The sequence below is a fragment of the Cannabis sativa genome, chromosome 5 (genome assembly GCF_029168945.1).
Source record: "Cannabis sativa cultivar Pink pepper isolate KNU-18-1 chromosome 5, ASM2916894v1, whole genome shotgun sequence".
NCBI classification, from domain to species: Eukaryota; Viridiplantae; Streptophyta; class Magnoliopsida; order Rosales; family Cannabaceae; genus Cannabis; species Cannabis sativa.
In genome coordinates this window covers 61,048,079-61,120,167 of record NC_083605.1, presented here as the reverse complement: position 1 = coordinate 61,120,167, position 72,089 = coordinate 61,048,079, and the positions used below count along the sequence as shown (strand labels likewise).

Sequence of the window (72,089 nt, the reverse complement as noted above, 5' to 3'; positions counted from 1 at the left end):
TTGAAATCCAAATCGTCTTTAAACTAAAACAATTAATTCAAAATTAGATAAATGAGCTTCATCTTCATCTTGGACGATCTTCACCCTTTGTCCAGCTTTCCGATCCAACTCACTAAGATAGCATCTGAGTTCAAGTAGCTTGGCCTACAAGAAGAAGAAACAAATAAACAAAGTTAGTCCAGAATCAATAATCCAATTGGATAATAATTCACGAAAACTCTTAAATTTTATAGAAAGAAATACCTCGTTTCTTCGCAAGAAGTTTAGGACACTGGAGTTTCCAATGACCTTTCTCATTGCAGTAGAAACACTTTCCTTTGAGTGCATCACCAGAAGCAGCAGCCTTTTTGTTTTTTCATGGCTTTGGCACGCTTCTTGGTGTTTCTCCACTTCTTCTTTGATTTGGGTTTAGAATCAGAGGCAACATTTGCCTCAGGTTTGACCGTCCCATTACCATTCCCAGAATTTTGAGGCTTACTCCCTTTCTTCTTGGGTCCTCCAATCAAATTTTCATATGTCTGAAGGTCATTGACTAACTCATGAAAGTCTATGTCCTTTTTATTCATGACATAATTTGATGTATAGGGCAGAAATGCTGGAGTCAGACTATTCAAGATAAGGCTTACTTGAGTAGTGTGATCCATTTCAGCACCATGATCCTGGGCTTCCTGGAAATAACTTGCCATGAGGAGAACATAATCACGCATGTTTTGATGGGGTTCCATCCGTGCATTGATGTATTTCTTAGTCGTGTCAAAGCGAGACTGAAGAGATGCCCTACCGAATAGCTCAGTTAACTTCGTCATAACTTCAGCATCCTTTTCGGTTTTAGAAAACCGAGTTTTAAGGGTGTCAACCATGCTGGAAAGCATGAAGTATAGAGCTTTGTCGTTAGCTTTCTGCCAACGCTCATACTTTTCTTTCACAGCTTTGGATGCATTGTCCCCCGACACTTTTGGAGATGGCTCAGTTAACACAAACAAGGCACTTTCTCCTATGAGAGCAATATTAATGTTCTCATTCCACTTTGGAAAGTTAGATCCATTTAGCTTATTTTCGGTCAAGAGTGATAGCATGGAATTCATCATGGTTATACAGGATACTACAAAATAATAAATAGAAATCAATAATGGTTTAACACAAAATCCAATTTAGAAATTATAAGCACATAGCATGTAGGAATGATAAGAGAAAATACTAAAAAATACAATCCTAAATAATTTCCAAGGTTTTCAACAAACTGATATCAGTGTCCCGTTTAGGCGAGAGTTAAAGCTACCATCTATTGAATAGAGTTGTCAGCTCATCTAAAATGTTAAACATTCTAGCAACCTTTTATTCGATCAAGATTGGAATCCAGCGTTGTCCCGTTTAGGCGAGAGTCAAGGCTATTTTATCTTATGAGCTTCTACCATTGTTTCATATTTTGTAAGTCAAATATAGTCGCCACCATTAGGGTGATCCATACTATATAAAACACTTACAAAGCTACTTATCTTTCGAGATTAAACGGTGCGAACTTGCTAATGAACGTTCCTCCATTAGGGAGGATTACTTACTAAAACAAACGCTATGTAAAACCAACAATGGAGATTAAATATCTTACTAATAATAAAGCTCATTCTTTAAAATGTATTTTCTTTATTATTTATAATAAAATATATTCATTAAATAACGAATTTAGAATTAAAATTCTAAATTAGAATTTAATTTAATATTTATAAAATTATACTTAAATGGTGATTGAAATAAATTGAATTATTTCCATCTTAGTAATAATTTTGACATATAAATATTAACAAAATTATTTAACTTGTATTAATTTAAATTAATTTGCAACTTAAAATAAATTTTCATGAGAATATATTTATTGTATTTTGAAAAAGAAAGTATAAAACTATACTATTTTTCGAAAATACTTAAATAATAAATACTTAGGAAAAATACTTCACGCAAAAATATCACCTATCTAGATTTTTCTTTGACTAATTAATTCAATTTCTAATAATATACTTTAATTCATTTATTCTAAATTAATCAATAAATGAAAAAATCATTGATTTAAGTTGGTCCAAGAATTAATTAAAATAAATAATTAATTTCCAACTTAATCTATTTTTCAAGATAAATTCAAAATCATCTTACATTATTAAATGCAATTTCGAAATTGATTAATAAAATAAAGAAAATATATTTTGAAAATTATTTAAATTTAAGTTGAAAAAATAAATTTCAACTTTAAAAAATAATTTTCTATTTAATTAAGTGTCATGAAAAAGAAATATTTAAGTATCATGATGAAAATCAACTTAGATATTTAATTTTCAATTTAATTAAATGTATTAAATTCAAGAAATAAATAATTAAGCGTAGAGAAAGCTTAATTATTTATCTCTAGTTTAATACTAGGAAAAAATATACTTAAAATTAAATTGTACCAAAATTAATTATTTAAATAATTAATTTCAGAATGTATAATATTTTCCTATTTAATATTAGAAATAATAATTAGTCTAGAAATAACTATCTAGAAAATATCTTATTTGACTAAGTATCTTTTCAACAAAAATTTGAAAAAGTATCTAATTTAAGTTGTTATAGAAAAAATCTAGAACTTAAATATTTTCAAATTTAAATTTAATTAAATATCAAAAAATTAAGTTGTAACCACTTAATTTGAAAAATATTTCATTTTAAGTTTAAAACTAACTTAAAAAATATCTTAAAAATCTTTAATAACTAATGCCTAGAATTCCTTAACTTTATTTTAAATTTAAATAAAATATTCAAATTTAAGTTAGATAAGAAAAATCAGTTAATATAACTAATTTATAACTTAAATAAGAATATTTAATTAAATAAGCTCCAGAAAAAATCTAGTCAGTTAAAATTCTTTATTTAATTAAATATAAGAAAAATACAAATAGTTTGTCTAGAAATAATATCTAAAACTAAGAGTGTTTTTCTTAAAATTAACTTTAAAATATTAAAATGAAAATAAATTTCATATATTTTAAAAGTTAATTATGTTGCTAATCAATTTTATTAGGTTAAACTAATTTAATTAACCTAGCACAGTTATTCAAATATGGCAAATGGGTCTTCACAATTGGGGTAGTTCATGTGAGGGGGAGCTGAGTTCAGTATGTTGTACCCACTTCTAATGGCCCCCAACTCTCACACAAGGCCCAAAAGAGAGGAATTTAACCTTAAAATAAATAAGTGTTATTAATTGAATAGGTCCAAAACCTAAATGGACCTAAATAAAATCTATCATGATATGACATTTTGTTTAGCAACAACCTATATGCATCTATATAATAAAATAAACATATAGGATCACACAGGCATACATTCGATGGATCCTATCATGTTTCTAGGTCATACACATATGAAAGAAGATTGTAAAATTTACCTGTTACAAATTATTTACTTGACCAATTGAAACGTGGGTTAAAATCAGATCATTTGATCTGTCAACAAGTTAACCATGGCTATTTGCAATCAAGCAATAATAGGTTTTATAAAACTTACAAACAAGCTAAAACACATACTCCTGCAACAAGGTTAGCTGGATAGTTGGATGTAGGATTTATTTAATTTTAAATAATTCAATTTCGAAAAAAAGTTAAATAATAAAAAAAATATTTATTTTCGAAAAAAATAAAATATATATATTTTTCGAAATTAATAAAATAATATTTAAAACTAAACCTACAATTTTGAAAAATTAGGTTTTAACTAACTTAAATATCATTTCAAAATTTGCTAACTACTTTTAAAAATTTAATGTTATTTTATAAATTAAATATTCAATAAAAATAAAAAAGATAAATAAATATCTTTTTCAAATTTTATGATTTAATTTAAATAAATAACAAAATTTAAAAGTTATCAAAATATCTTACTTCTATTTAAAATATCATGATTATAGTTATCTTATTTTAAATTTAAATAAGGTCAAATTATTTAAAAAAATATTTAATTTAAAAATTTAATATCTGACCTTAAATTTAAAAATAAGATAAGAATAATCAAATTTAAAAATAAGATAGATAATTTTGCAAAAAAGATAGATATTTACTATTTTCAAATTCAAATTACACTAATATCATGAATTAATTTAAAAAAAAAATAATTAATTTAATTATGATATTTAGAATTGGAATAGGAATAGTAAATGTCTAAATACAAAACTACACAAAAAATCGGAAGTTAAATCCATGAAATAGCATGAAAAATCGAAGAAAAACGAAAAAATTGCGAGTTGTACGGACAGTATGTTGAGCATACTGCCCCCGCGCGCGAATGGGAGTGCATGGCTGAGAAAACTCGGCGCAGTAAGAGTGCTGCATGATTTCCGTGCGCGGAAGGGCGACATTCAGACAGGAAGCTCGGTCGAGCACTGTCTGAACGCGTGCTGACCGAGGGTGTCACCCTCGTCCGCGCGCGTGAGTGGGTGCATCTTCCTTGATATTTTTTGAAACTTCAAAAAATCATAACTAATTCAAATTAAATCAAAATTGAGTTTCGTAAAAAAGTAAATTGCTTAATTTTTTCCATACTATCCAATAAAAATAATTCTAGAAACAGAATTTCAATTATTTTTCACGAAAATTCACAAACATCAATCAATCATCATGTAACACACAACACAACATGAAACCATCCAAATCACAAACAATCATTTTAAAGTCCAAATTTCTTGCAAGCAAATCAATTACCATGGCTCTGAGGCCAGTTGTAGGAATTTATTTTACCAAGATCTTAGATCTACTCACAAGTATGTTGTTTAACACCCTAAATATGAACTTTCTAAAACGATAAATAAACACATATAAAGTTAAGAAAACCTTACATTGGTTGCAGCGGAATAATGTCTCATTCCACTCAGATCTCTAACCCTTGTATCCTTTCTGTCACAGAGTATTATCAAGATCTGAGTCCGAATGTCCTTCTCTTTGTGTGTGATCCTTCACAGTCTTCCAATCTATGATTGAGGTACCACCTGCTGTGTGTGGGCACTACTCTATCACTGAGGGTTTCGAAATTTATGAAGAAGAAAAGAGAGAGGGTAGGTTCGACTATAGAAGAGAGAGGGAAGGCTAAGTTTTCTGAAAATAATTTTCTGACAGAAAAAGGTTATAAAAACTTATTAAAACTTGTGATTTGACTGAGCCATCACTTTCTATTTATAAGCAACTATTTGGTTCGGGTCACACGTACAGCTTGGGAACATGATAGTACAATTGAGTGGGAGCACTAATCATAGATATAGAATCTATAGCTTCTAGCTGGACATAGAAGTGAAATGATGATTTCCTTCGAGCTTGGCTTAATAGAGATAAATGGAAGAGCTCTTATTTTAGCAATTATATTAGTTTACTGAAATATCATTTATAGGAAGCTAAGTGTTTTAAGGATAAAATACATTGAGGGTGAAACGGTAAATTTGTCCTTACTTTATGTAAATCATCTATAAATGATATTTGATTATTAAGATTAGAACGATGGTTAAATTTCATAGTGTGTCTATATCGTGGAACATATAGAGTGTTCTATATAATTGAGAGTGTAATTCCAAATCTATGCTGGTGCAAGGCGGAATTAATAAGTTAGGGAATTTACTTGGAAAATTCTAGATCTGCTTATTAGAAGCTCAGTTATATAGGCCCATGATCCCCATACTAGTTGAGATAATACTGTTTGTAAGACTGAGTTGATTAATTTTAATTAATCAATTATAATTCAAAAAATAAACTATGTCTTATTTATGAATTTTCACTAAGCTAGGGCTTAATTGTGAAGAAAATAGATTTTAGGATTTATTTGTTAATTAAGAGACTTTATTAAGTGTAATTAATAAATAAATTAAATAACAATTTTATTTGATATTAATTAATTTTAATTATTAAATAAATACTTTTGACATTTAAGTTGTTGAATTAGAAAATATGGCATTTTGTGAAAGAAAAGAATAAATAGTTGAGAAAAATGGAAAAATTGTAAATGGTGGGCCCACATCCTATGGCCGGCCTGTAGGAATTTATTTGACCAAGATCTTAGATCTACTCAAAAGTATGTTGTTTAACACCCTAAATATGAACTTTCTAAACCGATAAATAAACACATATAAAGTTAAGAAAACCTTACATTGGTTGCAGCAGAATAATGTCTCCTTCCACTCAGATCTCTAACCCTTGTATCCTTTCTGTCGCTGAGTATTATAAAGATCTGAGCCCGAATGTCCTTCTCTTTGTGTGTGATCCTTCACAGTGTTCCAATCTATTATTGAGGTACCACCTGCTGTGTGTGGGCACTACTCTATCACTGAGGGTTTCGAAATTTATGAAGAAGAAAAGAGAGAGGGTAGGTTCGGCTATAGAAGAGAGAGGGAAGGCTCAGTTTTCTGAAAATAATTTTCTGACAGAAAAAGGTTATAAAAACTTATTAAAACTTGTGATTTGACTGAGCCATCACTTTCTATTTATAGGCAACTACTAGGTTTAGGTTAGTAATTATTTGGCATTAAAATAATTAAAATATTAATTGGAAAACCTTGCTTAAGTGGCCGGCCAAGGTGTGTAATGGGCCCCACTTGGTTTTTGCAGTTTTCACAATTTTTATTTCTATTTTCTCAAAAACGCCAATTTTCCAATTCTAACCATTTAAATGCCAAAACTAATTATTTAATAACTAAAATAGATTATTAAATAATATTGTCATTTAATTTAATTACTAATTAGACACATAAAGTATCTTAATTAATAAATAAACCTAGAATCTCTTTTCCTTACAATTTCACCCCTGCTTAGTGAAAATTCACAAATTAGACATAGTCGGACTTTAGAATTATAATTGATTAATCACAAATCAATTATTGAGTCGTACAAGCAGTATAGTCTCAACTAGAATGGGGACCATGGATCTATATGCTGAGCTTCCAATAAGTGAACCGAATTTACTAAGTAAATTCCTACTTATTAATTCTTCGTTGAATCCACTCTTAGAATTTAGAATTGCACTCTCAGACTTATATAGAGAATATTATATGTTCCACGATATAGATATGCTATCTCATTTAACCATTGTTATAATCTTATTGTGATCAAAGGTCTTCTATATAGATGATTTACATCGAGATGGGATAATTTTACCGTTCCCACCCCTCAACGTATTTTGCCCTTAAAACACTTAGCTACCTGTAAATGATGTTTAGTGATCTAAGAATTAGTCACTTAAACAAGAGCTCATCCATTTACTTCTATTTAGCTAAGCTCGAAGGGAATCATCACTTGACTTCTATACACCAGTAGAAGCTATAGATTCCATATTTATGTTCAGCACTCCCACTCAATCATACTATCATCTTCCCAAAATATACGTATCACCCTGACCCAAAAGTAGGCTTAACTAATAAATCAAAGAACATGAATAGTACTCCTGAGTTGAGCCTAAGCATATCAGGATTTAGATTGTTTTAATCTTAAGATCAACTACTGATATTGACTTGGAAAGATATGACGGTAAGTTTATAATATCTTAACTAAGTTGCAATATCGGTCCAGTCCAATGTATACTCCATACATTCGAAACTAGTATACTTTACCAATGTCCTGGAAAGAACATAACACTTACTCCAAGTGTAAGTACACATCATCGCTGATTATCACATCAGTGTAAATCCAAAACACTAATGAAACAGGGACTTATTCTTTTGATTCATATGATCACAATCACATTCCACTGTGTTGACGATGCTGTAATTGTGAATAAACATATGATCTGGACTTAACTGATTTTGTGTATAAATGTAATAAACATATTAAACCATCAGCATGTAAAATTCATGCAAACATAAATCACTTCAAATTTCTTATATTGATAACTAATCAGATTGTAAATAGTTTTATTTAGGGCACAAAACCCAAACGGTGGTTCGTCTTCACAGTTTGCTTCTCCGCCACCTGAGACCTTAACCGTAGGTGCTACTCCGACAATTCTGCTGCCAACTTCGCGTTCCCCTGTACAGTCTTTTTCATCGTCGATCACTACGATTACTCTTCTGACGGGGTTCGCACCTATTCCCTCGGTCCCCTCTGTTTTTCCAACACCGCCTCCTATGGCTCCAACGGTTTTCCCTTCTTGTCCACCTAGTTTTAATGTCTTTGACACTCCTCGGGTAAATCTTGGTTGACCTTCCATTGATGAACGCAATCCGTATCACCTTGGAACTGGAGACAACCCAAATTTCCTCATTGTTCCCTTTCAATTGACTGGCCAAGACAATTTCCAGTCCTGGAAGCGCGCTGCCACGATCAATCTGGCTGCCAAGAACAAAACTCCGTTTATCGAAGGTACTCTTCCTCGTCCTCCTATTAATCATCCATACCGATCTACTTTGGATCAATACAATAGTACAGTTAGGGCTTGCATATTGCAGTCTGTTTCACGAGAAATTGCAGCGAGTATTATGTTTAAAGATTCGGCCCTTGCTATGTGGAATAACCTTCACAATCGGTTCAACTAAAGTAACTGTCCTCGGATCTTTCATCTCAAGACTTCATTGACTCGCATCAAGCAAGGTGCTAACTCCATTACCACCTATTTTACTCAGCTACAATCTTTATGGGACGAGCTTAATGAGTTTCAACCCTTTACGCCATGTTCTTGTGGCTGTACTTGTGGTGCAATGCAACAAATTCAAGATCACTATTCCCGTGATCAAATTTTGCAGTTTCTTACGGGTCTCTATGACTCTTATGCTGGTGCTCGTGATCAAATCTTGATGTTTGAGCCACTCCCTCCGCTGTCCAGGGTTTTTTCCATGATAGTTCAGCAAGAACGTCAACATTCTCTTGCTCCTCTAAACGCTATGGCTGCTGCCGCTTCTTCCAGCCGCCCTCCTCCATCTCAAAACAATAGCGGTAATCCTTCTCGGAGCAAGAAACCTAGGCCTACTTGTTCTCACTGCCTCAAACCTGGACATTTGGTTGAGAAAGGTTACTTTGTCCGTGGTTTTCCCCCTGGTTATGGTGACAAACGCAAGCAAGACTCCACCAAGTCCAACCAAACTTCGGCTACTATTATCACGGGACAAGACACCACTTCTCAGCTGCAACTCAGCCAACAATTGATCCAACGTTTGAGTCAGCAACTCCAGCAGCCATCTACTTCTAGTGATGCCGCTCCAAGTGCCTCTAATGTGTTTGGTAACCCTAATTTTTACTCTATTTTTTGGATTGTTGATAGTGGTGCTACTCACCACATATTGCAATAACATTAGATGCTTTACTGATTTTGACCACAATATTATTGCATCTTTAGTCACTTTGCCTAATGGCCAACAAATTAAAGTCACCGCTTCCGATGTGGTTCAGCTTAACAAAGATATTCGGCTGAAAAATGTTCTCTTTATTCCTAAATTTAGATTCAATTTATTTTCAGTGAATGATTTTTTGGAAGATAACACTAACTTGTTGTTGTTTTCTGAATCTCGCTGTGTCATTCAAGACCCCTCTCGAAATTTAACGATTGGGACAGCTAAGAAAGTTGGGAAGCTGTTCTTCATTGATGATTTGATTTCAGCAAATAATAGTTGTACTAATGATGATCCTTGGCATTTTCGTCTTGGACATCCTTCTATGTACATTTCTCATTCAATAAATAAAACATTGCAATTTTCTTTGAAACCGAATGACTCTCATTGTTCTATTTGTCACTTTGCTAAGCAAAAACGTCTTCCTTTTCATTCTCAAAACAATATGACCGCTGCCCCTTTTGATTTAATACATATTGATACTTGGGGTCCTTTCCATATTGATAGCATTGAAGGATATCGTTATTTTTTACCATTGTGGATGATTTTTCTCGTTTTACTTGGGTTTATATGCTCACTAACAAATCTGATGTTTCTTTTCGAATTCCTCAATTTTTTCACCTTGTTGCAACTCAATATTCTATGAATATTAAGGCCATTCGCTCAAATAATGCCAAGGAATTTAATCTTACTGCCTTCTATGCTTCGGATGGCGTCAACCATTTTCATTCTTGTGTTGATCGGCCCCAAAAAAATTCGGTGGTTGAACGGAAACATCAACATATATTAAATGTGGCCCAGGCTCTTCTTTTTCAATCACATTTATCTTTGCCTTATTGGAGTTATATTGTTAACACTGCTGTTTATCTTATTAATCGCACTCCTTCTAGGTTACTTAAGATGAAATCTCCTTTTGAACTCTTACATAAGAGGCAACCCCCTTATGACCATCTAAATGTTTTTGGGTGTCTTGCCTATGCATCTACTCTTGATGCTAAGTGCCATAAGTTTTCTCCTAGGGCTAAAGCTTGTAATTTTTATTGGCTACCCTCATGGTATGAAAGCTTATACTTTATTAGATATTGAGTCTCAAGAAATTTTTCATTCTTGTGATGTTATCTTTTATGAGAATACATTTCCTTTACATAATAAGACTTTGGATCCTAACATTCAATTTTTTTTTTAATGCATCTCTTTTGCCCTCTACAGGATCAACACAGTTCCAAGGACAAAATGACTCTTTGGGTTTCAGCTTGCCTTAAAAAGAACCACCAGCAGCCACTACCACATCAAAAGACACTGCCACATCTTCTTCGCGTGTCCAAACCACCAAATCTGGCCGAAAATCTCAGCCTCCGTCTCACTTGAATGATTATGTTTGTACCCTTGATGGTTCCTCTACTTCTACGGCTCAGCCTTTGTGCAATTTCTTTTTGTTATGACAGGTTATCCCCTCAATTTCGTGCTGCCATTTTGGCTGCCAATGCCATTGTTACACCTACTAGCTATAAAGAGGCAGCCACCATTCGTGAATGGAATCAAGCCATGGACACCGAAATCATTGCTCTTGTGGCTAACAAGACTTGGGATGTTGTTCCTCTCCGTCCCGGTGAACATGCTATAGAATGTAAGTGGGTCTACAACTATAAATATAATGAAAAAGAGGAGGTTGTTAGGTGTAAGCCCCGGTTGGTTGCCAAAGGCTATACCCAAAAACACGGGATAGACTACCTTGATACTTTTGCCCCCGTTGCAAAATTTAATACTCTCAAAATATTACTTGCTATTTCAGCAATCAAAAATTGGTCCTTATATTAATTGGACATCAATAATGCCTTCTTGCATGGTGATTTGCATGAAACTATTTACATGCAACTCCCCAAAGGCTATTCTCCTCTGGGCATTGTTCCCAAAATGTCGTTTGTAATCTAAACAAAAGTTTATATGGTTTGAAACAAGCTTCTAGACAATGGTATACTAAACCTAGTCAATATCTTTTAGCTAATGATTTTAAACAATCTCCTAATGATCATACTTTGTTTATCAAGAATACTAACAATACTTTCTTAGCTATTCTTGTGTATGTTGATGATATTGTCATTGCTTCTAACAATGATGTTGTTGTCCAGAATTTTAAGAAGCAATTACACTCGACTTTTCAGCTAAAAGACCTTGGTCCTCTCCGATTTTTTTTTGGGGTTGGAAATAGGTCGTTCCTCGGCTGGAATTTATGTTTCTCAATGGCCTTTTACACTTCAAATTCTCCATGATACAGGTTTTTTGGGAGCCAAAGTTCCTTCCACTCCCATGGAACCGAATGTTAAATTGAGCAAAGATGTTGGCACTCCTCTTCCGGACCCAACAATTTATAGAAGACTCATTGGTAAGCTCATTTATTTGTCCATTACCCGTCCCGACATCTCTTATGCTGTCAACACTTTAAGTCAGTTTTAACATGAGCCACGCACACCTCATTTACATGCTGCACATAGGATTCTTCAATACCTCAAAGGCACACCTGGACAAGGACTGATTTTTTATGCTAATTCTAATCCCCATTTGTGTGCTTTTTTTCGAATCTAACTTTAAAGATGCAGAACCACAACTTAAAATTTTTTCAGATGCAGATTGGGGCTCTTGCGTTGACACCCGAAGGTCCATCACAGGATATTGTGTCTTTTTAGGCCATTCCTTGGTTTCATCAAAGACCAAAAAGCAGCCAACTGTTTCAAAGTCTTCCGCTGAAGCTGAGTATCGTGCCATGGCCCAAGCTACTTGCGAAATCACTTGGCTCCTTGCTCTCTTATCAGACTTTGGAATCCATTACACCAGTTGTAACACCCTAACTAGTATAGGCGTGTTGGCGTGATTTTAAACATACTATGCAGCTCATTGCTAATCAATGAGGTTAATGAAAATTGTGTTTAATTAAAATTTACTTATTTAATTAAAACTTATAGTATTACATACAAAGTATTTCAGGATCCCGTTTACAAAATACTTTACAAAAGATTGATATTCATTTATAAATTATTTGTCGCCCAACTACTAACATTAAAAGCCCTGATGTCCTGAGGATCGTACGCTCCAAGCCTAACTGCCCCGACATGTACAATCTTCATCTACTCGTCCTCACGGTTCCTCGGGCTTAGCCTTGCCCTAACCTACACATAAACATAGCACTGTGAGTCAACAGACTCAGTAAGAAAAGCATAAATCATATAACATACATATATTCCGCATTATGATCAGACGCCCATACCCCTGACCATAACCCTAATCCCCGTGTCCCACACGGTACTGAGTCTCTAACGTTCGTACGATGATACTTTTGACATAGTAATAGCCTATACTCGGTACGCTACTCATACTTTAGCTGTACCGATGTGCTACTGTATCAACCTATACTCGGTATGCTAGTCATACTCTAGCCGTACCGATGTGATACTGTCAAATAGTACGGTGCTAATGACCATAATATCAGCCTATACGCGGTACGCTAGTCATACTCTAGCCGTACCGATGTGATACTGTCAAATAGCACGAAAGCCAACATACATATCTAATGTAATCTAACAGGCTCACTAACATGCACGCTAAACATGTAAATACATATGCGTACTATTATACTAATCTTACCTCGATTCCAAATTCAGGTGTGCCGGTCACCTGAGTGGAATAACCTGCTTGGCGAATTACAGGCTCCTAAATCACATCAATCACAACACTGATAAGCGATACGCTAAATCGCTTCCCGGGGACTTAAACTTGAAACTAAAAGTTTCCCTATCGATAAATAACATGGAAATACCCTAAATAACTAGGGTTCCCAAATTTACCCCAACCGGTAGACCGTTTCCCCAATCGGAATTGCGGTTCTAGGAAAAATTCGTGGAAGCCAACCGGAATTTCGTTTCCTACAAGCCTCTTTGAACCAAAATTTCGGTTCAGTGCAGGAATCACCAAAATTTTCATAACTCGACCAATTCAATCCCAATCCAATCCAAACCTTCCAGACCTGTTAATTAGACCCCCAATGAACATTTCTAAAGCAATAAGACAGCCACCCAAACACAGAAACACAATTCACCATTAAAGCTCCAAGTTTTGAGTTCAAAACTCAAACTTGGCTAAATCTAACTAATCAACTAACAAAACCTGCTTTAATCCACATAACAAAACATATTTAAGCTTCAAATAACAACACTAAACAATAACAGCAGCTACAACAAGCAAATCCTCAAAACATGCAAAAATTACTTTTCCTTACAACTCAAGAAATCAAGAACAAGTTACAAAAAGCTTACCAAGAACTTGAGCTTACTAAAACCTTGAGATAACAGCTTGAATTTCAAAGGAAAACACCAAACCCTTGCTGCTCAAAGGGGGGGGGGGGGGTCGAAAGAGAGAGTGAGATTGAGAGAAAAATGTGATTTTTCTTTAACTTAGTTTTTCCTTGAAAATAAGACAAATGTCCTTTGTTTTAATCAAATAAAACCAACTAATTAAACTTTAAAATCAGATTTTAACATTAACTAGAAAATCACAAAAGACAAACTAAGGCTTGGAAAAATGACAATTTTGCCCTCCCATACTAATAGCCACTAAAGGTCACAAAGGGGTATTTTGGGAAATTCTAAATTCATGACCAATCCCGACATTTCCCATGTCTAACTATACCACCGCGCTATATAAAATACCAAGATGCGATTCTACTGAGCCATACACCGCGTTCCCATGTTGTCGGGCACCAAAAATGTAAAAATACGAAATTTCTCTATATGACATATTAAATGCAAACTGAATTCAAATAAATCATCATAAAAAATTATTTTAATATCAATAAATAATTTTCATAATTAAACCCTAATTTTCTGCTAGTTTCCAAATTTAAATTAAACGATCTTTACAACTATCCCCCCATTAAAAGGATTTCGTCCCCGAAATCTAACCTGAATAACTCTGGATATTGAGCTCTCATGTCTGATTCTAACTCCCAGGTGCCTTCCTCCACCTCGCTGTTTCTCCAGAGTACTTTGACCAACCTTATGGTCTTACTCCGAAGGACTTTATCCTTTCTATCAAGGGCCTGTACTGGTTGTTCCTCATATGACATGTCTGGCTGCAGCTCAAGGTTCTCATAACTAAGTATATGAGTAGGGTCTGAAACGTATTTTCTCAACATAGAGACATGGAATACGTTATGAACTGCTGAAAGAGCTGGAGGCAAAGCTAACCGATATGCCACTTGTCCAACCTTCTCGAGAATCTCGAAAGGTCCTGTGAATCTAGGGCATAACTTGCCTCTTTTTCCGAAACATTTAATCCCCTTCATTGGCGATACTCGTAAAAATACGTGATCCCCTACTTGGAACTCAACATCTCTGCATTTCGGATCTGCATAGCTCTACTCTGAGAGGCAAGCATTCTAGCTTTAATCTTCTCAATTGCCTCATTGGTCCGTTGCACTGACTCTGGACCTAGGTATTTCTTCTCCCCTGTCTCATCCCAATGAATGGGAGATCTACATTTTCTTCCATATAACAGTTCATAGGGAGCCATCCCTATCGTAATCTGATAACTGTTGTTGTACGAAAATTCTATCAGCGGTAGATACTTACTCCAAAAGCCTTCAAAATCCATAATACAGGCTCGTAACATATCTTCGAATATCTGAATCGTCCTTTCGGACTGCCCATCTGTCTAAGGATGGAATGTTGTACTAAATTTTAGTTTCGTACCCATGGCTCGTTGCAAACTTTGCCAAAACTTGGAGGTGAACTTTGGATCTCTATCCGAAACTATAGACTTTGGTACCCCATGAAACCTTACTATTTCTTTAACATACAACTCTGCCAACTGATCCACTGAATAGGTTGTTTTAACTGGCAGAAAATGAGCAGACTTCGTAAATCGATCTACCACAACCCAAATTGAATTAGACAAACTTGTGGTTCTGGGTAACCTAACCACAAAATCCATCGTGATGTCCTCCCACTTCCATTCAAGTAGAGTTAAAGGCTGTAACAACCCTGCCGGTCTCTGATGTTCAGCCTTGATCTACTGGCAGGTTAGGCATTTCGATATGAATTCTACCAAATTCTTCTTCATTCTGCTCCACCAGAAATAAGATTTAAGATCTTGATACATCTTGGTGGTGCCGGGATGTAGGGAATATGGGGTGGTATGAGCCTCCTCAAGAATTTTGTTTCTGAGTTCCACACTATTTGGAACACAAACCCTGGCTTTAAGCAATAACATCCCACTGTCTGACACTGTAAAATCTTTGGCTTGAGCAGTTGAAACCTCTTCTCTGATTTTTACTAACTTTGGATCAGTCATCTGAGCGACTTTAATTCATTCTAGCAGATTAGATTGCAGCGTCAAGTTGTGAAGCTTGCCTACAACAAATTCAATGTTGGATCTGACCATGTCCTCTGCTAACTGAGGTGAAATCCGAATCATATTCAAATCTTTCTGAGTAAAGAAATATTTGAGACTTTTATGGTCGACATAAATTTCACATTTTTCTTCATAAAGATAATGCCGCCAAATTTTCAAAGCAAACACTTCTAGGTCATGAGTCGGATATCGCTGTTCATAATCTTTTAACTGACGGGAGGCATAAGCGATAATCCAATCGGCTTGCATCAGCACGCATCCCAGACCCTATCTGGATGCATCACAATAAACCACGAACTTTTCCTTGTCAGAAGGCAAAGCTAGCACTAAAGCTGTAATCAACCTCTGTTTCAGCTCCTGAAAGCTAGCCTCACATTTGTCTGACCATATAAACCGCTGATTCTTTTTGGTGAGCTAGGTTAAGGGTGTTGAGATTTTAGAAAACCCTTCTACAAACCGACGATAATAATCGGCTAGACCCAAGAAGCTTCTGATTTCTGTCACTGTTTTCGGTCTTGGCCAATCTCTGACAGACTCTATCTTTCCTAGATCCACCTTGATCCCATCTTTACTAATAATGTGCCCTAAGAAAGACACCTGAGATAGCCAAAATTCACATTTCTTGAATTTGGCATAAAGCTTGTGTTCTCGAAGCCGTTGGAGAACCATTCGAAGATGTAACTCATGCTCCTCTTCTGATTGAGAGTACACAAGGATATTGTCGATAAACACAATTACACAGATATCAAGGAAGTCCTTGAATACCCTATTCATCAAGTCCATAAATGCTGCAGGAGCATTGGTTAGTCCAAATGACATAACCAAGAATTCGTAATGTCCATACCTAGTACGGAAAGCCATCTTTGGAATGTCCTCCTCTCGGATTCTCAACTGATGATAACCCGATCGGAGATCAATCTTTGAAAAGACCATTTTTATTGAAGTTGATCAAAAAGATCATCGATCCTAGGTAAAGGATATTTATTCTTGACTGTTAGCTTATTCAACTCCCGATAGTCGATGCACATTCTCAGAGACCCATCTTTCTTCTTGACAAACAATACCAGAGCTCCCCAGGGTGACACACTAGGCCGAATAAACCCTATGTCAAGCAACCCCTGGAGCTGAATTTTTAATTCCTTAAGTTCAGCTGGAGCCATTCTATAAGGAGCCTTGGAAACCGATTCCACTCCAGGTGCTAAATCAATAACAAAATCAATTTCCCGCTGAGGTGGTAAACCCGGAAGTTCTTCAGGAAAAACATCTAAAAATTCTTGTCCCACCTGAATGTCTGCTGGCTGAATAGGGTTAAGCCGAGTGGTGTCTAATACCACGGCCAAAAACCTTAGACATCCATCACACAACAATTCCTTAGCTGATAAGGCCAAAATCACCGGGATTCGAGACCCCTGAACCGAACCGACAAAAACAAACGGTTCTTCACCTTTTGGTTGGAAAACTACCATCTTCCTTTTACAGTCAATACTGGTTGAATATTTGGACAGGATATCAATTCTTAGTATGATATCAAAATCTGCTAAGCTCATTTCTATTAGGTCAGCACTTAACTCCATATCGTCAATTCTTATCGGCATAGACCTAATCCACCTTTTGGAGATAACTAACTTTCTGCTTGGCAATAGGGTTCCAAACCCTGATTCGTAACTATCGGGTGGTCTATCCAATTTACTAAAGATTCTGGCTGCCACAAAAGAATGTTTGGCCCCAGAGTCAAAAAATACAGAGAAGTAAAAGTTGTTGACCGAGAGCTTACCTATCACCACTGAAGGACTGGCTTCTACATCAGCCTGAGTAATGGCGAACATGTTGGGTTTTATGCCCTAAAAAAACTCATTTCAATATAATCAGATTTACTTATTAATAAAGATCAGAAATAACATTTTAATGTTGCATGGTTCACATGATTTCTTTAATGATTATATATAATGTATAAATTCTATTTAAGTCCAGAACATATGAATTTGTTAATGATTATAGTGTTGTCAGTACAGTGGAATATAATCTTAATTATATGTTCGAAAGTTTATTCCCTGATTTGTTAGAACACTGGATTTAGACTGACATAGTATAATCAGCGATAGGTATTCAGCGATAGGTATTCTTACACCTTGGATAAGTGTTATGTCCTTTCCAGGTTATTGGCAAAGTTTACCAGTATCGGATGTATGGAGTATACATCGGAAGGGACCGATATTGAACTTTTATTAGATATATTAAAATTTACCGTAATATCTATTCCATTCAATATCACCCGTTGATCCTAGATCAAATAATCGTAATCCTGATATGTTTAGGTTCGATCTCAAGAGTATTATACATGTTCTTTGATTTGTTAGTTAAGCCTACTTTTGGGTCAGGGTGATATGTACATTTTGGGAACATGATAGTATAATTGAGTGGGAGCGCTAACATAAATATGGAGTCTATAACTTCTATAGGAATTTAGAAGTGAAACGATGATATCCTTCGAGCTTGGCTAAACAGAAATAAATGGTGGAGATCTCATTTCACTTCGCTGAAATATCATTTATACGGGGCTAAGTGTTTTAAGGATAAAATACATTGAAGGTGTAACGGTAACTTAGTGCCTATTCAATGTAGATCATCTATTAGAGGGTCATTGATCAAATTAGGATTATAACAATGGATAACTAATGACGTATCTATATCGTGGAACATATAGAGCGTTCTATATGACTAAGAGTGCAATTCCAAGTTCTAAGTGTGGATTCAATTAGGAATTAATAAGTTAGGAAATTTACTTGGTGAATTCGGTGCGACTTATTGGAAGCTCCGTTAATATAGGCCCATGGTCCCCATACTAGTTGAGACCATACTGCTTGTAAGACTCAGTTAATTGATTTTTATTAATGAATTATAATTCTAAAATTAGACTATGTCTAGTTTATGAATTTTCACTATGTTATGGCTTGATTGTGAAGAAATAGTGTTTTGGGGTTTATTTGTTAATTAAGAGACTTTATGGAGTCTAATTAATAAATATTATAAATGACAATTTTATTTTATATTTATTTAAATTAATAAATAAATAGTTTGGCATTTACAAGGTTGAATTGAAAAATATGGTATTACTAAAAAGAAGAATAAGTGGTTGAAATAAAGTGGCAAAATTGTAACTAGAGATTGGTCCACTTATTGTATACGGCCAAGAAGTATTTTCGCCCAATATTTTATTCTTTTTTAATCCATTTAATTCAACCCTAACCCTATTGAAGAATAGTATAAAAGGAAGGTTGTGGTCTCATTATCCAACTAATGCCTCCAAAGCTAAAAACCTAGATGAGACCTCTTCCTTCTTCTTTCTTCTTCAATTCAAAATACTTAGCCTATCTTCACACTAAATATTTTAAGCCATTAGTGAATGAGTGAGTTCCCACACACATCAAGTGGTATCTCAATCATAGTGTGTAAGACTGTAGGAGATTCCAAACAACAAGAAGGAGAATCACCATCAAAGGAAGGAGAGAAAGAGATCCAGGTTTAGATCTTGGTGATGCTCTGCTACAGAAAGGAATCAAGGGCTAGAGATCTGAACGGAAGGAGTCATTATATTCCACTTCAACCAATGTAAGGTTTTCTTAAACTCTTATGTGTTTATTTCATTGTTTTAGAATTCATATTAGGATGTTAATGAAATATACTTGTTAGTAAAACTCATTTCAGTATAATCAGATTTACTTATTAATATAGATCAGAAATAACATTTAATGTTGCATGGTTCACATGATTTATTTCATGATTATATGTACATAATGTATGAATTCATCTGAAACCCTTTTCATGATTCCAAACAACAAGAAGGAGAATCACCATCAAAGGAAGGAGAGAAAGAGATCCAGGTTCAGATCTTGATAATACTCTAGGACAGAAAGGATACGGGGGTTAGAGATCTGAACGGAAGGAGTCATATTATTCCGCTACACCCAATGTAAGGTTTACTAAACTTTTTTGTGTTTATTTCATCGTTTTAGAAAGTTCATATTTAGGGTGTTAATCAACATACTTGTGAGTAGATCTAAGATCCTGGTAAAATAATTTCCAACATCTAGATCCTGGTAAAATATTTCCAACAACTGGTATCAGAGCCATGGTAATGATTTACTTTCATGAAATATGAATTAAAATGATGATTTATGTTGATTTGGATTGTTTCATGTGGTTCATGTGCTTATTTGATGATAGTTTAGAACTCGCTATATTTGTTACTGAAATATTTCTTATTTCGATCTGAAATTATTTTTTCTAGAAAGTAGACAAAAAAATAATAAATTTAGGCTTTTACAGAACCTTATTTGGATTTTTTATGAATTAGTTATGATTTTTTGAAGTTGAACAAAAATATCAGGGTTTGAAAGCACACTCGCGGGCGCGCATGGGACAAAATCCCTTCAGACAAAGCCTTGTCGGACGCTTCCCCTGTGTCACGCCCATGTTTCTCGGCCATGGAGGCTGCATGCAGCCTCCTGTCTGGGTCAGACGGGCCATTCCGCGCGCACCGGAGTATGCAATGCATACCCCTGTTCACCAAACTTGCTTTCTTCATAACTTTTGATTCAAAAATTGTTTTCCATTGAAACAAAAACCAATTTTTGGTAGAATTTTGTGTAGAATCTAAATTTTCAAATAAAAATCTAATTGTTTGAATAAAATTAATTTTTATTAATTTTTTTATTAATTAAAATTAGTTTTTGAGATTAGTTGGCTTTGAATTTTGAAAATTTAATTTCTCACAAAGGAGCCTTATGGTTAATTTTGAAATTTTAGATTATTTTATTTATTTTAATTATAAGATCAGATATTATTTTTTTATTAAATTTGAATGATCTTACTTTGATATTAAAATATTATCTTTTAAAATAATCTTGTTCAAATTTCAAAGTTTTCTAACCATATCATTTTTTTTTTCAAATTAGTTATTTTTTGAAATATATTTTATTAATTAAAATTATAAGATTAGGAATATGTTAGGTTTGACATTTTATCTTATTAGACATTTTTTATTAAAATTATATTTTGGCAAAAATAACATGAAATTTAAAAAATTGGTTAGTTTAGTTTGATTAGATATTTTACGGTTTCAAACCATAAATTTTTCAAACTTATTATTATTATTTTTTTAAAAAAAAATATTCTAACCATATAAAATATCTTATTTTTCAATTAGTTTATTTATGTAATATTTAAATTTATTAAATTATAAGACTTAGAATATAATAATGAAATATCTAAATTTTAAAATTCAAGATATTTTATTATATTATCTTATTAGAAATTTTAAATAAATTTAAATTTTGAATAAACTTGATATTTGAAAAATTGGTTAGATATTTTTGATTTTTTGTTAGAATTTAGGAAATTTAGGAGTTTGTTGAATTTTGAATTTTTTCAAATATTCTCTAACAACCTAAATTTGAATTCTATCTTCATTGTTGGTCTAACTTGGTTTGTTGTTCTAATGAGATAAATTCCTAATGGATTGTGATTAAGGCTGAAATTTGTATATTGTGAAGCCTTAATTGTGTAGATAAAATTAATTTAAATGGAATATTTTCATAGTTTTAATTGTAATATTGTTTTAGTTGAAAATATTTAATTTATTTTAACTATTTGTTATATTTTAGATTTGAGGAGCATTTTATAAATGAGTTTTATGGCTAATGGGAAGTTGGTAATATGCCTATCATTCATATTATACGAAGAAGCAATATATTGATAAGTTGGAAATCTTTGTCTCACGTCATAGTTAATTCGAAGCCCATGTTGATGAAGAAAGCCCATCAAGCTCACTCATCTCAATCCAATCAAGTTTGAAAGTCCAATTATATTGAATGAGTCTCCTAGCTATTCTCATATGCACAAATACATCTCAACAATTGCCTCACATCGGTCCAAGTCCAATACATCACTCAACAGTACACGCATGAGTCTTCCCTTCATTCAACAACAACTACTGTGAGTGTTTTGAGCTCGCCACCTGTCCGCTCATGTCTCCTCAATCTCCACCAAAAGGGGCGCATGAGACCACTCTCCACTAGACTTCTTGTGCCATTTTCCCCACTAACTAATATACAAAAATACCAATATTGGGCGAAATTGGCACTATAAATAGAGAGCCAAAATTAATTGTAAAAAGGCATCAGATTTTAGAGAGAGTAGAAAATTATTTTGTCATTTTATTTCTCTCTCTCTTATTACTATTTTATCTATACTTATTTTAGTGACAAAAATGAGTGTATTAAAATAATAATATTGGTGAGGTTAGAGTGTAGCTTTTATAATTCTTATTTCTATTATTGATATTGATTCTTTATGCTTCATCTCCATATCTCATTTATTAAATTGTTCTTCATCTTCTAATTTTTCTTCCAAAATTAATAGTATCTTTTATATAAGTTCAGTCATGTTTTTCTTATGTAAGTTAGGCTATTAATATTTGGGTATATTTATTGTATTGTATGTCGTTTACTGCATTCTGCCAATAGTGGTATTTTTTCGATTTATGATATATAATATGATATGCTGTGAAATTAGAAGTAAGATTCAATTTATGCAAGATTAATTAATTTGTGCTTTTAACATATATATCTTCCAGTTGTAATTAATGGTGTAGAATTGCAACTGCGTTCGAATTAATATCGGTATTAGAATAGGATTTGTATAACTACATTTCTACTTTACCAAACTCTTTATCTGATCAACTTTCTCACCTCATCATTTCATTATTTTTAATTCATTCCAATTTCTATCTTTTTCTATTTATACTAATCTTTAGTTGTAATTTACCTCCCTGTGGATACGACAATAGCCGTTTACTACCGCGACCGCAGTGTAACTAATTGGGCGACATTAGATTGTCAACATTAGACAAACATAATAGTGTTAGACCTCGAAAGATAAATATTGTAAATGCAACATCTAGCTGTTCATCAATTGATGACACCTTATACTAGTATTTACAATATGAAACAAGAAAATTGTATAAATAAGATTACTTTGACTCTCGCTAATCGGAGTATCGTTCGATTCTTATTTAAATACGAAATTATCCTAATTCGTCTTAGCTTATTCATGTCGAATTAGCTCAATAACATATCATTGGATGAATGGTCTATAAATCATTACATGTCATTCCATATTTTCTCTTAAGAAATTAAAATGACGCATATGATTATATTCCCAAAATTCTATCCCAAAATGATATAAATCCTCAATCTTACAAATCTCCTACTTGTATGGGCAATTAAGACTTAGAGTTATATTAGTAGTGGTGGTCCAAGAAACAATTACTCATGTATATTTGGTATAAATTTAAGTTCTTGACTTTAAATTTTGGATTCCAAATAATTTTTTTTAATACAATACAGTTTCACTTTCACAATGTTTAATAACCATTTTCTATCAATGGATTCAAACTGTATGGAATATGAGTTTAGTATTCTATGACCAGGATCCACTTGCACTATTCTAAGAACTCTTTGATGTAACTAAACCTAAGTCATCAAAAGATACAACCACATTTTCTAAATCTATGGCATTTGTATCTTGTTCATAGTGGTTTTGACAAGATCAATCTCTGCGAAGAGTTAATATGCCTACATCCATTGAAAGTAAGTTCTTCTCATTCGCAGATGGATGTACATTCAGGGGTGGATATGAGTTTTCGTTGTATTCTTAAAACGATCACTCTAGATTTTACCTTATGCAAAAGAAATTTGAAATGTTTGAAAAATTTCAAGAATTTCTAGCAATGGTGAAAAACCATTAAGGAAAGTGGTTAAAGATCTTGCGAGCTGATAGGTAGGGGTGTGCATAAATCGATCCAATCCAATGAGAACCGACCGATCCAATTACAACCGACCGCCAAACATTGGATATCCAATTGTGATCGGATCGGATTGGATGTTATTTTTAAATATCCAATTGGATCGGATCGGATGGTGGATGGGGTGTCTAAAAATCCAATACATCCAATATCCAATCGAAATAATTAGTATTTTCATTTAGTTTGGATGAGTAATTAGATTTTATATTGTTATACGTCAAATTTATATGTATATATGAAAATTAACATTAAAGTTTTACTTTTTTTTTTCTTGGATTGGATGGATCCAGTCCAATCCAATACATACTGGATCTAAAATATTAGATGGATCCGATCCGATCCAAAAATTACTAGGTCTAAAATATTAGATTAACCCAAATTAAACAAAAATATATATGAAATACATCCAATGGATAAAACCGATCCAATCCAACATCCAATGGATGTTGGATCGATTGGATGACGAAATTAATTGGATCGGATCGGATGGTAAAATCTAACATCCAATATATGATTGGATCGGATCTGGATAGGCCTAAAAACATTGGATGTGATCCAATGAACACCCCTACTGATAGGGGTGGAGAAATAGTTAGTAGATATGCAGTTCAAAGATCATTACGTTGATTTTTGAATTATGTCAAAACTTACCTCCCCAAAAATTTGAGTTGCATATTAATGATTAGTTACTAGTTGTTGCCTAAGTCCTTCTATGGTAATACAATTTCAGAATGATGCAATGGTTGGGTACTTAGTGTAAACCATTACTAGATTCATGGATAATCTAATCGAAATCTTAAGAAAAGCTAGAACTATTAACCATGGTTTGCATGTTTGTTAGCTATTCTAAGTTATTAGGGGTGGAACATCCGATAGTCAATAGATAAGAAAGTGTTTGTTTAAACAAATACTACTTTTCTAAGAAAATGACTAAGTCTGAAAAACAAAGTAGCAAATAAAGGAGATATTTTTTTTCTTGATTCCATAAGTGTTCTATCATCTTATTCGATACAAGATGATCCCACTGCGTCTGTTGTCTTGACACAACCGAAGAGGTCAATACCATTTAGTTTTCTTAGACATCATTCATGGTACCTTGTCGTAGTGGGAGGGTTTCTAGGAACTCACCTTATTATGACTTGGAAGACACTAGTGATTAAAATCCATTGTAAGTTTAAACAAGTAATGGATTGTCAAGATAAGAAACTAAGAAGAAAAGCCAATAGAACTATGGTTTGATCCATTCACATGGAATAACCTAAAGTTTTCTATTAATGGACAAGAAAGGAAATTTTCGTGTATAAGTCTATTCAATGGACTTAACAAGACTTCTTGTTCCTAGTATTATAGGTTTGAGTTTATCTAAACCTACGGCTTGTGGTATACCTGGTAATTACTTACTCTAATGCAAGCAACTTACTTTAGTAAGATGCTGAAGCATTTTCTTTCTAATGGAAATCTATAGAAGCTTCTGGACTTCTAGGCATAGATTTTATTTATCTAAGGAAAAGTCTCAACTATTCCAGAAAAGATAAAGCCATGAAAGAATTCTTTAAATCAACAGTGAGAGGTCTCAGATATGCTTTAGTATGCCTTAGACCACACACCTATTGTTGAGTGGGAGTAATGAGTAGGTATCAGTTTAATCCAGGAAAGGAACATTGGAAGACAATCAAGTAAATCTTAAGATTACTTAAGATTAAGAAGAGGAACTATATGTTAGTCGATAAGGGTGTATTTAAAACTCTTAGACTACACCACATCAAATTTCAAGACTTGCCTTTGTTCTAGAAAGTCTGCTGATAAAATGGTGATTACTCTGGGGGTGGAGTAGTGATTTTGGAGAAGTGTAAAACCTATCTGAAGTCTCTTGGTCTACCAGAGAGAGACTGAATGTTAAAGTTGCAGGAAAGGTACTTATTCAGTCTAAGGAAAGTTCTATACATTTGTGGCACTGTTCCAACTTGTCTTAACTACTAGTGTTATTTCTTGATTAACCAACAGTAGTTGCCAAAAGTATAGAATCCAGTATCCCAAGAGAGTAGACATATAGAGAGGAATATCACAATATCAAAGATTTTGTGATTAAGGAAGAGTAACGGTGGAGAAAAGGTTGTGGTTAATTCAACCTGTCAGATCCTATTACGAGGAGTTTACTACTACTACACTTGATTTGTATATCAAGGTGTTGAGATTATTTGAAATGCACATTTTGTTTTATATTAGTGCAAGTGGGAGTTTGTTGGGTTTTATGCCCTAAATAAAACTCATTTCAATATAATCAGATTTACTTATTAATAAAGATCAGAAATAACATTTTAATGTTGCATGGTTCAAATGATTTATTTCATGATTATATATATAATGTATAAATTCTATTTAAGTCCAGAACATATGAATTTGTTAATGATTATAGTGTTGTCAGCACAGTGGAATATAATCTTAATTATATGTTCGAAAGTTTATTCCCTGATTTATCAGAACACTGGATTTAGACTGACATGGTATAATCAGCGATAGGTATTCTTACACCTTGGATAAGTGTTATGTCCTTTCCAGGGCATTGGCAAAGTTTACCAGTATCGGATGTATGGAGTATACATTGGAAGGGACCGATATTGAATTTTGATTAGATATATTAAAATTTACCGTAATATCTATTCAATTCAATATCACCCGTTGATCCTAGATCAAATGATCTTAATCCTAATATGTTTAGGTTCGATCTCAAGAGTATTATACATGTTCTTTGATTTGTTAGTTAAGCCTACTTTTGGGTCAGGGTGATACGTACATTTTGGGAACATGATAGTATAATTGAGTGGGAGCGCTAACATAAATATGGAGTCTATAACTTCTATAGGAATTTAGAAGTGAAACGATGATATCCTTCGAGCTTGGCTAAACAGAGATAAATGGTGGAGATCTCATTTCACTTCGCTGAAATATCATTTATACGGAGCTAAGTGTTTTAAGGATAAAATACATTGAAGGTGTAACAGTAACTTAGTGCCTATTACATGTAGATCATCTATTAGAGGGTCATTGATCAAATTAGGATTATAACAATGGATAACTAATGACGTATCTATATCGTGGAACATATAGAGCGTTCTATATGACTGAGAGTGCAATTCCAAGTTCTAAGTGTGGATTCAATAAGGAATTAATAAGTTAGGGAATTTACTTAGTGAATTCGGTTTGACTTATTGGAAGCTCGGTTAATATAGGCCCATGGTCCCCATACTATATGAGACCATACTGCTTGTAAGACTCAGTTAATTGATTTTGATCAATCAATTATAATTCTAAAATTAGACTATGTCTAGTTTATGAATTTTCACTATGTTATGGCTTGATTGTGAAGAAATAGTGTTTTGGGGTTTATTTGTTAATTAAGAGACTTGATGGAGTCCAATTAATAAATATTATAAATGACAATTTTATTTGATAGTTATTTTAATTATTAAATAAATAGTTTGGCATGTATAAGGTTGAATTGAAAAATATGGTATTATTGAAAAGAAGAATAAGTGGTTGAAATAAAGTTGCAAAATTGTAACTAGAGATTGGTCCACTTATTGTATACGGCCAAGAGGTATTTGTTGGGTTTTATGCCCTAAATAAAACTCATTTCAATATAATCAGATTTACTTATTAATATAGATCGGAAATAACATTTAATGTTGCATGGTTCACATGATTTATTTCATGATTATATGTACATAATGTATAAATTCATCTGAAACCCTTTTCACATACTTGATCTTGTTTATTGTGCCGTCAACACATTGGAAAGTAAACATGACTATGTGAATAAAGTTTCCTAGATTTATCAGACATAGGGTTTTACTCATATGATAATCTACAACAGAGTTTACTTGCATTTGGAGAAGTGCTATGTTCTTTCCAGAGCATTGGTTAAAGTAAACTCAGGTTGGATGCATGGAGTATGCATCGGAAGGGACCGATATTGAACTTTGACTTAGATTTATTAAACTTACCGTAATATCTATTCAAGTCAATATCGCCTAGTTGATCCTAGAGCAAATGATCTTAATCCTGATATGATTAGGCTCAATCTTGAAAGGCTATTCGTGTTCTTTGATTTGTTAGTTAAGCCTACTTTTAGGTCAGGGTGATACGTACATTTTGGGAACACGGTAGTGCAATTGAGTTGGAGCGCTAGCATAAACATGGAATCTATAGCTTCTATCAGGCGAATAGTAAGCAAAGGATGATCTCCTTCGAGCTTGACCAAACGAACATAAATGGTGGAGTACTCATTTCACATAAGCTGAAATATCATTTATACGGGGTCAAATGTTTTAAGGAATAAATACATTGTAGGGTGTAACGATAATTTAATCCCTTTACAGTGTAGATCATTCATATAGAGGATCATTGATCACATTAGGATTATAACAATGGATAACTAATGATGTGTCTATATGGTGGAACATATAGAGCATTCTATATACTGAGAGTGCAATTCTAAGTTCTATGCGTGGATTCAACGAAGAATTAATAAGTTAGTGAATTTTAGTGCTAAATTCTTGATCTACTTATTGGAAGCTCGGTTATATAGACCCATGGTCCCCGCACTAGTTGAGATAATATTGCTTGTAAGACTCATGTAATTGGTTTTGATTAATCAATTATAATTCTCAAATTAGACTATGTCTATTTGTGAATTTTTCACTAAGTAAGGGCGAAGTTGTAAAGAAAGAGTTTATAGGGGCATATTTGTTAATTATGATACTTTGTATGGTTCAATTAATAAATATGATAAATGACAATATTATTTAATAATTATTTATAGTTATTAAATAGTTAGAATTGGCATTTAAATGGTTGAATTAGAAAATTGGCGTTTTTGAGAAAATCAGATGCAGAAAAGATAAAACTGCAAAATTGCAAAAAGTGAGGCCCAAATCCACCTTGCATGGCCGGCCACTTTTGTAGGGTTTTCCCTCTGATTTTTTCATTATTTTAATGCCATATAATTCAAACCTAACCCTAGTGGAATGCTATAAATAAATAGTGAAGGCTTCAGGAAATTTACACTAAATTTACACACTTTTCTTCTAACACTTTTGATTCAGAAAATATTGAGCCTCTCTCTCTCCCTATATTCGGCCGAACCCTCTCTCTTTCTTCTTCCTTAAATTTCGAAATCCTTAGTGTATGAGTAGTGCCCACACACAGCAAGTGATACCTCAATCATAGTGAGGAAGATCGTGAAGAAAGACTTTCAGCAAAAAGGAGGTTTCAGCATCAAAGATTCAGAGAAAGAGATCCACGTTCAGATATTGATAATGCTCTGCTACAGAAAGGAATCAAGGGCTAGATATCTGAATGGAAGGAGTCATTATATTCCACTGCACCCAATGTAAGGTTTCCTAAACTTTATATGTGTTTAATTTATCGTTTTAGAAAGTTCTTATTTAGGGTGTTAATAAACATACTTGTGAGTAGATCTAAGATCCTGGTAAAATAATTTACAACAACTCGCCTCAGAGCCATGGTAATTGATTTACTTGCAAGAAATTCGGACTTTAAAACGATTGTTTGTTTGTTTTTAGATGGTATCATGTTGTATTGAGTGTTATTTGATGATTGATTGGTGTTTGTGAATTATCGTTAAAAATAATTGAATATCTGTTTCTGGAATTATTTTTATTGGATAGTATGGAAAAAATTAAGCAAGTTACTTTTTTACAGAACTCAATTTCGATTTAATTTGAATCAGTTATGATTTTTTGAAATTCGAAAAAATCGGAGCTGTGCTGAAATTTTCCTGCGATCGCGAAAACTGTCCGTACAGCTCACAATTTTTTCGTTTTTCTTCGATTTTTCATGCTTTTTCATGGAATTAACTTCCGATTTTTCGTGTAGTTCTATATTTATACTATTAATATTCCTAATTCAATTCTAATTATCATTTTGAATTAATTTAATATTTTTTAAATTTAATTCAAGATATTAGTGTAATTTGAATTTGAAAATAGTTAGTATCTATCTTTTTGCTTAATTATCTATCTTATTTTTAATTTGATTATATCTTATCTTAATTTTAAATTTAAGGTCAGATTTTAAATTTTTTAAATTAAATCTTTTTTTTTAAATAATTTGACCTTATTTAAATTTAAAATAAGATAACTATAATCATGTAATTTTAAATAGATATAAGATATTTTGCTAACTTTTAAATTTTGTTATTTTATTTATTTAAATTACATTTAAAATCTGAAAAAGATATTCATTTATCTTTTCTAATTTTTAATTTAATTTTTATTTATAAAATAACATTTAAATTTTAAAAGTAGTTAGCAAATTTTGAAATGATATTTAGGTTGGTTGAAACCTAATTTTTCAAAATTGTAGGTTTAATTTTAAATTTAAATTATTTTTAAATTTTCGAAAATTATTTTTTATTTAATTATTTATTTCGAAATTAATAATTTAATTTAAAATTAAATAAATCCTACATCCAACTATCCAGCTAACCTTGTTGCAGGAGTATGTGTTTTAGCTTGTGTGTAAGTTTTCAAAACCTATTATTACTTGATTGCAAATAGCCATGGTTACCTTTTTGCCAGATCTAATGATCTGATGGCTCCCTTGGTCAAGTTAATAATTTGTAACAGGTATATTTACAATCTTCTTTCATCTGTGTATGACCTAGCAACATGATAGGACCCATCCAAAGTGTGCCTGTGTGAGCCTATGTGTTTAATTTTATTATAGATGCATATAGGTTGTTGTTGCTAAATAAAATATCATAGTTCTTGATAGATTTCATTTAGGCCCATTTAGTTTTTGGGCCTATTCAATTAATAACAGTTGTTCTTATTAAGGTTAAATTCCTCTTTTTTTGGCCTTGTGTGAGAGTTGGGAGCCATAGTAGTGGGTACGACATACTGAACCCAGCACCCCCTCACATGAACCACCCCAATTGTGAAGGCCCATTTGCCTGATTTGAATAACTGTACTAGGTTAATTAAACTAGTTTAACCTAATAAAATTGATTAGCAACATAATTAATTTCATTTATTTTGAAATTAATTTAAGAAAATTATAGTTTAAAGAATTCTTTATTCTAAGCTAAACTATATGTATTTTCTTGTATTTAATTAAATATAGAATTATAACCATCTAGATTCTTTCTGGAGCTTAATTTGAATTTTTCATTAAATATTCTTATTTAAGTTGATATTTAGTTATCTACAACTAACCAACTTAAATCTGAATATCTTTTGAATTTCAAATTTTAAAATTAAGTTGAGGAATTTTAGGCATTGGTTATTAAGATTCTTTAGATATTTTTTAAGTTAATATATTTTCGAATATTAACTTAAAATGGAATATTTTAGAAATTTTTTAAGTTAATATCTTTTCGAATATTAACTTAAAATGGAATATTTTCAAATTAAGTGGTTACAACTTAATTTTTGATATTTAATTAAATTTCAATTTGAAAATATTTAAGTTCTAGATTTTTTCTAATACAACTTAAATTAGATATTTTTTCAAATTTTGTGGAAAAGATACTTAGTCAAATAAGATATTTTCTAGATAGTTATTTCTAGACTACTTATTATTTCTAATATTAAATAGGAAAATATGGTACATTGTGAAATTAATTATTTATATAATTAATTTTGGTACAATTTATTTTAAGTATATTTTTCCTAGTATTAAACTAGAGATTAATAATTAAGCCTTCTCTACACTTAATTATTTATTTTTTGAATTTAATACATTTAATTAATTTGAAAATTAAATATCTAAGTTGATTTTCATCATGATACTTAAATATTTCTTTTTCATGACACTTAATTAAATAGAAAATTATTTTTAGTTGAAATTTAATTTTTAAACTAAATTTAAATAATTTTCAAAATATATTTTTTTCTTTATTTTATTAATCAAATTTCGAAATTGCATTTCTTAAATGCTGGTTTCGAATTTTATTTGAAAAATAGATTAAAGTTGTAAATTATTTATTTTAATTTTGGACCAACTTAAATCAATGATTTTTTTCATTAATTGATTAATTTAAAATAAATGAATTAAAATATATTATTAGAAATTGAATTAATTAGTCAAAGGAAAATCTAGATAGGTGATATTTTTGCTTGAAGTATTTTTCTAGTGTATTTAATTAAATAGAAAATTAATATTTAAGTTGATTTTTATCATCATACTTAAATATTTGAAAATTTTCTTATATATATTTAATTAAAAAGGAAAATTATATTTTTTGTTGTAAATTAATTTTATTAATTAATTTTGGGCCAACATTAAATTAGAATAATTTTTCCAGGATTTATTTTTTTATTTTAATATGCATTTTTTTCGAAAATTGTATTCTTAAATACTTTAATTTTTCGAAATGCAATATATATTTATAGAAAATTAAATTTGAGTTGTAAATTAATTTAAATTAATTTTGTAACAACTTAAATTAAATATTTATTGGAAATTATTACTAAGATGGAAATAATTCATGTTATTTTCATATCAATCTAAGTAAAATTTATAAATATTAAATTAAAATTTATATTTAGAATTTTTCATTCTAAATTGGAAATTTTAATTAAATAAATATATATATTTAAAATAAATAGAATAAATAAAGAGAATCAAAGAAAATACAACTCTTTTTAAATAATGAGCTTTATTATTAAGATATTCGATCTCCATTGTGGGTTTTACACCGCGTTTGTTTTAGTGAGTAATCCTCCCTAATGGAGGAACGTTCATTAGCAATTTCGCACCGTTTAACCTCGCATGATAAGTAGTTTGTAAGTGTTTTGTATGGTATGGATCACCCTAATGGTGGCGACCATACTTGACTTGCAAATTATGAAACAATGGTGGAAGCTCATAAGATAGAATTGCCTTGACTCTCGCCTAAACGGGACAACGCTGAATTCCAATCTTGATCGAATAAAAGGTTGCTAGAATGGTTACCATTTTAGATGAGCTGACAACTCTATTCAATGGATGATGCTTTGACTCTCGCCTAAACGGGACACTGTATCAGTTTGTTGAAAAACCTCGGAAATTATTTAGGATTGTAAGTTTTAGTATTTTCACTTGTCATTCCTACTTGCTATATGCTTATAATCTCTGAATTGTGTATGAATTTATATTGAACCATGTTATTTCTGTTATTAAGTTGTAGTTTAATTTCAAATCTTCATTGTTGGTCTAACTTGGCTTGTTTATCTAATGAGATAAATCCCTAGTGGATTTTCACCATTATACATACATAATAGTGTTAGATTTCAAAAGATAAATATTGTATATGCGACATCTAGCTGTTCATCAATTGATGACACCTTAGACTAGTATTTTTACGATATGAAACAAGAAGATTGTATAAATAAGATTACTTTGACATTTGCTAATCGAAGCATCGTTGGATTCTTATTTATAAACGAAATTATCCTAATTCCTCTTAGCTTATTCATTTCGAATTAGCTTCAAAACATATCATTGGATGAATGGTCTATAAATGACCCATATGATTATAATCCCGAAATTCTATTCCCAATTGATATAAATCCTCAATCTTAGAAATCTCCTACTTGTATGGGCAAATCTGACTTAGAGTTTGTATTAGTAGTGCTGGTCCAAGATAGAATTACTCATTCCAGGAAGCAATACAGTTACACTTTCCAAGTGTTCAATATCCATCTTCTATTAATGGATTCAAACTGTATGGAATATGAGTTAGGTATTCTGTGACCAGGATCCACTTGCACTATTCTAAGAATTCTTTGCTGTAACTAAATCTAAGTCATCAAAAGACACTACCACATGTTTTTTAATCTATGGCATTTGTATCTTGTTCATAGTGGATTTGACAAGATCAATCTCTGCAAAGAGTTAATATGCCTATATCCAGTGAAAATAAGTCCATCTCATTCGCAGATGGATGCACATTCAGGGGTGGATATGAGTTTTTCGTTGTATTCTTAAAACGATAACTCTAGATTATACCTTTTAGCAAGAAATTTGAAATGTTTGAAAAATTTCATTAATTTCTAGCAATGGTTAAAACCATTAAGGTAAGTGGTTAAAGATCTTGCGAACTGATAGGGGTGGAGAAATAGTTAGTAGATATGCAGTTCAAAGATCATTAAATTGATTTTTGAATTATATCCAAACTTACCTCCCCAGAAATTTCGAGTTGCATGTTGATGATTAGTTACTAGTCGTTGCCTAATTCCTTCTATGGTAATACAATTTCAGAATGATGTAATGGTTGTATACTTAATGTAAATCATTACTAGATTCATGGATGACCTAATCAAAATCTTTAGAAAAGCTAGAACTGTTAATCATGGTTTGTTAGCTGTTCTAAGTGATTAGGGGTGGACCATCCCATTGTCAATAGATAAGAAAGTGTTTGTTCAAACAAATACTACTTTTCTAAGATAATGATTAAGTCTGAAAACAAGTAGCAAATAAAGGAGATATTTAATTCTTGATTCCAAAAGTGTTCTATCATCTTATTTGATATATGATGATCCCACTGCCTCTGTTGTCTTGTCACGACCGAAGAGATCAATACCATTTAGTTTTCTTAGACATAATTCACGGTACCTCGTCGTAGTGGGAGAGTTTCTAGGAACTCACCTTCTTATGACTTGGGAGACACTAGTGATTAAAATCCATTGTGAGTTTAAACAAGTAATGGATTGTCAAGATAAGAAACTAAGAAGAAAGCCAATAGAACTATGGTTTAATCCATTCACATGGAGTAACCTAAAGTTTTCTATTACAAGGACATAAAAGGAAATTTTCGTTTATAAGTCTATTCAATGGACTTAACAAACTTCATGTTCCTAGTATTACAGGTTTGAGTTTATCTAAACCTATGGCTTGTGGTATACCAGGTAATTACTTACTCTAATGTAAGCAACTTACTTTAGTAAGATGCTGAACCATTTTCTTTCTAATGGAAATCTATAGAAGCTTCACAACTTCTTAGGCATAGATTTTATTTATCTAAGGAAAAGTCTCAACTATTCCAGAAAAGATAAAGCCATGAAAGAATTTCTTATATCAACAGTGAGAGGTCTTAGACATGCTTTTGTATGCCTTAGACTAGACACCTGCTGTTGAGTGGGAGTAATGAGTAGGTATCAGATTAATCCAGGAGAAGAACATTGGAAGACAATCAAGTAAATCTTAAGATTAAGAAGAGGAACTATATGTTAGTCTATAAGGGTGTGTTTAAAACTCTTAGACTACACCATATCAGATTTCGAAATTTGCCTTTGTGCTAGAAAATCTTTCTGATAAAATGGTGATTACTCTGGGGGTGGAATAGTGATTTTGGAGAAGTGTAAAAACCTATCTGAAGTCTCTAGGTCTACCAGAGAGAGACTGAATGTTAAAGTTGCAGGAAAGGTACTTATTCAGTCTAAGGAAAGTTCTATACATCTTTGGCACCATTCCCAATTGCCTTAAACTACTAGTGTTAATTTCCTGATTAACCAAAAGTAGTTGCCAAAGGTATAGAATCCAGTATCCCAAGAGAGTAGACATATAGAGAGGAATTTCACATTATCAATGATTTTGTGATTAAAGGAAGAGTAATGGTGGAGAAAAGGTTGTGGTTAATACAACCTTTCAGATCCTATTACGAGGAGTTTACTACTACTACACTTGATTTGTATATCAAGGTGTTGAGATTATTTGAAACGCACTTTTTGTTTTATATTAGTGTAAGTGGGAGTTTGTTGGGTTTTATGCCCTAAATAAAACTCATTTCAATATAATCAGATTTACTTATTAATATAGATCAGAAATAACATTTAATATTGCATGGTTAACATGATTTATTTCATGATTATATGTACATAATGTATAAATTCATCTGAAACCCTTTTCACATACTTGATCCTGTTTATTGTGCCGTCAACACATTGGAAAGTAAACATGACTATGTGAATAAAGTTTCCTAGATTTATCAGACATAGGGTTTTACTGATATGATAATCTACAACAGAGTTTACTTGCATTTGGAGAAGTGCTATGTTCTTTCCAGAGCATTGGTTAAAGTAAAGCTCAGGTTGGATGCGTGGAGTATGCATCGGAAGGGACCGATATTGAACTTTGACTTAGATTTATTAAACTTACCGTAATATCTATTCAAGTCAATATCGCCTAGTTGATAATAGATCAAATGATCTTAATCCTGATATGATTAGGCTCAATCTTGAAAGGCTATTCGTGTTCTTTGATTTGTTAGTTAAGCCTACTTTTAGGTCAGGGTGATACGTACATTTTGGGAACACGGTAAAGCAATTGAGTGGGAGCGCTAGCATAAACATGGAATCTATAGCTTCTATCAGGCGAATAGTAAGCAAAGGAAGATCTCCTTCGAGCTTGACCAAACGAACATAAATGGTGGAGTACTCATTTCACATAAGCTGAAATATCATTTATACGGGGTCAAATGTTTTAAGGAATAAATACATTGTAGGGTGTAACGGTAATTTAATCCCTTTACAGTATAGATCATTCATATAGAGGATCATTGATCACATTAGGATTATAACAATGGATAACTAATGATGTGTCTATATGGTGGAACATATAGAGCATTCTATATACTGAGAGTGCAATTCTAAGTTCTATGCGTGGATTCAACAAAGAATTAATAAGTTAGTGAATTTTAGTGCTAAATTCTTGATCTACTTATTGGAAGCTCGGTTATATAGACCCATGGTCCCCGCACTAGTTGAGATAATATTGCTTGTAAGACTCATGTAATTGGTTTTGATTAATCAATTATAATTCTCAAATTAGACTATGTCTATTTGTGAATTTTTCACTAAGTAAGGGCGAAATTGTAAAGAAAGAGTTTATAGGGGCATATTTGTTAATTATGATACTTTGTATGGTTCAATTAATAAATATGATAAATGACAATATTATTTAATAATTATTTATAGTTATTAAATAGTTAGAATTGGCATTTAAATGGTTGAATTAGAAAATTGGCGTTTTTGAGAAAATCAGATGCAGAAAAGATAAAACTGCAAAATTGCAAAAAGTGAGGCCCAAATCCACCTTGCATGGCCGGCCACTTTTGTAGGGTTTTTCCTCTGATTTTTTTATTATTTTAATGCCATATAATTCAAACCTAGCCCTAGTGGAATGCTATACATAGATAGTGAAGGCTTCAGGAAATTTACACTAAATTTACACACTTTTCTTCTGACACTTTTGATTCAGAAAAAACTGAGCCTCTCTCTCTCCCTATCTTTGGTCGAACCCTCTCTCTTTCTTCTTCTTTAAATTTCGAAATCCTTAGTGTATGAGTAGTGCCCACACACAGCAAGTGATACCTCAATCATAGTGAGGAAGATCGTGAAGAAAGACTTTCAACAAAAAGGAGGTTTCAGCATCAAAGATTCAGAGAAAGAGATCCAGGTTCAGATATTGATAATGCTCTGCTACAGAAAGGAATCAAGGGCTAGATATCTGAACGGAAGGAGTCATTATATTCCGCTGCACCCAATGTAAGGTTTCCTAAACTTTATATGTGTTTAATTTATCGTTTTAGAAAGTTCTTATTTAGGGTATTAATAAACATACTTGTGAGTAGATCTAAGATCCTGGTAAAATAATTTCCAACAATATTTTTGTCCAATATTTTATTCTTTTTTAATCCATTTAATTCAACCCTAACCCTATTGAAGAATAGTATAAAAGGAAGGTTATGGTCTCATTATCCAACTAATGCCTTTAAAGTTAAAAACCTAGATGAGACCTCTTCCTTCTTCTTTCTTCTTCAATTCAAAATACTTAGCCTATCTTCACACTAAATATTTTCAGCCATTAGTGAATGAGTGAGTGCCCACACACATCAAGTGGTATCTCAATCATAGTGTGTAAGATTGTAGGAGATTCCAAACAACAAGAAGGAGAATCAGCATCAAAGGAAAGAGAGAAAGAGATCCAGGTTCAGATCTTGGTGATGCTCTGCTACAGAAAGGAATCAAGGGCTAGAGATCTTAACGGAAGGAGTCATTATATTCCGCTGCAACCAATGTAAGGTTTTCTTAAACTCTTATGTGTTTATTTCATTGCTTTAGAATTCATATTAGGATGTTAATGAAACATACTTGTTAGTAAATCTAGATCCTGGTAAAATATTTCCAACAGAACACCCTTGTTGGAGTAGGTTTCGCTGGAGCCTTCGGTGCCTCAGTTCTGAGTTGAGGGCAATCCCTCTTGTAATGCCCTGGCATGCCACACTGAAAGCATCCTTGTCCTCTACACTCCCCCAGATGGTGCCTTTTACAACTGGGGCACTCTGGGTAAGTGGATCGGGTCTCAGAACTATCTTGGTGACTGCCTCGACCATGGTTCCCCCGGAACCTCTTGTTCTAACCTGAGCCAGCGGTTGCAGTGGATGCTTTCCTTTTCTGAGCCATGGCCGAACCACTACCTCCCCTGCTAAAGCCTAATGCAAGAGGGGTAGGAGCCCTGCCAACCACTGGTGTCCTAGCAGAGTCTGTCATGCATCCAATTACACCCTCAGCTTGCAGTGCCTTTTCCACCATTTCAACATAGGTTGTTTTGTCGTCTGTAGTAATCATCAAATCATGTCGAATCTTCGCATTCAATCCATCCAGATACTTCTCCTTTTTACTAAAATCAGTTGGCACAATTCTCGAGGCCAACCTCGCCAATCGATCAAACTGGGTCGTATACTTTGTAACACTCATGTTTTCCTTCTGAGTCAAGTGAGTGAACTCTTTTCTTTTGGCACTTCTGACGGCCTCATTATAGTACTTGGCATTGAAAAGTTCCTAGAACTTTTCCCAGGTCATCGTTGTAACATCGTGTATCATAGACACCATGTCCCACAACACTAGTGCATCCTCTTGAAACGGAAAAAGTGGCACAGACCACTCTATCATTCCCGGTGACGCCCATGAAATTCAATATCTTGGTGATCACAGTTAACCACTGCTCGACTTTCATAACATCCGGACCACACAGGAAAACTGGAGGTGCCTGCTTACGGAACCTTTCATACAGAGGTTCCATCCGATTCACTACAATCACTGGTTCGGCCTAGATAACAGGGCCAGGTGCCACTGGAATTTCTAGAACAAGCACTGCAGGAGCACCCTGCTGTCTCAATCGCTGGATTTCATTATCTTGTTCATCGATTCTGGCTTGCATTTCTACAAACCTATTTTCCTAATTCTGAGCTTCCTGAGCAACATGGGCAGCCTGTGGCGGGTTAGCATCACCCCGACCACGTGCCCTGCCCCTGGGACCTCTACCTCAGCCCCTAGCATTTGGGGGAAACTGAGCTCCCTGACCTTCATTTGACCCGACCGAGTTGCCCTGACTCCTGGTATTTTTTCTGGCGTCCATCTAGTCTGAACAACCTACGTAACCAAGAGCTAGCATGTTCAGATCATGATCAACGAGAACTTACTAATGCCGCTTATTTAGAAATTAAAAACATGCGCCTATTCTATTATTAGGCTACTAACATGCTTCCTAGCAGGCTTTTCTTAATTCATACTATTAAAATAAACTACTAAAGCAAGAAAAGCTTACTGAACCGTGGGACGAGCTAACTGTTGATGATAATGTACATGTCGTGACAAACTTCGAAAGACAACATGGCGGCTCTAATACCAAATTGTAACACCCTAACTAATATAGGTGTGTTGACGTGATTTTAAACATACTGTGCAGCTCGTTGCTAATCAACGAGGTTAATGAAAATCGTGTTTAATTAAAAATTGCTTATTTAATTAAAACTTATAGTATTACATATAAAGTATTTCAGGATCCCGTTTATAAAATACTTTACAAAAGATTGCTATTCATTTACAATTATTTGTCGCCCAGCGACTAACAACAAAAGCCCTGATGTCTCGAGGATCGTACGCTCCAGGCCTAACCGCCCCGACATGTACAATCTTCATCTGCTCGTCCTCACAGTTACTCGGCCTTAGCCTTGCCCTTACCTACACATAAACATAGCACTGTGAGTCAACAGACTGAGTAAGAAAAGCATAAATCATATAACATACATATATTCCAGATTATGATCAGACGCCCATACCCTTGACCATAACCCTAATCCCCGTGTCCCACACGGTACTGAGTCTCGAACGTTTGTATGACGATACTTTTGACATAGTAACAACCAATACTCGGTACGCTAGTCATACTCTAGCTATACCGATGTGCTACTGTATCAGCCTATACTCGGTACGCTAGTCATACTCTAGCCGTACCGATGTGATACTGTCGAATAACACGAAAGCCAACATACATATCTAATAACATGTACGCTAAACATGTAAATACATATGCATACTGTTATACTAATCTTACCTCGATTGTGAATTCAGGTGTGCCGGTCAACCTGAGTTGAACAATCTGCTCAGCGAATTACAGGCTTCTAAATCACATCAATCACAACACTGATAAGCGATACGCTAAATCACTTCCCGGGGACTTAAACTTGAAACTAAAAGTTTCCCTATCGATAAATAAGATGGCAATACCCTAAATAACTCAAAAATGGGAAAAACTAGGGTTCCCAAATTTGCCCCAACTGGTAGACTGGTTCCCCAACTGGAATTCTAGTTCTGGGAAAAATTCCTCGAAGCCAATTGGAATTCCGATTCCTACAGGCCTCTCTGAACCGGAATTCCAGTTCAGTGCAGCAATCACAAAAATTTTCATAACTCGACCAATTAAACCCCAATCCAATCCAAACCTTCCAGACCTGTTAATTAGACCCCAATGAACATTTCTAAAGCAATAAAACAACCACCCAAAGACAGAAACACAATTCACCATTAAAGCTCCAAGTTTTGAGTTCAAAACTCAAACTTGGCTAAATCTAACTAATCAACTAACAAAACCTGCTTGAATCCACATAATAAAACATATTTAAGCTTCAGATAACAACCCTAAACAATAACAACAGCTAGAGCAAGCAAATCCTCAAAACATGTAAAAATTACTTTTCCTTACAACTCAAGAAATCAAGAACAAGTTACAAAAAGCTTACCAAGAACTTGAGCTTACTAAAACCTTGAGAAAACAGCTTGAATTTTAAAGGAAAACACCAAACCCTTGCTGCTCAAAGGGAGGGGGGGGGGGGCCGAAAGAGAGAGTGAGATTGAGAGAAAAATGTGATTTTTCTTTAACTTAGTTTTTCCTTGAAAATGAGACAAATGTCCTTTGTTTTAATCAAATAAAACCAATTAATTAAACTTTAAAATCAGATTTTAACATTAACTAGAAAATCACAAAAGACAAACTAAGGCTTGGCAAAATGACAATTTTGCCCTCCCATACTAATAGCCACTAAAGGTCACAAAGGGGTATTTTGGGAAATTCTAAATTCCCGACCAATCCCGACATTTCCAATGTCTAACTATACCGCCCCGCTATATAAAATACCAAGATGTGATTCTACTGAGCCATACACCGTGTTCCAATGTTGCCGGACACCGAAAATGCAAAAATACGAAATTTCTATATATGACATATTAAATGCGTTTTGAATTCAAATAAATCATCATAAACAATTATTTTAATATCAATAAATAATTTTCATAATTAAACCCTAATTATCTGCTAGTTTCCAAATTTAAATTAAGCGGTCTTTACACCAGTCCACCTGTCTTATATTGTGACAATACCGCCGCTATACACATCTCCGAAAATCCGGTTTTCCATGAGCGCACGAAACACATTGATATTGATTGTCACATTGTGAGGGAAAAGCTCCATCAAGGCCGTCTCAAACTCCTACATGTTTCTACAAAGGACAACATTGTCGATATCTTAACTAAACCTTTATTTTCCAATCAATTTCAATCTCTTGTATCCAAGATGAAGTTTTATAATTTGTACACTTCATCTTGAGGGGGTGTAATAGGATTGGGCTTTTATATTGGGTTTTTATTTTAGGCTTTGTCTTTAGGTATTTGCCACTTTGTATAAATACCATTTTTCCCATTTTATTGGGTAATGAGAAATATCAATTTCTAATATTCTAATAGAATAAGAAGAAAATTTAGGAGATGCATAACTGTTGATGTTTGTTTTTATTTTGATAGACATGGAGGAGAAAATTAAGATGTTCAAGTTTGTTTTTATTTTGAGAGATTTACTTTTCATATTTTGTTAACTACAATTGTATGTTTACATTATAACATTTAAATAGTTTTTTTGTATGTATAATTAATTTTAGTTAATGAACTATAACTAAAGTATAAGACAAATAGCTTGAATAGAAAACAAGGGAAAAAAAGATAAAGTTGTCTGCAGCATTTAGCAAGGACAGTGTCCGCTCTAAATGAATGTTTATAAAAATATGTATACTTTTTATAAGGACTTTTTCCTCTCTAAAAACAAAAAAAAAAAAAAAAGAATTAGTGCCTTTTTATAGCAAGGACTTTTTCCTCTCTATACATATACAAAAAAACTTTAGCAAGGACTTATTGTCCTCTCTAAAAATGCATATGCTAAACAAAATCATGCCAAAAAGTGGCGATAACTAAAAAAATATTCAGCTTAGACAAAGTCCTCGCAATAGATGAGCATTAGGCATGACAATTTTTTTTTCAGTAATAGCGACTATGAATTAGCGAGAGGACAAAGCTAAAAAGCTCATTTGTTGTGGTGAAAGTTATTAAATAGTCTTTTGTTTTCTGTTTAAATTAAAAAATCAAAGTGCTCTATTCAAAAAAAAAAAAAAAAAATCTTATAGGAACTATTTTTGTTTTTCAAAATACAAATTTTACTTTATTTTTGTGATTAAAAAATTAAAAAAAAAACTTAAATATTAATTTAATATATATTTATTCTCGAAACTATTTGTGGATTAGTAGTCATCTAAGAATAAGAAGTGAAATTAATCGATTAAAACGGATATAGATATTTTACTTTTACACGTCATTTTGTCTTTATTTTTTTTTTTGCTTCCTTTCTCAATATTGCGATGCTTGTTGTTTTACGTACTGTATATTAGCCCCTTATTATGTGACACATCAAAAACATTGTTCAATAATAATAAAATATATTAGTAAATTGCTCCATATATATATTGGCAATGAATTATACATAATATAGAAACAAAAACGATTTGGGTTACTCCACTCACTTGGAAAGTCATAGCATTTTGAGATGGAACCTAAATTTTGTTTTCTGAAGGAAAACCCATATATATACGGTAAAACATGCACTTAAAGAACAGAAAAATGATGAAGAATAGCTCAAGGTAGACACAGACACTCAGTATTGGTATTTGTATCTGTGTATATAAATATATTTATAAAGATATATCGATAATAATAATAATAACAATTTTAATAGTATTTTCTGATATAAAAGTAATACACGATGTGAAGCTAGCATGCATGATACAATAAGCATGCAGCTGTATAATATTTCAGCATCTTTCTAACCATATAACAGAATATAATATATATATGCATCATATATATAGACAGGTCCAATAAGGAATCCATTAACATAGCTCTTCCAAATCATTGAGAGGATTTAACAATACATAAATGGCTATAATTAACTATAACATATCTCGAGTGCAATTACTTTCTTAGTTTGCTAACATTTTCAAATACTCAAACTCAGAATATCATGATGATGAACAAGCAAACTATATATAAATAGATACACATATAATCAGAGTTGAAATGTTGATAATATATATATATAGTTAGTTTTAGATTGTTCGTACAGTTTTGTATTCTGCATATGAGATTAATTCAGCTCTCTAGATGGAAGTGATGGAATAGTAGTTTAGTATATATGCCTGCTTCTTATATACGCTGACGCCTTAGAAATATCCTATATATATATGATCATATAATGTCTCAGAAGTGATTCACCTACTACACGCTCTCTCTCTCTCTCTCTCTCTCTCTCTCTCTCTCGCTAAGAAGTTTCTTTCTGCAACACAGTACTACACAGGCCCACTAGAATAAATCGAGCATATACATTTGTGATCATACCACAAGATTATATTACAAATTTTAGATAAATATATATATATACACAAAACATATATATATATGTTCATATCATCAAGAAACATATCGACTAATGGCCTACATTGGATCTTAGATTTTACAATATAGAAGTAAATGATTTTATATAAGTTATAATTCCTAGGAAAAAGAAAATAAAAAAATCTAGTTTGTTTCGCCTAAAATATTGTCATATTTTGTTAAATTTTGTAAGATTTTACTTCAACAAATAAACGATATTTGAATTTTGACTAGAAAAAACGATCTGACTTCTGAAATTCTAATTTTTAATTATGTATATGAAAGATCCAAACAGAGAAAAATATATAGTATATGATAAATGTGCATATAGTAAAATATATAGTAAAATACTTACCAAAAAAATAAAATGTGCATATTATATATTTATAACATATGGATAAATGTTTATATATGTTATAAAACAGGATTGGATATTAAAAAAATTATAATTTTTCTTGTATTAAATCCATCATAAATATATCAATCTAATATAGTTTTTTACGCATTTGATTTTTTTTAAACATTTGATACATTATATTATGTAGTCAACTACACCTTCTCCTTGGCAATGCATCATATAAAGATTAGCATGTTACATGCACACATCAATAAAGATTTTAATTAAAAAAAATAAAGAAAAATTATATCTAATGTAGATTGGACAAATTAAACAGCTGTGCAGAAGAGCAGCTTATTATATATAAAAAGCAATCAAGTACACCACCTGTAGCAGTACTATTGTCAGTTTTCCAAGTTAATAAAAAAAAGGTAATACATGCGCCATGTTCTCATAACATAGGAATTGGGATATGCATGCATGTATGTAGTATAGAAGCAACAAATTACAAATATATATTAACAGAATGAAATTAGATAGCAAATCAAATATCTCGTTTTCGTGATGATCTAAACATGACAACCTTCTGTAATGTGTCAGAAACTATTTAACCAGCATTTTCCAACAACTATATATGTATCAACCGACCAAAATATCAACTATAGTATACAAGACCCTTTCATTATAGAACTTGTCCGAACTTAACATTATTAATTAGTCTCCTTTCCTTTTTACTTTTCAATCGAACATAATATTTCTAAACATAGTGTACAAATATTTGACAAGAAAGCACATGTGAAATAGTATATAATTTGTTTGCACTATCTAATATCTATGCACTTCCTCTTTTCGTAATATCACAGTCAACGGTAAAAACCAAAAACTCAGTTTCATATCATGAAAAATGTCAAAAAAAACGTTGTCTTAGTAGTCATTCTATCTCAGGATCAGTACTATATTGATATATAGACCAAAATGTTAGATTTTATTAGGTGTCAAACCTTCAAAAACAAACTACAAATTAATTATGTTAATTATAATTAGATGGTCAAGATATATATAAAGTACTCATATACATGCATCATCACCATTATGGAGGGACATCAGCAGTGATCACTTCGTTTAATTTCTTTTCAAGCGCTGAAATATTGATCATGCATTCTGATTCTATGTTACTGTTCTGTGGAGACACAAACAGACAGACAAACAAACGCATTACAGTTTCTTAAATGAAGTATAAATATATATAGCTTTAAATTGAGCAACATTTTTATATTGGAGAGCCAAAAGATAACAATAGAAACCCTAATGGTTGGTACCTCGGATTTGATAGTGTGAAGCATTCTGCCATTAACTTCGGTTGAAATACAACTGACCAAGCCAAACCCTTCTTCAAGAACCAATTGCAAAACCTTCGAAAGGGGAAATCCACAAGCACTGATAACTATTTCAACTCCACATTCACCACAAGGTTGGACTGTCAAGAAGTGATCCTGAGGAGTAGAGCTATTTCTTGAGCTCCCAGGTCGCCCAGGGTGGTTAGTCCTCTCAGTACTACCCGAATCGGACAAGTAATAGTACTTCTTTAAGTGATCTCTCTTTGCATCAAGTTCTTTGATCTTCAACTGGAGTTGTTTTATATACCTTGCACCCTCGTTTATGTGATCGGAAATTGAACGCTTTCCCTGAAATCCATCTCACCAGTTTATATATTATAATTATAACCCTAAACACATAATATTTGGGGGTACCTATTTTGATAAACCAAGAAAAATATGAAAGGAAAGATCTTGAAAAACAAAAAAGAATAACAATAATGGTTTTTGTTCTTTGTATATGAAATTAAACAGTAGATAAATTGTTTCACCTTGATTAATTCAAGTGGAAGTAGGGATCTTAGAGAAGCATGAAGGGTAGACATTTCTTGCCTTCTTTGTCTTTCAATGTCTCTATGCTTCATCATCTTATTGCTCTTACATTCAGTACTACTACTCTGATTCACAATAGTATTATTACTATTATGATCATTAGGCAAAGATTTAGGGCTTCGGCGGCTTGTAGTAGTGACATTGATATCCTTATAATTATCAACGTGGAAAGCATTATCTTCCAGTGAAGCATGGCCAAGAATCTGATCTTCTGTGAAGATTTCATTCTTATTTTGGGGATTTGGTGAAATCTGGAAGCACAGCTCATTGCTTCGATGTAAAGGAGACATTTTCGCAGACAGAACACAGAAACAATAATAATTGTAAGGATAAATTCCAATTTTTTATTTTTTTAAGCCCCCACTGTTTGCAAGGGTTAGAGGTTGAGGGGTCAAGGGAAAGAGAAAGTGGGAGATATGTTTGTTAGGGTATGCAAATCCTTTATGGGCCTTAAGATGCAAAAGATTCTTGAAATCTCTTCATATCAAAGGTGAGATAATATGTGACATCACCGCCCATTAAACAAGAGAAAGCTAATTAATATATGCTTAATTATATATTATTGTTCCACATATTATCTACTACTGTTCACTATGGCGGACCACATTAATAATTATAATATTATATTCTTTCAATTAATGTGCTATTTTTTTCTTTTGCCAATAATAGTTTTATATCTTCTAATATAAGAGCAATAATAGGAAGTAGTAAAGTTACATAATTACACCACCATGTGTTCACAAGTATAATAACAAATTGATAAATCGACCCACACCTTCATTAAGTTCCTCTCCATTGTGGATGAAATGATTTTCACTATGAAACCAAAGAAACAAATGTTAATTTAAAATGTTTTTTATTTTCATGTATGTATCTATAAACAATTTCAAAATGTATAGTAAATAATTAAAATAAAAGCATATGAGTTAGTTATGCTGAAGTTCAAATAAACTCATGCTCATTAATGCATTTTTTTTTGTTGTGAGAGAACACATTATTGCGACTTGAATTTAACAATACAAACATATATTAAGCATATCTTGAGGTTAAAAAGTATGATCATGAATATTCTTGGTGGACGAGACACGTATGCACGGAATGAGCTTATAGATGCTCGAAAGCGTCGGGTTGTTAACACATTGAATGAAATTATTTGGTTTATAGTAGGCCAAACTTGATCTTCCTCCATAATATATTATAGCTTTGTACCTGAACAAATAATATTATCTTTATTTACAGTGAAATTGCCAGTTTCTAATATTATATATTTACATATTGAATTTCATCACGTTTTTCTTTTTTCTCCACATCCAAAACATTTATCACTTTCGGCTGTTCCACCATAGAATTATTATTTTCCATTGCATGTGTGTCAGTGGATAATCGAACAAAACCCGAAACTCTTAATTTTTCTTCATGATTAATAAATATTTTATTATTATTTATTATCTAGTTTTTCTTTAAAAAATAATTATTTTGAAAGAAGACATATTACTTAATTCTTATAATAATTAAATAAATATTTTTTAAAAATAATTATACATATATACATTTAGCTATATACACATTTTAATATGATAGAGTTTATATTATCTTTATATAGATTTAATTATTAAACTAATGAGTTAACGAATTATTAAGCGACAAAATTAAATATACTACTATACAAATTTGATTTAGTGTTGGATGTTTTGCTCTTTTTAAGTTTTATATGCATATATATATATTTATATATAAATAAAGAAATGATTTATCTCAATACTTCACTATAAAATAGTACTGATGATAATGTATTTGCCTATAAAACAATATATATTTTTACATAGTCTAAGAAAAAAATAAAAATAGTATACTTAACATTTGTTAAAATAATAGAACCGAACAAATATTTTTAAATAAAACCAAGAATATCAAATTACGCAAAATACTCCAAATTATACGTAAAATTAAAACGAATCTTCATAAAAAATTAAGATTAAAATAAAAATTACGACAACTTAATTTCATTTTTATATCTTTAAATTTAAACTATATGTATAAATTACTGCAAGAAAAATGAATAAATATTTCATTAATTATTAATTAAAAAAAATTAAAATTACAAAATATTAATTTAAAAATATCATTACATCCATTAAAAATAGTTTTTTTTTTTTTAAAAAAAAAAAGAAGAAAAAGAACACATATAATTAATGAACTTTGAATATCCATTGAACTCTACCAATTTTTTTTTTTTAAAAAAAAGACAATAATTAAACTTTATATGTAAAAGTTTAAACTATCTTACAAAATGTTAGGAAAAATACATAAATTAGTTCATTAAATTATTAATATTTAGAAAATAGAAGGAATCAAAATTACAAAATAATAATTCAAAGATATCAAATTACTATTCATCACTTATTAAATATATATATATTAAAAAAATGAGACAAAATTTTCAAATAAATAAAAAAAATATGAGTTTTGAGACTAAACAATATTAAATATATAAATACATATTTGCTATAAATGGGAGTTTTTTTTTTCAATAATAAAAGTTATTTACTAATTCAATTAGTAGAAGTTTATAGAGTAATTTGCGGTATAAATATTTAAATTTAACTCTCAGTTGTAAATAAATACCTAAGTTTAATTTTTGGCGGTAATAATAATTATATACCTATAGAGTTCCAGAAATATAACTTAGGTATTATTGTCGCCAAAAATTAAATTTGGATATTTATTTATAATTGAGAATTAAACTTAAGTATTTATGCCGCAAATTACTCAAATTTATAAATATCAAAATTTTACATAACAAAAATTAAGTTTGGAGACCAAAACAATACAAAGTATTGAATAAATATATATATTTGTTAAAAGAGAATTTTTTTTTTTGTAATTTCATAATTAATAAAGGTTATTTTGGTAATTCAATTACGAGAAGCCCATAAACATTCTCACTTTTATTATAGTTATAGATTATTTATAATTTGTTAATTTTATAGCCCAATCTAAAATAAATTAGGCAATTTAAGGTAAAATTGATTAATAATGGGAGATATAAAAATTATGCTATATTTAGTACAAAAAGTAGTTTTGTGGTAAATTTATATCAAATTTTAGTTTTGTGCTCCAATGCACAATTGCAAAATTTTGATGTAAAATTTAATATCTAATTAATGTTTTATTAAAAAAATTAAATCTAATAACTTTATTAAGTTACTGGTTCTGGTTCATATATATTGTCCTATTTACTGTCCCATGTATGTTATTGGTGTCTATAGGTTGTTATATTATTTTTGGTGTTTCTGTTACAATTGTCATGTGTGTCAGCATAGAAGTCGGTTAGTCGGTTTATTCAGTTATGTCTGTTATGTTCTTTTTTCTTGAGTCGGTTTGTAATGAGGTCCAGGGTATATCAAGCTGGCCTCTCCTCTGTTTCAATTCAATTGAATCTCTTTTACTTTCTGTTTGAACTTCATCAATTCCTTTTTCTCAATATGGTATCAAAGCGGGAAAGATAGGCTTTCCCGTCCGATCCTACCAGATGTCGTGTCTCATTTCTCCGGCGTTGCTGTGTGTTTCTCGGTCTTCTTCTCCGATCTTCTTCCTTCTCTATACATTGATTCCGCGCAATGGCTACAGATGAAAATCAAACTAGAATTCCTTCTGATGTCACAGATCTTGGAAATCCCTCAAATCAAGCTAATTAAGGTCTTCAAATCACTTCCATCAAGAATCCATTGGAGGATCCAACCAGTCCTTTCTTTCTTCACCATGGTGACAACCCAGGGAATGCTTTGGTGTCTCAACCCCTTACTGGACAAGACAACTATGTCTCATGGAGCAGGGCGATGCAGCTTGCCATTTCAGTCAAAAACAAAATCGAATTTCTCGACGGTTCAATTCCTAAACCTTCTATTTCTGATCAAAGTCTTTATAATGCTTGGTATCGTAATAATAACATTGTAATCTCTTGGATCTTGAAATCCGTTTCCAAAGAAATCTCATCAAGTATTCTTTATGATGAATGTGCCTCGGGTATTTGGAATGATCTAAAGACTCGTTTTCATCAAAAAAATGGTCCTCATATATACAATTTGAGAAAAGATCTCATGAATCTTAAACAAGAAAATTAGACCATAAGCATATACAATACTAGGCTTAAAACTATATGGGAAGAACTAACTAATTACAGGCCTTCATGCACTTGTAATGGGTGCACTTGTGGAGGAGTCAAGAGACTTCAAGAACATTATCACATGGAGTACATCATGTCATTCTTGATGGGACTCTCGGATTCTTTCTCTCAAGTTAGGGGTAGCATCCTTCTCATGGATCCTTTGCCCGAAGTGAATCGTGTGTTTCATCTTGTTACTCAAGAAGAACATCAAAGAGGAACTGCCTCAAATATCAACAACAACAACTCTGCCATGGCGTTTGCATTCCAACGGGACAAAAGAGGGAACCAAAAGGATGATATTCAATAAGGAAACTCCCATCCACCTTAAAGAAATCGTCCCTACTATACTCACTGCAACATCCATGGTCATACCATCATAAAGTGCTATAAAATCCATGGATATCCCCCGTTTTTTAATAGGCAAAACAAATCTAAGGAGGCTGCTGCAAACCAGGTACAAACTGGGGAAGAAAACAACTCTGCTGCGATTGAAAATAATGCTATTCTCCCTCAGCTTTCCTCGGCTCAGTACCAGCAACTACTGAACTTACTCGCTTCTCAAACAAATGGTATGAATGGCAGTGATCCTAGTACTTCGACAGGTGATACAGGTATCATTCTGTCACACCATTCAGTTTCTCCTTTTCTCAATTCCTGGATAGTAGACACGGGAGCCACTAGACACATATGTTCTGATATCAAAATGTTTCAATGTATATGTAAGACAACACCAAATAAATTAATTCTTCCAAATAATGATAGTCTTACTGTGAATCAAAGTGGATCTGTTATTCTAGGAAACAACATTGTCTTGACCAATGTTTTATATGCCCCACTTTTCAAATACAATATCATCTCTGTAAGTTACCTCACTAAAAATTCCCCTATTTCTTTTTATTTCACTGCTGATGAATTTACAATGCAGGACAAAGCCAGCAAGAAGACGATTAGAAGAGGTAGTAATGTCAAAGATCTCTAAATTCTTGATACTACACCAAATCCAACTCAAGTCTTCTCTGTCTCAGCTGAAATTTGGCACTCACGGCTTGGACACTTATCCAACAAACGTTTGAATCTGCTTAAGAATACTTTAAAGTGTAACATTTCTGATTTACATAAAACTTCTCCTTGCTATGTTTGCCCTATTGCTAAACAAAGAAGACTTCCTTTTCCAAATAGCAATACGGTTTCTAATAAAATCTTTGATATTGTTCATTGTGATGTTTGGGAACCATATCATCTTGTGTCACACACAAATCACAGATATTTTTTGACTTTAGTTGATGATTTTTCTAGATTCACTTGGATATTTTTGATGCAACACAAATCGGATGTTAGCTTCATTATACCTCAATTTCTGACCTATGTTCAGACTCAATTCAAGCAGGTTTTTAAGGTTTTTCGTTCTGATAATGCACCAGAACTGGTGTTTAAGGATATTTTTTCTAAACACGGCATTTTACATGAGTTCTCTTATGTTGAAACGCCTGAGCAAAATGCCGTTGCTGAAAGAAAACATTAGCACCTTCTCAATGTCGCATGATCTCTTTATTTTCAGTCACGTGTTCCCATAAAATTCAGGAATGAGTGTGTGTTGACAGCAGCTTATCTAATAAATCGAATCCCTAGTCTTTTATTGAATAACAAAACTCCATATGAATTACTTTTTGATAAGTTGCCTAACTACCAACATCTTAGATCATTCGGATGTTTGGTTTTTGCTTCAACTTTATCAAACCAGAGTTACAAATTCTCCCCAAGAGCCCGTACTTGTATCCTTATGGGATACCCTCAAGGTGTAAAATGTTACAAACTCTATGATATCAATAATAAACAAATGTTTGTATCTTGAAATATTGTGTTTCATGAAAACATTTATCTATTTGAGAAACAAAATAATGAGAATGCTAACATATATCCTTTGTCTCTCACTATACTTCCTCATTCTATGATAAATGACTTACCTGACTGTGAGTATCCTACAGGTCCTAGCAGTGCTTCAAATCCTACAATTCACATAGATGAGCTCAGTAGTAACTCATATCAAAATCAGGAAGAATCTGCTCCCACTGGTACACCAGAAGCTCCAACACAACAAGCATCTGCCCCCACGGTTACACCAGAAGTTTCACTTACACCAGCAGTTTCACCACAACAAATAACCCAGGACCTCCCAAGAAGATCGAGTAGACAATCCAAACCACCGGGCTACCTAAGAGATTTTGAGTGCTACTCACTCATCCAAGACCATTCTTCAACTCCACATAAGATTGATAAATTCATTTCATATTCTAACTTATCTGAATCTCACAAAGCTTTTATCCTTCCAGTTTCGTCCACCAAGGAGCCAAGAACTTACTTTGAATCCATACAAACCTTAGCTTGGTTAGAAGCCATGCAATGCGAATTGAAGGCACTTTCAGATAACAAAACCTGGTCTATAGTCCCTCTTCGAGCCAACAAAAGAGCTATAGGATGTCGTTGGATTTACAAAATTAAATACCATAGTGATGGGAGAATAGAAAGACTAAAGGCTTGTCTTGTTGCCCAAGGTTACACGCAACAAGAAGGGCTAGATTTCTTTGATACTTTTTCTCCCGTTGCAAAGATGGTCACCCTTAAATTACTTCTTGCTATATCTACCATTAAGAACTGGCACATTTTACAACTCGATGTTAATAACGCCTTTCTTAATGGAGATCTTAACGAGGAAGTTTACATGGAAATACCACAAGGTCTGACCCTGCCTTCTTTTCTTAATGCAAGAACAAATCTAGTATGCAAATTGCACAAATCCATCTATGGTCTGAAGCAATCTTCCAGGCAGTGGTACAAGAAGCTATCCAATGCTCTTCTCCAAGAAGGATTCAAGCAATCTCAAGCCGATTATACATTATTTACTAGAGGATCTGAAGACACTTTCATAGCTCTTCTGGTGTACGTAGACGATATCATTATTACAGGACCTAATGTGTCCAATCTACACCAGCTGCAGACATCTCTACATCAAAAATTCAAACTCAAAGCTCTTGGAGAACTCAAGTATTTCCTCGGTTTTGAAATTGCCCGTGCTAAGGAAGGACTGTTTCTTTGCCAAAGAAAATACACTCTCCAATTACTTGAGGATTCAGGTTTCATAGGCAGCAAACCCAGCAAAACGCCCATAGATCCTAAAAAACAACTTAACAACGAAGAAGGAGAGACTTTGAACAATCCATCTCACTATCGACAACTTGTTGGGAAGCTTCTCCACCTCACCTTGTCCAAACCTGATATTACTTATGCAGTAAACACTCTCAGCCAATTCATGGCGAACCGTCGTACCATCTTCAAGCAGTTCATCACCTCCTAAGATACATCAAAGGAAATCCTGGACGGGGGCTGCTCTATTCCAGAAACTCTTCGCTGCATCTCTGTGGCTTCTCCGACTCAGATTGGGCATCTTGCCCCATCACAAGACGATCTACAACCGGTTTTTGCATCTTCCTACGAGATTGCCTCATTTCTTGGCGCACGAAGAAATAACAAACTATCTCAAAAAGTTCAGCTGAAATTGAATACCGAGCGTTGGCTGCTACCACAAGTGAAGTCACTTGGCTGTAATATCTCCTAGATGACTTCCACATCCCTCAACCACACCCTGCATTCATCTATTGCGACAAAAATTCTGCCATACATATAGCAAACAATCCAACATTCCACGAAAGAACGAAGCACATAGAGCTGGATTGCCATTTCATCCGAGATAATATAACGAATTGGTCCATCAGACTAATCCCAATTTCCACTACACTGCAACTTGCTGATGCCTTCACCAAGCCACTATCTTCACCAATTCTCACTTCTCATGTCTCCAAGATGTCAGTATACGACATACACTCTCCATCTTGAGGAGGGGGTTGTTGGGTTTTATGCCCTAAATAAAACTCATTTCAGTATAATAAGATTTACTTATTAATATAGATCAGAAATAATATTTAATGTTGCATGGTTCACATGATTTATTTCATGATTATATGTACATAATGTATGAATTCATCTGAAACCCTTTTCACATACTTGATCCTGTTTATTGTGTTGTCAACATATTGGAAAGTAAACATGACTATGTGAATAAAGTTTCCTAGATTTATCAGACACAGGCTTTTACTGATATGATAATCTACAACAGAGTTTACTTGTATTTGGAGAAATGCTATGTTCTTTCCAGAGCATTGGTTAAAATAAAGCTCAGGTTGGATGCATGGAGTATGCATCGGAAGGGACCGATATTGAACTTTGACTTAGATTTATTAAACTTACCGTAATATCTATTCAAGTCAATATCGCCTAGTTGATCCTAGATCAAATGATCTTAATCCTGTTATGATTAGGCTCAATCTCAAGAGGCTATTCGTGTTCTTTGATTTGTTAGTTAAGCCTACTTTTGGGTCAGGGTGATACGTACATTTTGGGAACACGGTAGTGTAATTGAGTGGGAGCGCTAACATAAACATGGAATCTATAGCTTCTATCTGGCGAATAGTAAGTAAAGGATGATCTCCTTCGAGCTTGACCAAACGAAAGTAAATAGTGGAGTACTCATTTCACATAAGCTGAAATATCATTTATACGGGGTTAAGTATTTTAAGGATAAAATACATTGTAGGGTGTAACGGTAATCTAATCCTTTTACAGTGTAGATCATTCATATAGAGGATCATTGATCAAATTAGGATTATAACAATGGATAACTAATGATGTGCCTATATGGTGGAACATATAGAGCATTCTATATACTGAGAGTGCAATTCTAAGTTCTATGCGTGGATTCAACGAAGAATTAATAAGTCAGTGAATTTAGGTTATAAATTCTTAATGTGCTTATTGGAAGCTCGGTTATATAGACCCATGGTCCCCCCACTAGTTGAGATAATATTGCTTGTAAGACTCATATAATTGGTTTTGATTAATCAATTATAATTCTCAAATTAGACTATGTCTATTTGTGAATTTTTCACTAAGTAAGGGCGAAATTGTAAAGAAAGAGTTTTAGGGGTATATTTGTTAATTATGATACTTTGTATGGTTCAATTAATAAATATGATAAATGACAATATTATTTAATAATTATTTATAGTAATTAAATAGTTAGAATTTGCATTTAAATGGTTGAATTTGAAAATTGGCGTTTTTGAGAAAATGAGATGCAGAAATGATAAAACTGCAAAATTGCAAAAAGTGAGGCCCAAATCCATATTGTATAGGCCGGCCACTTAATAGGCTTTATCATCTGATATTTTCATTATTTTAATGCCAAATAATTCAAACCTAACCCTAGTGGAATGCTATAAATAGATAGTGAAGGTTTTAGGAAATTTACACACTTAACTTTCTATTTTTCCTTCAGAGAAAAACCTGAGCCTTCACTCCTAACCCTAGCCGCCACCTATACTATTCTTCTTTCTCTCTAATTTCAAACATCTTAGTGATTAGAGTAGTGCCCACACACAGCAAGTGATACCTCAATCATAGGGAGGAAGATCGTGAAGAAAGGCATTCAACAAGAAGGAGTTTCAGCACTAAAGGAGAGAAAGAGATCCAGGTTCAGATATTGATAATGCTCTGCTACAGAAAGGAATCAAGGGCTAGATATCTGAACGGAAGGAGTGATTATATTCCGCTGCACCCAATGTAAGGTTTCTCATACTTTATACGTGTTTATTTCATAATCGTTTTAGAAGTTCATAGTTAGGGTGTTAATCAACATACTTGTGAGTAGATCTAAGATCCTGGTAAAATAATTTCCAACAGGGGTATTAAGTTACTGGTTCCGGTTCATATATATTGTCATATTTACTGTCCCATGTATGTTATTGGTGTCCATAGGTTGTTATATTATTTTTGGTGTTTCTATTACAATTGTCATGTGTGTCAGCATAGAAGTCGGTTAGTCGGTTTATTCAGTTATGTTTGTTATGTTCTTTTTTTTTAGTCGGTTTGTAATGAGGTCCAGGCTATATAAAGCTGGCCTCTCCACTGTTTCAATTCAATTGAATCTCTTTTACTTTATGTTTGAACTTTCAATTCCTTTTTCTCAATCAATTTTATTATTATTTTAATATGTAAGACAATAAAAAAATAATATAAATGTTTCATAATTAAATGTGATAGTTCAATATACTAATAAAATAATAGAAATGACATAAATGTAAATGAAAAAATTTGCTACGTGCCAAATTTACATCACTTTTTGGTACACAATTAGAACACACTTTTTGTTAAATGAGTTATATTTTAGCTTTTCACCACTTATTTACACCTCCATTGGAGATGCTCTAAGAGCAAATTGATAATTTTACTAAAATTCTCAAAATTGACTTGAAGTGAACTACAAGACTCAAGGAACTCAAGACAAGATTTCATAAAGATTTATTTAAATTTTTCAGTCTTATGTATTGTTCAATAAAGTTAATACGCAAACAAAACAAGTAATATAATGATGTAAAGTCCTTTTTCGGCAAGTTAGTTGACAAAATAATTTTTCCATTTATGGTAAGATTGTTGAGCATTCATTTTCGGATCCTTACCTTATAAATTCGGTTTTTAGTTGCTCTTTTCCTTGTTTGGAAAGTTGCACTTTCAGCTAAACTTTCCTTTGTTGAAAACTTCTTAAAAGAGAAGGAATTCTCTTTTGGAAAGTTGTCTTTTTTAGGGAAACTTTGATTATTGCCTTTTCCTTATTGATTTCGATTGTATCTTGATACAATCAGAATATGTAATCTGTTTTTGGCAGGAATCAAGCATTAATAGAGGATCGGACCCGTTTATAGCAAGTTTACCGTTTCTGGTCTGATCTGCTGCGTCACCATCCGAATCTGATGCTGCAGATCGTGTTTTCTTTGGAAAGTTTTTGTACAGATGTAGATCCGAACTTGTGGTTGCCTCTTTGGTTTCTATGTTCTATAAATAGAGCCTAGAGAGAAACCATTCGAATTACCACTTCCATTATTCATTTTTTGCATTTATCTTTTCAGAGAGAAGAGAGTTTCTTTGTTTTGTGAGAGCCTAGTTGTTCATCTAGGTTCTAGTTGTTCTATTTCTGTTCTTACTCTATCCTAGAGGTTGTGAAGAACTACTTGACTGAACAAGAGATTGGTCTTCGGGAGAAGACTTGATAAAGCCTTACTTCGGGAGGATGTAAGCACTTGGTCTTCGGGAGAAGACTTGTTGAAGCCTTACTTCGGGAGGAAGTAAGCACTCACACTTCAAAGACGAAGGGAGTTCGGGCTTGAAGGTGTTTCAAGAAGTCAGATTCATAAAGTGGATTACAAAGGATTGTGACAATACTTTAGAGGGAGTCTAAACTTGTTTAAGTCAATTGTCTTTGTAATTTTGATACTTTATTAATTGATTTCATTCTCTGGGCGTGGCCCCGTGGACTAGGAGTGTTCGTGAGAACACTGATACCACGTATAAATCTCTTGTGTCAAGTTATTTATTTTTCTTCAAATATTTTATATTCGCACTGTTCGGTTTCTTTGTAGCAGAATTACTTTCTGTTGCTGCAAACGCTTACAGTTTTTATATTTTCTTATATACAACTGACATTTGCAAAAACACGGTTTTTCACTTGGTATCAGAGCGGGACACTAAACTCTTAGTGTGGTCCTATAACGTTTTTGTGTTAAAATGTCTTTTTTTACAGAAGGAAGTTCTATTTCTGGACCACCATTGCTTAATGACTCTAACTATCCTTATTGGAAAGTTAGAATGAGGGCCTTCATCAAATCTCAAGATGAGAAAGCTTGGAGAATGGTTCTATCAGGTTGGTCTCTTCCAGTTGAGAAAGATTCTTCAGGTAATACTACTATAAAATCTGAACTGGAATGGTCTATTGAAGATGATAAACTTTCTGCCTACAATAGCAAAGCCTTGCATGCTATCTTTAACGGTGTAGGTGAGGGTTACATTAAACTTATATCATCTTGTGTTTCTGCTAAGGAAGCTTGGGAGATCCTTCAAACTCAGTTTGAGGGAACTTTTGATGTGAAAAGATCTAGATTTATCATGCTTCAAACTAAATTTGATGAGCTTAGAATGTCTGATAATGCAACCTTAACTGAATTCTATGAAAAATTATTTGATATTGCTAATGAATATTTTGCTCTTGGTGAAAATCTTGATGATTCTGTTCTTGTGAGAAAAATTGTTAGAGTACTTCCAGAAAGGTTTGATACTAAACTTTTGGCAATGGAGGAAGCTAAAGATTTTAGCACAATGAAGGTAGAAGAATTGATGGGTTCCTTACGTACTTTTGAATTAAATCAACAGATTAAACAAAAGGACAAACCCAAATCCATTGCTGATAAAGGTAAAAGTATTGCTTTGAAAGTTTCTGATAATGAAAATTTTGATAGTTAATGTGATGATGAGATTGCTTTATTAACTAAGAATTTTCAGAAATATATGAAAAAGATGGGAAATAAAAAGAATATTTCAAAAGGTTCAAAAGGTAATACTTTTATTAAACCATCTGTTTCTAACAAAAAGGGAATTCAGTCCAGGTAATGTGAAGGTTTTGGGCATATTCAAGCTGAGTGTGCAAACACTTTGAAAAAGAATAAGAAAAGTTTCAATGTCACTTGGAGTGATGATGAAACCGAAAGTGATGAAGATAATTCTGAAAATGTTGCCCTAACCTCTGTTATGTCTAATGTGTTGTGCGATTCACAGGTGAAAGCTAGATTGGTATGTCTGAATAATACCACCGAACAAGAGGAATCAGATTTAGATGAGTCTGAAATCTGTGAAGAGTCTCTTGCTGAATCATACAAAGTAATGTATGAAAAATGGATTCAGGTTGCTTCTGAAAATAGAGAGTTGAATAAATTGAATAAAAAATTGTCTTATCAGATTGAAATGTGTGATTTGAAAATAAAAGAGTATGAGACAAGTTTTTGTGATAAAGATGAAAAAATCACTCTCTTAAAGAAGGAACTCAAAAATTTTAAGAAAAATGTTCAAATGCTTAACCCTGGATCTTCCATTTTTGAAAAAGCTCAGAATGCAGGTCAAAGAGGTTTCGCAGGCCTTGGTTCAAATGGAATGGAAAGTTCTGGAGTCACAAAGTTTGTAAAATCTAGTGTTCCAACGAATCACTCTGAGGCTACAAAGTCTGCTGTAACAATTTCACAGCCTGTTGCAGCAAGAGCAGTTTCTGATGCTGCAAAATCTCCAGGATTTTCGAAAAGAGTAAGATCTCAGGTAAAAAGATTTGTTCCCACTCGTCATTTTTGTGGTAGAAAAGGACATATCAGACCTAAATGTTTCACGTTGAAAAATCTGTTTAAAACAAATTATTTTGATAATTTGGAAAAATCTCAAAAGAAACATAAAGGTTTGAAACAAATATGGGTAAAAAAGAATTGTCTAGCTAGTTTTTCTGATAAAACTGCTGCATCTCAAATGTGGTATTTTGACAGTGGTAGTTCTAGACATATGACAGGTGACAAGGACTTTTTGACTAACATTCGGCCTATGCAATGTGGATAAGTCACTTTTGGTAATGGCCTATCTGGAAAAGTTGTTGGTATGGGAACTCTAAATTTTGAAGGGTTACCTAGACTGAAAAATGTGATGTTAGTTGAAGGACTGAGGGCTAATTTGTTACGAATTTTATGTTATTACGCAAGTGTACGCAATCAAGTAGTATCTCACGCAAGTGAGGTCGAACCACAGGGAATTGGATTAAGTACTACTGAACTATACTTATGATTCTATTTGGTAAAATAATAAGTTTGCAAATTGAAAGTAAATAACTCAGAAATTAAAGAGAAAATAAACGAAGATTAATCAATGATGAGAGATTAGGGAGATGAATCCTGTTGTTAAGCTACCAATGTTAATATCTAATTGCTATCCTTATTTCAATGTGAATGACAGATTATAAATTAACCTAACTCTTTTCAGATCTTTTAGGTTCTAAATAATGTATTCTCTAATTAACTTCTTAATTAAATCAACACAAAATCAGCATTAAGCAATAATCTATTAGTCACTGAGGCTATGTAAATACTTTCGTTTCACATCAAAACCTAGACTATCCAAATTTTAGCATTCTCAATTCTCACTTTTCAGAATTCGAATTGAGATCATTAAACATGTAAAAGGTGATCAAGCTTGCACATGGAATTAAACACAAATAAAGATAGTATTCACACATAAGATGAAGGAATGGCAATTATTTATTAACTAGCCATAAACTTAAACAACAATCATCATCCTCCCTTATTGGAAAATTTAGTTCATAATAACTCTAAAAACAACCATGATTAATTCAGAAACAAAAACAAACATAAAGAAGAATTTAAGGGTGAAAGAAAGAAACTAGAAGGTGATATCGCTCCGGGTCTTCAAGATAGCTTCCTCTCCACTTGCCTCCACTATTTAGGTCTATTTCTGCTTACTTTGACCTTCAGTGTCGTATTCCTTATATAGGGATGAGAAGTGTGCCTCCAATTTGAGAAAAAACCAAAATTAGATCAAATCTGCGATTTCCATACCAAGTCGCGACTAGCATTTAAGCTGGTCGCGACTACAGGCAAAACTCGAAAAACTGAGTTTCTGCCAATTCTCGAAGTCGCGACCAGGGTCGCGACCAGGAAAAAGGGTCGCGACCTGGCTCTCATGAAGTCGCGACTACTGTAGCTTTTGGAGCCGAATTATCCAATTTTTTCCAGTTTATCCCAGTTTTTTGCCATTTGACTGAATTTGAACTTTAACACTCCGGGAACCTGAAATAATTAAAATCAAGCGTAAAACTGCTCCAAAAGACACCAATAGACGAGATAATGCTATCTTTAAAGACCCAAAATATAGGCTAATTATAACCTAACAAAATCCCCCAAACTAGATTCTTACTCGCCCCCGAGTAAGATAAAAAAAACTAACTACGCTATCAGATAATTACTATGCTGCTGACTCATGCTCTATTTTCTTCCTTGCATAAACTAGAATTATGATCCTACTAACTCTAACAATTAACTCGGATGCTCAATTTATAACTCTATGTACAACTGCAAAAATTTATTCAAATGTGAAACATTGTTATAAAAGTTTTACTCTTTCCATCAGTTCCACAGCCCGATAACTCATAAGCTTGCATGCTTACCTTTCTCCACTAATGTTGACAGTATTCTTTGGAATCATTAGGTCTTTTCAAGGCTTAGGTAGTATGGCTCAGATATTCAGGGATAGGCAAAAGACAATTTTTGCTCAATATATCATAAGCACACCAACAGAACCCACAAGATTTTTACTTTTCTTTTTCTAAAACCCCATAATGTTCCCAAATTTACCAGGATTGGTAGAAGACATCTCTATTATTTTTCCAACATCACTGGATATTTTTATTTTATTTTAATTTTTTTTTGAACACTTATTTTTACTTTTTCATTTTGTTTTTTTTTTTCATTTTTTCAGTGACATTGAATTACACAATTTTTTTCTTCTCAATCTTACAAGTTTTTCTCCCTCTCACTATTTCCTCACACTAAATGTTTCTCCTCCCCCAAACTAATCATGTAGCTTATGATATCATGGATAACATGGTGAAGAAAAAATTAATAGTGTGGTTGCAAAAATTTTCAAATCAATGGGTGAAAAACATAACAAGTTTAGGCTCAAAAGGTTAACTAGGGATACACATTATTATGGTAGGCTTGAAAGGCTCAAACTATCCAACAAATGCCTAAGTCATATTCCAATTGAACACTATCAAGGATTTCGTCTCAAAAGAATAAACATGCAAGTTCTAAGCTATCCTGTCAATCTTACCACAAACCATAGTAAAACAATTATAACAATTTTCACAAATTGAGTATTTGCAGAAAAACACAGGTTTCTAAGCATCCTAACTAATCCAAAGAGTTAACAAAATCAAGCACACAGTTATTTTACAGTTTCAGATCACATCACACTAATCAGCAGTATACAACTATCGTCAAGCTTATTGCCATTCCTTAACTAAAACAAAAACTAAAACAGAAAATTAAAATGCAGAAATTAAAGTGCAGAAATTAAAATTTTTAAGTCTCTCCCCCCAAACTAAATATGACATTGTCCCCAATGTATACAATAAAATGCAGAGAGAAGAGACTTACCTGAGACCCTCTCAGAAAGGGTTAGGTGGACCCTTTTCATCCAAAAGAGCCCTCGTACTAAATGAAGAAAATTGACCACCAATAGTGTTGATTTCAGAGTTTTGCACAAGAGTAAGCTCACCTTCAAAATTACCACACATCAATCTTTTCCAACGACGCTGAATCGTTCGAAGTCGCTCTTTAGGCTTTGCTTTCTTCTCATCAGCTTTGACAAAAGAACCCTTCACCATCTCAATCTTGCAACAAGTAGGAATGTCGGTTGGGGCAAAAACATTAAAACTGACCTCCTCACCTTGCACTCGCAACTTTAACTCCCCCTTTTGAACATCTATTAATGCTCGGCCCGTGGCTAAGAATGGTCTTCCCAAAATAATAGGAATAGTTGAATCTTCCTCCATATCAAGAATTAGGAAATCAGCAGGGAAGATAAACTTACCAACCTTCACCAGTACATCTTCAATTATCCCACGAGGATGAGTCAAAGAACGATCTGCTAGTTGTAAAGTCACTGTTGTGGGCTTTGCTTTTCCCAATCCTAGCCTTTTGAAGACAGACAAGGGCATTAGATTAATGCTTGCTCCCAGATCACATAGAGCTTTAGTTTCCACCGAACCCCCTATAGAGCATGGAATATTGAAACTACCCGGATCTTTAAGCTTGGGCGGTAGTTTCTTTTGCAAAATGGCGCTACACTCCTCAGTTAATGCCACTGTTTCATAGTCCTCAATTTTTCTCTTCTTAGACAATATCTCCTTCATGAACTTCACATAACGGGGCATTTGTTCCAAGGCTTCAGCAAAAGGAATGTTGATGTGAAGTCTTTTGAAGACCTCTAGGAATTTGGTGAACTGCTTGTCTAGACTTGACTTTCTGAGCCTCTGAGGATAGGGTATTTTCACATGGTGATCAATGCTAATTGGTGGAGACTGTTGTGGTTGTGCTGAGCTATCAGTAGCCTTCTCTGCTGTTGGTGTTGGGGTTGACATTGGTTGAGCTTCGTTCTCCTTTTCTCCATTCGCTAGTTGTGGCATTTCAGGACCATCATAATTTTTACCGCTTCTCAGGGTAATTGCTTTGCAGTTTTCTTTGGGGTTTACTTCAGTTGTGCTAGGCAGATTCCCTTGAGGACGGGTTGCTACTTGAGTTGCTAGTTGGCCCATCTGTGTCTGTAGGTCTTTGATTGAAGATCTAGTTTCAGTCATGAATTGAAGCAATAAATCTGTTTGAAAACTAGAATTTCCACCAGAGGTTTGTTGCTGATTAAACTGTTGGTTCTGATTCTGGTTCTGATTTCGTTGCTGATAGAACCCACTGTTTCTTCGGTTATTACCCTGGTTGAACCCGTAATTGTTGTTGTTATTCTGCGAAAAATTTCCAATGGCTTTAGCTTCATCCATTGGCAAATCATCCACATCTGCTTGACACTCTGAAAAGTGATGACTTCCTCCACATAACTCACAAACAACTTGGGCTTGTTTAGCTTGCCCTGCAATTAGCTTTGTCAATGCCTCAACCTGAGTTGTCAACTTTGTGATGGCATCAACCTCTAACACAATAGCTACCTTCTTTGATTGACTCCTTTCAGTTGGCCACTGCTGATTGTTTAGAGCCATCTCCTCCAATAGATCATAAGCCTCATTAGCACTCTTTCTCATAAAGGCTCCACCAGCTGCTGCATCTATTAGAGTTCTAGTATTACCAATCAACCCGTTGTAGAAGTTGTGGACCAGCATCCACTTCTCTATACCATGATGAGGGCACTTTCTGATGAGATCTTTAAACCTCTCCCAAGCCTCATGGAGAGATTCATTATCTTGTTGGCAGAAGTTATTGATTTCTCCTCTCAGCTTTGCAGACTTGGCTGGAGGAAAGAACTTTGACAAGAATTTCGTTGCCAGATCATTCCAGGTGGCAATAGAGTTGGGTGGCAAGGAGTTTAGCCAACTCTTGGCTCGTTCTCTGAGAGAGAATGGGAACAGTATCAGTCGAATGGCATCATCACTAACTCCATTAACTTTAAAAGTTTCACACAGTTCCATTAAGTTAGAGAGATGCAGGTTAGGATCTTCAGAAGGGAGGCCACCAAACTAAACTGAAGACTGCACCATTTGAAGTATGGCAGGTTTGATCTCAAAGTTATTCGCATCCACTACTGGTGGCCTAATACATGAATGCACTCCTGTTAGAGTAGGGAGAATGTAATCTTTCAAGCTACGGCCATTAGCTTGATCTTCCACGATGCCACCATTATTACCGTTATTACCTCCATTGTTCGCAGCATTAGCATTCACATTAGCAGCCATGATTTCTGAAGTTTCAGCAGTTGCTGAAACTCCTTCTTGCCTCTTGTTCTTTCAGTTTCTCCTACAAGTTTTCTCGATTTCAGGATCAACTGGTAATATGACAGCTTGTCCTTGACGGCGCATACACTTAGGATTCCTGAAATGGATCACGAAAATATTGCAAGAAAAAGGTTAGAAAAATCAGCAAGAGAAAATATACCAAAGTAGAAGTTAGTATAATTTGTGTAATATTAATCTTTAAACAATTCCCCGGCAACGGCGCCAAAAACTTGTTACGAATTTTATGTTATTACGCAAGTGTACGCAATCAAGTAGTATCTCACGCAAGTGAGATCGAACCACAGGGAATTGGATTAAGTACTACTAAACTATACTTATGATTCTATTTGGTAAAATAATAAGTTTGCAAATTGAAAGTAAATAACTCAAAAATTAAAGAGAAAATAAACGAAGATTAATCAATGATGAGAGATTAGGGAGGTGAATCCTGTTGTTAAGCTTCCAATGTTAATACCTAATTGCTATCCTTATCTCAATGTGAATGACAGATTATAAATTAACCTAACTCTTTTCAGATCTTTTAGGTTCTAAATAATGTATTCTCTAATTAACTTCTTAATTAAATCAACACAAAATCAGCATTAAGCAATAATCTATTAGTCACTGAGGCTATGTAAATACTTTCGTTTCACATCAAAACCTAGACTATCCAAATTAAGCATTCTCAATTCTCACTTTTCAGATTTCGAATTGAGATCATTAAACATGTAAAAGGTGATCAAGCTTGGACATGGAATTAAACACAAATAAAGATAGTATTCACACATAAGATGAAGGAATGGCAATTATTTATTAACTAGGCATAAACTTAAACAACAATCATCATCCTCCCTTATTGGGAAATTTAGTTCATAATAACTCTAAAAACATCCATGATTAATTCAGAAACAAAAATAAACATAGAGAAGAATTTAAGGGTAAAAGAAAGAAACTAGAAGGTGATATCGCTCCGGGTCTTCAAGATAGCTTCCTCTTCACTTGCCTCCACTATTTAGGTCTATTTCTGCTTACTTTGACCTTCAGTGTCGTATTCCTTATATAGGGATGAGAAGTGTGCCTCTAATTTGAGAAAAAACCAAAATTAGGTCAAATCTGCAATTTCCTTACCAAGTCGCGACTAGCATTTAAGCTGGTTGCGACTACAAGCAAAACTCGAAAAACCGAGTTTCTGCCGATTCTCGAAGTCGCGACCAGGGTCGCGACATGGAAAAAGGGTCGCGACCTGGCTCTCATGAAGTCGCGACTACTGTAGCTTCTAGAGCCGAATTTTCCAATTTTTTCCAGTTTATCCCAGTTTTTCGCCATTTCACTGAATTTGAACTTTAACACTCCGGGAACTTGAAATAATGAAAATCAGGCGTAAAACTGCTCCAAAAGACACCAATAGACGAGATAATGCTAACTTTAAAGACCCGAAACATAGGCTAATTATAACCTAACATAATTTACTTAGCATCAGTCAAATTTGTGACCAAAGGTTTACTGTTTCATTTGATAGTGATCATTGCTATGTTCTGAATGATGATAATGAATGTATCTTACAAGCATTTCGATCCAATGATAACTGTTACACTCTAACTCCTGTGTTTACTTGTCATTCAGCTATCAACAACACCACAAATATGTGGCATGCCAAGCTTGGGCATATTAATTTTAAAAACCTGAAAAAAATTGTCAAATGCAGGTATTGTTCGAGGGCTTCCCAAACTTGGTAAGGAAAGTGTTGGTAAGTGTGAACCGTGTCAACTTGGGAAGCAATTAAAAATCACTCACAAGTCTGTGTCTGATATCAATACCTCAAAAGTATTGGAATTGCTTCACATGGATCTTATGGGTCCAATCCAAGTTGAAAGTTTGAATGGTAAACGATATATCTTTGTGTGTGTTGATGATTTCTCTCGTTTTACTTGGGTAGATTTCTTAAGAGAAAAGTCTGACACTTTTGATGCCTTTAAAACTCTTTGTTTGAGATTAAGAGTTGAGAAAGGCTGTAATATTGGGAAAATTGTTCGAATTCGAAGTGATCATGGTAAGGAGTTTGAAAATTCTATGTATGATGATTTTTGCAAGTCTACAGGTATAACTCATGAATTTTCAGCTCCCAAAACTCCTCAACAAAATGGAGTTGTTGAGAGGAAGAATCGAACATTGCAGGAAATGGCAAGAGTGATGTTAAATAGCAAGAAGTTGACAAAGCGCTTATGGGCTGAAGCTATTAACACAGCTTGCTATATAATAAACAGAGTGTTTATTCGCCCAGGTACCTCAAAAACATCTTATGAAATCTGGAAAGGTAAGCGCCCCAATGTAAGTCATTTTCCTGTTTTTGGTTGTGTGTGTTATGTCTATAGAGATCGTGAGCATATTGGTAAATTTGATGCTAAAAGTGATATTGGTGTGTTTATTGGATATTCCTTAAACAGTTGAGCTTATCGTGTTTATAACATGAGAACTCAAACTGTTTTGGAATCAGCTAATGTGGTTGTTGATGATTTTAAAGATTTTTCAGAGTTTTCCACAGAAGCCAAGATAGATAGTCTCATGGATGCTCCTCCAGAAGCAGCAAAAGCAGATCCTAATGCATCAGAACCCACTTCTGATGCTGCAAATGACGAATCTGCTGCTGCAACTGAGACTGGAGAACCAGAACCGTCTATCTTGACTCATCCAAACATCATCACTGATTCTATTCAGAAAGAACAAAGCACCAGAGTCAAATTGAATCATCCAAAAGATCTCATCCTTGGAAATCCTGAAGAAAGCATGGTAACTCGCAGAAGGTATGTTAATTTAATCAGCTTTCTTTGTTTTGTTTCTCAATATGAACCGAAAAATGTGAAGGAAGCCATGACGTTTGAGGAATGGCTCAATGCAATGCAAGAGGAACTCCACCAATTTGTTCGCAGCAAGGTATGGATTTTGGTCCGAAGACCAAAAGGTATAAATGTAATTGGAACAAAGTGGTTATTTAAAAATAAAAGTGATGAGTTCGGTACAATTGTGAGAAACAAGGCTCGTTTGGTGGCACAAGTGTACACACAGGTAGAAGGTATTGATCTTGATGAAACTTTTGCTCCTGTTGCATGATTAGAATCAATTCGTTTACTTTTGTGTATTGCTTGTATTTTGAATATTAAATTGTTTCAAATGGATGTGAAATATGCCTTCCTAAATGGTATTTTGAATGAGGAAGTTTATGTTGAGCAACCAAAAGGATTTGAAGATCCTCAATTTCCAGACCATGTGTACAAACTTGAAAAAGCTTTGTATGGTTTAAAACAAGCTCCTCGAGCTTGGTATGAAAGGTTGACTCAATTTTTACTTTCTCATGACTATCAAAGAGGTAGTGTGGATAAAACTCTTTTCATCAAGCATATAAAATCTGATTTTATCATTGCTCAAATTTATGTTGATGATATAGTTTTAGTTTCTACATCTAACCATGAAGTGCAGGTATTTGTTGATCAAATGAAAAGTGAATTTGAAATGAGCATGGTTGGTGAGCTTACTTTCTTTTTAGGTCTTCAAGTGAGACAAATAGAAGGAGGTACATTTGTATCTCAAAGTAAGTATGCTAAGAACCTTGTCAAGAAATTTGGCCTTGAATCGGCTAAGCAGGTAAGTACTCCAATGAGCACCACATTGAAATTGACAAAAGATGAGAATGGAGTAAAGGTAGACACTACACTCTATCGTAGCATGATTGGAATCTTTTTGTATTTAATTGCTAGTCGTCCTGATATTTGTTACAGTGTGGGAGTGTGTGCTAGATATCAAAGTAATCCTCTGGAATCTCATGTATCAGCTGTAAAAAGGATTATTAGATATGTTAATAGCACCCCTGATTATGGAATTTGGTACTCGAAAGATACTAATTCTAATCTTGCTTGTTTTAGTGATGCAGATTGGGCAGGCAATGCTGATGATCGAAAGAGCAAAAGTGGAGGGTGTTTCTTTCTTTGGAATAATCTAGTATCTTGGCATAGCAAGAAACAGAATTCTATCTCCTTGTCCACTGCCGAAGCTGAGTACATAGCTGCTAGCAATTGTTGTACTCAACTATTGTGGTTGAAACAAATGTTGATTGATTATAGATTTGAATTGGGTGTTTTGACTATTTTTTGTGATAACACTAGTGCCATAAATATTTCCAAAAATCCTGTTCAACATTCTAGAACAAAGTACATTGATATAAGACATCACTTTATCAGGGAACTTGTTGAAAATAAATCATTGCAATTAGAATATGTTGATATGAAAAAACAATTAGCTGATATTTTCACAAAGGCCCTAGATGCAAGTCGCTTTGACTCCCTCAGAAAGTCTTTGGGAGTTTGCATTGTTTAATTTTATCTTGTTCATAATTTTTGTACAATAGCGTTATGTGATTCTTCTCTAGCTCTTAATCTACTATCATAGTATTTTGACAAATCATGTTGATGCTTTTAGATTAAAATTATTTAGGATCTCATTCTTATCATACTTTGTGATGTTGTGTTAAAAGGTTCAAGTTACTCTTTGTAACGCCCTAATCTATAGGGACGCCACGTGTGTGATTTTATAAACTAGTTTAATGCTAATAGAATAATTAGTTATTAAAAACTGTGATAATATTAAAAACTTGACTAATATAAAACACTAAAAACAGACATTATAACGGCATAAAAAGTGTGTTCTGGGAATCCCTGTTATAAAAAGTTTTGCTAAAGAAATATATAGGACAACCATTTAAACATAAAATCAAAATACACAGCAGATACAGCCAGTCTAACACAACTCCTGGCAACTCGGCACGCAGGCCGGCGAGGTCAATATGTACATTGCTGGAGAAGACTGTCACTTCATGGTTCATCTAGCTTTTCTTTGCCTTTACCTGCACCACATAGCACCCGTGAGTCACAAGGACTCAGCAAGAAAAGTAATAATAACAATCATATAGTTTATTATTCGAATATTGTCATTTATACACAATAAGAATCAAACCATCACACTTTGTGTTCATAAGATGAAATCCAAATCACTACTGGCATTGCCACGAATAAACATAAGTATATAGATATTTCGTAATACAAAACAATTATACCAATAATGGAATTCATATTCATTTAATCATATAAATAATATATATGTTACCTCATAAAGCAACCATCTTCATGACATCATGTCTCCTAATCAAGCAAGTCGATGCTTTAATCTAATGATCTTCTATTGTATCGCCTAATCAGGCAAGCCCGTGCCATAGCCTGGCACCCATATGTCGCATAATTGCATCACCTAATCAGGTGAGCCTATGCCAAAAACCTGCACCCATATATCATATAATTGCATCACCTAATCAGGTGAACCCGTGCCGCAATCTGGCACCAATATATCGCATCGTTTAATTAGACGAGCTCGTACCTACGCCCGGTACTTATCATGTCACTGACGCCCGTACTTACGCCCAGTACGTCGCCAAGAAAATTGCATCACCTAATCAGGTGAGCCCGTACCTACACTCTGTACTCATCATATATCACCGGCACCCGTACTTACGCCCAGTACGTTGCCAGGAAAATTGCACCACCTAATCAGGTGAGCCCCTATATCACATGCATAATATTATCACATTATCAATACTGAACCAATCAATCTTTTTAATATATAACAATATGAACTATATCTCAATATTAATTAATTCATAACAATACTAATTGTATAACATACAACGTACTATGCAGTACAATATACTTTTCAATATATAACAATATTAACTATATCTCAATATTAATCAATTCATAACAATACTAATTGTATAACATACAACGTACTATGTAGTACAATATACTTTTCAATATATAACAATATTAACTATATCTCAATATTGATCAATTCATAACAATACTAATTGTATAACATACAACGTACTATGCAGTACAATATACTTTTCTTACCTTTAATCTAGGTTCATACATTTTGACAAACCCAAGTGGAGAACTATCCTCGATGATCCCGGCCCTATGTCACAACAATGATAAACTAATAAGTGTTTATCCTAAAACACTTCTTATATTCACATAAGACAATCTAGGGTTTTCTACCAAACCCCGCGGTATAAATACACTAAAATAAAACTTATATTTCATCTCTAAAACATACACCATATTGTAGAGCTCGTCTCAAGCTTCGAAACGGTATATAGAATATCCAAAACGGACACCCGAGTCAAAAGTTATGATAGAAATACGATTTCTGATCTCTTAAGAATTTCTAAAAATTATAAAACTCAAAAATCACAATTTTCGCACTCACCGAAACATTATCAAAACTTATCCAAATCACTCCAAACTTCACAGGGTGCCTATATACCATAAATACTACCATCCTTACATAACAGAAATAAAAATCGACCCCTTAAATGAAAAACGCCATTAACGTTCGGACTAAGCTTTAAAAAGTTCTAAACTCGATTTCTAACTCAAAATCACTTCAAATTCAACAAGTAAACACATAAACTAGTCCCATAGTTACCAAAGAACAGTTCTACGAAGTCAGAATCTCCATACCCTTTGTAAAGCCCGCTTAGTTAATTTGGAAATTATCAGTTGTTTATGTTTAAATATGAAATTATTTATAGCTATTTAAATAATTTATTACTGTTACTTATGGAATTCAGAAATGCATGATTATGTCATCAGTAGCTTTTATATTTTGCATTTCCGGTGTCCGGTATTTTGGAACTCGGTGTTTGGCTCAGTAGAAATCACAACTTAGTATGTTAGTATTTTGGGAACGGGGTTTAGACATTGGGAATGTCGGGAATGGCCGGGAATTTAGAATTTCCCAAAAATACCCCTTTAGTATGATTTATGTGATTTTATGGTGGAGGGGCAAAATGGTATTTTTGCCCCAATGACTTTTTGTCTTTTAGTGACTTTTATGTGGAAATTAAATGTTTATTTTAATTGTTTTGTGGCTGAAATAAAATGAGATAAATGACTTTGTTTTATTCTCCAATTTTTACAAAATTTGACTAAGTGTTGAAAAGAAAGAAAATTTCAAAGAAACACTCTCTTTTCCTCTCTATTTTCGGCTGAAGCATTTGTGGTGCATGAACTGATTTTCTCTTTGATTTCCAAGCAACTTTCATCCATTCTTAAGATCCTTTGCAAGCTAGGTTAGCTCATCTTCTTCCTTCCTTAAATTCTTGAGTTTTTGATGAAAATATGAGTAAATGCATGTTAATTTGAATGTTGTTGCTGCTGCTTGTGATTGTTGTTATTTTTATGTTCAAAATACTGGATTAATTATGTTTAGTTAGGTTGGAAAGCATGCTAGATAGGTTGTGCAAAGCTTGAAAATTTTCTATGCAAAATGTGTGATTTTGATGAAAGAGTGTGTAATCTGTTACTATGTTGTTGCTGTTGTTCTTGTATGTTTTCAGAAGCTTATTCATGCTTAGTTAAGTAGAATTAACTAGGTTTGGATGC

At 33.2% G+C, this 72,089-nt stretch overlaps 1 protein-coding gene and 1 non-coding gene across 3 annotated transcripts; one reads left to right on the top strand and one right to left on the bottom strand.

The window, feature by feature from the left end:
- Positions 1-44,982: 44,982 nt before the first annotated feature.
- Positions 44,983-46,533, bottom strand: LOC115715928 (transcription factor bHLH36). Of its 2 annotated transcripts, none has more exons than XM_061115812.1 (3): positions 45,886-46,533; positions 45,338-45,703; positions 44,983-45,193 (listed from the first exon to the last, which is right to left on the bottom strand). In XM_061115812.1, exons 1-3 carry the CDS (start codon positions 46,234-46,236, stop codon positions 45,191-45,193), a joined length of 720 nt encoding a protein of 239 aa, XP_060971795.1. In that variant the 5' UTR covers positions 46,237-46,533; the 3' UTR covers positions 44,983-45,190. The 2 variants fall into 2 exon arrangements, with proteins under 2 accessions (XP_060971795.1, XP_030500471.1); XM_030644611.2 differs by having other exon boundaries at positions 44,983-45,198; positions 45,886-46,529.
- Positions 46,534-64,000: 17,467 nt separating this feature from the next.
- LOC133038647 (small nucleolar RNA R71) lies at positions 64,001-64,107 on the top strand. Its single transcript, XR_009688147.1, has one exon. It is a non-coding gene; the product is annotated as a small nucleolar RNA R71 (small nucleolar RNA).
- The last annotated feature ends 7,982 nt before the right edge of the window (positions 64,108-72,089 follow it).

Excerpts from the sequence above, each read along its gene's own strand:
- LOC115715928 (XM_030644611.2), bottom strand. The coding sequence starts at position 46,236 with ATGTCTCCTTTACATCGAAGCAATGAGCTGTGCTTCCAGATTTCACCA. Across the intron at positions 45,704-45,885 it reads TTCCACTTGAATTAATCAAG|GGAAAGCGTTCAATTTCCGA; the intron begins GTGAAACAATTT and ends GATGGATTTCAG. Across the intron at positions 45,199-45,337 it reads TTCACACTATCAAATCCGAG|AACAGTAACATAGAATCAGA; the intron begins GTACCAACCATT and ends GTGTCTCCACAG.